The 71654-nt window shown below is 50.4% G+C and overlaps 1 long non-coding RNA gene across 1 annotated transcript; it reads right to left on the bottom strand.

Annotated features, from left to right (window-relative positions):
- Window positions 1-54106: 54106 nt before the first annotated feature.
- LOC114805644 lies at window positions 54107-63525 on the bottom strand. Its single transcript, XR_003753633.2, has 2 exons — window positions 63327-63525; window positions 54107-54278 (listed from the first exon to the last, which is right to left on the bottom strand). It is a non-coding gene; the product is annotated as an uncharacterized LOC114805644 (long non-coding RNA).
- Window positions 63526-71654: the final 8129 nt, after the last annotated feature.

Here is a 71654-nt window from a genome sequence, read left to right as displayed (position 1 = left end):
ATTAACTGTAGATTATCCGAAGACTAATCATGAGCTGTCAACATCCCAAATCAACAAATATTAAGTCACGATCATGTCATATTACTTCTAGGACCCCCACCTTACACCCAACCCTCACTCTCACCCTTACTCTAACCTTGGCCCTCACCAAAACTTGCAACCTCAGCCTTTATTTTTTTTGTGGTATTTGTTAAGCGCTTACTATGTACTAAGCACTGGGGTAGATACAAACCACAAGCCCTTGGGGCTCACAGTCTTAGTTCCCGTTTTACAGATGAAGTAACCGAGATACAGAGAGGTGAGGTGACTTGCCCAAGGTCATAGAATGGACAAGAGGCAGAACCGGGATTAGAACCCAGGCCTGTGTCCTATCCACTAAGCCATACAGCTTCCCAATCCTACTATAAATTCGGCCACAAAATGCAACCCTAATCTTTACCAAACTCTAGCCTGACCCTGAGCTTTAACACCATCCTAACCCTAGTTCTAATTAATTTTTCTCTGAAATACCTCCCACACCAAAAAAACCAACAACTTGATCTTTAATTTTTGACCCAAATAATGGCCACTTTGGCTTCACTTAACTGGATAGTTCAGTCAATCAATCAATCATTTGTTGAGCACTTGCTATGTGCAGAACACTATTCTAAGCACTTGGGAGAGTACAATGTAACAGGTCCCAAGGGCTCTTCTCACCTGAAATTGGATAATTTGGACAAAGTGTATTCCTTGCCCCAATTATCCAGGTTATCTAAGCATGACACCCCCAGGTCGGTGCTGGGGGGGAGAGGGGTATCCTTCTCCACCCTGGTTTCCCCACCCTTCTTAGGCCTCTGATAATCTGGATCATTGGGATCCGGTTTGGGTTTGTGGCTCCAGTGGGAGGAGGAGTCCCTCCCCCACCAAAAAAAAAGGTTAAAAAAACCATTTTATGTTTTTTAAACACATAAGTGTATTTTCACTTGGAAGAGAAGCCCAAGTCTCACCCTTATTCGGCTCCAGTTGTGACTCAAACTTCGTCTTGGTTGTATTTAGTGGTCTGGCGGATGGAGATGTATTTTAAGATCTCATGTCCAGACCAGAGAAGACAAAGGGGTCTGGTATGAAACAGAGGGAAAGACCTCAGCAAAGGGGGTATTCATTTTTTTTAAAATAGCCCGAGTGATTTCTATTTCTATTGAATTTGGCAAGTGGAAATGTATGATTTTCCCTTTTTTGAAATGCTTCGCTTGAAAAGTTCGTTAAAAATAGTAGATAATGCACCCAAAAAAGAGTGATTTATTTTTACCAGAGAGCCCTCTTTGGCGTCAGATCGAGGTTCCAAAGTTTGCAGCCAAGACCTTGACTGCCAATGTATACCCTGTGGGTGGCATGTTCAGAGGGAGAAGGAAAATGGCTTTCTCCTCCAATTTGTACAAACCTGAATCAGCAAACTTACTCCAGAGCCACTCAGAGCAGACCCACCATGCTCTCCGTTTGCTCCTGCCCCCTCCTCCTTGTCCAGGATGAAGAGGGCTCCCCTGATAAATCTGCTGTGACCTTGGAAGGGGTCACCCGAGGAAGTCTCCCAGGCCTACATCTCAATTTCCCCAAGCACTCCGTTCCATGACCCTGCTGGGAGTATTAATTTCCCTGTAGCAACCGCAGTGGTGAAGAGGGAGGGAAGACAGAGGTGGGAAGATGGGAGTGCTTGTTGATTGGCCATAGTGCTCCACGCTGGACAGCCCAGGAGAGGACTCTGGGGATACATAGGCCAGGGGACACCTCAAAACGCCCTGACCTTGACCCTAACCTCTAACCCCTAACCTGAAACCAGCCCTGAAGCTTGGGTTAAAACTAGTTTCTTTGTGTCTGGGTTGCGGCTTTAATAACCCTAGACCAACTCTTCTGCTCTCTTTCCCATGAGAAAGGACATGGGGGTGATTATGTTAGAGATGTGTATGTGTGTGTGAGTCAGTCAATCCTATTTATTGAGTGCTTACTGAGTGCAGAGCATTATACTAAACACATGGGAGAGGACAATATAACAATAAACAGACATATTCCCTGCCCACAACGAGCTTACGGTCTGGATGGGGAGACAGACATTAATATAAATAAATAAATGACAAATATGTACATGAGAGCTTTGGGGCTGGGGGGCGATGAATGAAGAGAGCAAGTCAGGGAGATGCAGAAGGGAGAGGGAGGTGGGAAAATGGGAGCGGTTGTTGTTTGGCCATATAGCTTCCCAGTGGACAGCCCAGGAGAGGACTGACTCACAGTCCTGCCCCTAATCCCTAACCCTAAAGCACCCCCGGATCTTGGGTTAAAATTAGATTCTTTGTGTCTGGGTTGTGGCATTAATAATCCTCTGCTCTCCTCCCAAGGGCAAGATGAGAAAGGACAATAACGGGTGATTATGTGAGGGATATGTGTGTGTGTGAGTGTGTGTGTGTGCGCACGTATGAGTCAGTCAGACCTATTTATTGAGCGCTCACTATGTGCAGAGCATTATACTAAACACGTGGAAGAGTGCAATAAAACAATAGACACATTCCCTGCCCTCAGTGAGTTTACCATCCAGGGTGGAAGACAGACATTAATATAAATAAATAGATGACATATAGGGACATAAGTGCTGTGGGGCTTGGAAGAGGGGGGATGAATAAAGGGAGCAAGTCAGGATGACACAGAAGGGAGTGGGAGAAGAGGAAAGGAGTGTGTGCGCATCTGAAAGTGAGCCAGGAGTAGGAGGTGAGGAAAAGGTGCATAGCCAAGTGGGATGGGTCCAGTGGCATGGGGGGAGCGGGGTAAAAGATTCCTCTTTGGTTGGGCCAATCAATCAATCAGTGGTGTTTAGCGAGCGCTTACTGTGTGCAGAGCAGTATAAGAAGTGCTTGACAAAGTACAACTACGTCGTAACCGATTGTCAGCCGAGTCTTAAATCATACGAACATCAATGCCACTACTGGCTTGGGTCATTAGTCATTCCGGCCTTATAATCTGCTTGAAGTAATCTATCTTAAACATCTATCCTCACGTTTAGGGATATAACTAGATTGCAAGACTGCTACACTGTAAGTGCCCTGAGGCCAGTGATTATATTGATTTGCTCTATTGAACTCCCCCAAGCGCTTAAAACAGAGTCTGCGCACAGTGAGAGTTCAATAAATAGCCCTGACTGATAACTGCTTAGGAATGTACCTCTGAGCACTTTACTCCTCTCCAACGCTGACATTCCCTAACCCACCCCAAACCTTCTGGAAACAGCTACTATCTGTGGCCTAGACAGCTTTCGCAGGCTATTCATTTACTTTACTGTCCTCGGTTCAGAGAAGCAGTGTGCCGCAGGGGAAAGAGCACAGGCGTGGGAGTCAGAGGACCTGAGTTCTAATCCCACTCTGCCACTTGCCGACTGGGTGACCTGGGGCAAGTCCCTTAACCTCTCTGGGCTTCATTTCCCTCATCTGTAAAACGGGGATTATGACTGTGAGCCCCATGTGAGACAAGGACTGTGTCCCACGTGATTATCTGTATCTACCTCAGCATTTAGTATGGTGCCTGCCACATGGTAACAGATATCATTAAAAAAAATCTTTCCCTTAGTTTGTTTTGAAACTCACACCCCTCCAGCTTCAGGAGCTTCAGTTAGACTTCAACCATGACCCCTTAGTGACAGTCTATTGTTTAATTATACTTTCCCAAGTGCATAATAAGGTGCTCTGCACATACGATCAAATGAATTTGGGGATCACACGTTCCTTTCTGAGGTCTTCCTGGAGTTTATCCTCATCTGAGGGTCATTTTGCCACCTAAATAGCTCAGCGTCACCTACAGTGTTGAAGATTTCAATAACTATTCCTTCTTCCAGATCCTTCACACAAATATTAAAGCAAAAGCTGTCCCAGCACTAGATGGAGAAGCCACAAGTTCTGCTTCTCCATCCTAAACGTGGCCATTCACTTTGTTTCCTCTCTTTAATAACTGTGGCATTTGTTAAGCACTTGCTATGTGCTAAATACTGTACTAAACCCTAGGCTAGATACAAGATAATCGAGTAGGGCACAGTCTTTATCCTATACGGGGCTCACAATCTAGGAAGACCAGGTATTGAATCCACATTTTTCGGATGACGAAACTAAGGCCCAGAGAAGTTAAATGACTTCCCCAAGGTCTACTCAGCAGGCAAGCGGCCAAGCCGCGATTAGAACCCAGGTCCTCCAACCCCCAGGCCTGGGCTTTTTCCACTTGGCCCCGCTGCTCTCTGACGCCGTTTTCTGTCACTGACAAACTTCTCCTCCGATCCCATTTATTGAAAAAGTTTTTGGTGTGGGACCTTGTTAAAGGCCTTCCAAAGATCTAGACATATTATGTCTAGCGTTCTCCTTTCAGCTCCACAAACTTGCTGACCCCTTCAAGATCTCCAGCTGGTCGGCAAGGCACCATTTCCCCTTCGGAAACAGCATCGTCTTTCCCCCAGCAGAAAAATCTTCCCAGTGCTCCCTCTTCCTGAACTTGATTATCCGACTACCTCTAGTGAAAAACAAAATACCCCAAGACTAGTGAGAGCTTTTAATCCACCGCTTTGAGCGTGGCCTTAGTGGAAAGAGTCCTAAGCCTGGGAGTCAAGGGAACTGAGTTCTAATCCCAGTTCCACCAGGTGTCTGTTGTGTGATCTTGGGCAAGTCACTTCACTTCTCTGTGCCTCAGTTACCTCATCTGTAAAATGAGGATTCACTACCCGTTCTCCCTTCTACTTAAATTGTGAGCTTAGATTGTGGGCAGGAATGTATATGTTGTTGTATTCTCACAAGCGCTTGGGACAGTGCTTTGCACAAAGCTCAGAAAATACAATTAAATTAATGAATGAATTGCAAGCCCTTGTGGGACAGGGACTGTGTCTGACCTGATTATCTTGTATCTTTCCCAGCACTTAGAACACTGCTTGACACATAGTAAGTGCTTAATAACTACCATAATCATTAAATACCACAGCTACTAAGACTGGCAGAAGTGTGGCCCAGATCAGCCCGTTCAAAAACACAGGAATGACGGGAGAGAATTAAATGAGAAAAAGCATGGCCTAAAGCATAGGCTGGAGGTCAGAGAACCTGGGGTCTAATTCCCGTTCCGCCACTCATCTACCATGCCTTCGGCAAGTCACTTCTCTGTGCCTCAGTTCCCTCCGGTAAAATGGGGATCAAGATTGTGAGCCCCATGTGGGACAAGGACTATGTCCAATCAGATTCGCTTATATCTACCCTAGTGCTTAGTACAGTCACTGGCACATAGTAAGCACTTAACAACACCATAAAAGAAAAAAAAAAGCAGCTCTCAGGAGAGGTAGGGGGGTTAATCCAGGAAATCGTCCTGAACGAGGTCATCTTAGGCTGCACTCCACAGGGAGAGGCAGAGGTGGTGGTTTGGTGGTGGTGGTGTTGGGGGAGGGCAGTGGCTGAAAAAGTGTCCTGAGGAGACAAGAAGAGGGGGAAATTTTCAGCAGCCACAACTTCTCACTCTGCCTTCCAGGTGAGCTGTTCCCACAAGAATGGACAAGTCTAGCTGACTTCTCCCATTTAAAGTCACATTTTGCCATGAGAGGGCTCTGGGGACTTGGACTGGATAGCTGTAACTGGGTTCTCAGAAAGGACACACAGACACACACACACTGTATAAAGGGAAGACGATTGTGTTTCCTTCCACCTTTCCTACTTCCTCTTGTTCTCAGTAATGACAATGACCCTCTGACCTGCAGTCACATGCCGGCTGGAGAGGGACTGAGTCTATCTTAACCCTGAGGCCTTATCTCCCGAACAGTGGCCTTTGCTGGCTGGTGGCTGGTGTCTCTGTGGGCCCCCAGTGGATGGGGCCGGGGGGAGGGGGCCCGGTGAGGAAGGTTTTGTAGCTAATAGTGTGATACTTAGACAAACTAGACTGTAAGCTCGTTGTGGGCAGGGAGCCTGTCTGCCAACTCTGTTGTATTCTCCCAAGCACTTAATACAGTGCTCTGCACACAGTAGGCACTCAATAAATACCATTGACTGATTTTAAAAAACCCAGATAAAATGCTGGGTTTTTATGGTACTTGTTCAGCATTTAACTATGTGCTAGGCTCCGTAGTAAGCCCTGTCCCACATGGGGATCACAGTCTAAGTCAAAGAGAGGAGAATTTAATCCCCATTTTACAGATGAGGTCACTGAGGCACAGAGAAGTAAACAGCGGACAAGTGACAGAGCCGGAATTAGAACTCAGGTCCTCTGAGTCCCAGGCTCAGGCTCTTTTCACTTAGCTTCCCTGGCTCTCAGTTTCCCCATCTGTAAAATGAGGATTTAATAACCTGTCTCACTCCTACTTAGACTGTGAGTCTCCTGTGGGACGGGAACTGGGCCTGATCCACCTATGCTTTATCTATCCCAGTGCTTGGCACATAGCGAGAGCTTAACGAATGCTCCTTGATATCCTTTGATTATTCCCCTCCATCCTGTCTTGAGGGTAAAGCCCTGGGCCTAGTGCTGTAGGGAGGGACAGGCAGGAGAAAACCCAGCCGTCAGTCTCACCGGGAAGACAGGAGAGACATAGACGCATAAATAGCTAAAGCCCAAGGGGCAGACGTCTAGGTGTAAAACACCTTAAAGATTCCTAGGAGGACAAACATATGAAACAGAAAGAGCATTTAAGCAGCAATGGCATTTTATTAAGTGCTAGCTAAGAGACGCACTCCAGTGTTGAGGGCAGACTGGAGTGATCTGAGTCTGGTGACGTTAAGAAGTTGTTATTAGATGGTGAAACTGAAGCAGTCCATGGAAGAGAATGAATAGCTATGGGAGCATGAAGGGATGACCCACCCACAAGGATCCAAAGCCTCCATGATCCTGACAAGCCAGACATCCCTCCTCTATCCCTGCCATGCCTCTCGGGGGGCGGACGTGCTTAGGGGAGACAAAATTCTTTCAGGTAGTGGATGTGTTTATGCAGGTCCTACTTAATCGAGTTCAATTTTGACAGATCAGTCACCAGAGTGGAGCAAGGCCCAGGGTGCCACCAAATGAGAGGGGCCAGAGCTGTGGGCAGCTGTTTAAGGAAACCAGTTGAGGACTGTCCTGGGTGGAGTAGGGAGGACAAAGAGATGGCGGAAGGGCCGGAGAAAGAGTCACCACCAGTTGCTTCAGAGTGTGGCAGGCGGCTCATTTGGTCTGATTTTTGTGGTTTCCACTCTGACTCCTGTGGCCCAGACCTGGCAGTGGTCACTCTGAGCTCAGCCCTCTCGGACGGGCACGCTCTCCACTGGGAATGCGGGGCCCCGGGGCCCAGGACTCCCCGGCCTGAGGGAGGGCTGAGGAGAGACATCTCTGAAACCCAGGCAAGTCACTCCAGAGCCCCTGGGTTCCCTTCCCAGGCCCCGATTGACACGGGCACTGAGTCGGAGCCACGGAACTCAGCGGCAGGAGCGGTGGCCGAGGGAGGCTGGCCACTGAGGTAAGTCTGTTTGCAAATGGCTGCCTCAACTGACCATCTGCTTCTCTCTCTCCTGAAACCAGCTCCACCTCTGGCTTTCTCCACCCAGACTCCCACCGGGGCGCCCCAGTTCCAGGACTATTTCCCTCCTCCTTTTTGCCATTTCCTCTTCTTTCCCTTCTTCACAGTCTAGTTCAAGGGCACCTCCCCCAGGAAGCTTTCTCCGTTTCTCCCCACCCACTCACCAGTTGGCCAACACCATCCATGATCCACTAGGTTTCCCCCACTAGACTCCCTTGAAGGCAGGGATCATGCTTACTTACTCAAATGTACTCTTCCAAGCATTTAATCAGTACCGTGTTATGCCCAGAATAGGCACTCAGTAAATGCTATTGATTGATGATTGATTGAGCCACAGTTCCTAGGCCTTGTCAATCTGACATGTCCAAAGACACGAAGGGGCATGTGTCAACCATGTCTTCCCTTTAGACTGGGAGTTCTCTGAGAATGGAATCTGTTTCTGTCGTTAACGAAGACCTGAAGCACACACTGGGCTCCAAAGAGAAGCAGCATTGGCCTAGAGGAAATAACACAGGCCTGGGAGTCAAAGGAGTTGGGTCTAATCTTGGCTCTACTACTTGTCTGCTGTGTGATCTCAGGCAAGTCAAGACGATAGTCGCTGTGGGCAGGGAATGTGTCTTTGAAATTGTTATATGCTACTTTCCCAAGTGCTTAGTACAGTGCGATAATCAGACAACTTCTCTGCGCCTCAGTTCCCTCATATGCAAAATGGGGATCCAATACCTGTTCTCTCTCCTACCTAGACTGTGAGCCACATGTGAGACCTGATTATCCTGTAGCTACCCCAGGGTTTAGTGCTTACATAGTAAGTGCTTAACAAATATTATTATTCCCAAGAAATTTGTTGATTATCACCAAAGCCGTTTGGTGAACGACCATTTCCTCGACAGGCTGGGCTCCACAAAGACTTTTCTCAGACTCCTGACCCTGATGGCTGGGTGGGAATGGCGATCTGGCTTCTCAGCCTGCAAACCTAAAGAGGCTTAAAAGCCCGAGAAGACCTCACTGACCTCCCGAGACAGAGGCGCGAAGAACAGGAAATGCTCCGGAAGTGATGACAAGGCGGGCCACGATAGCGATGAATGAAATAGGCGAGGCCCTTTTTTAGAGCCCCTGTGTTGGAAAAAAATAAATATTCTCCATTCGTGAGAGAAAGTTGCAAACCCGCTCCAGCACCAGAACAATATAGCCTTTTAAACATTCATCCGATGCCTCTTACCACAAATCACCGAAGGCCGGTGAAGTTCCCCCTTAAACTCTCTCTAAGACTTCTTGAGTCTTGGGTCAGATGGTTTTACCATAATTTCTGGCTCATATTGCCGCACCCCTAAAGACTAGGTTCTCTCACAAGTCTTTAGATCTGGGAAATAAATTTTTCCTCCAAAAGAACACCTGTGGCCATAATCCCAGAATGAGGCAAGAGTAAATAAGAGAAAGCATTTTCCACCTGCCTTAACCCTAGTGGAAAGGGCATGGACCTGGGAGTAGGAGGACTTGGGTTCTAATCTCGGCTCTCCCAGTTTCTGGCTCTGTGACTCTGGGCAAGTCACTTCACTTCTCCATGCCTCAGCTCCTTCATGGGGATTGAATACCTTTCCTCCCCCTCCCTTAGGCTATAAATTCAATCGATCAGTGGTATTTACTGAGCGCTTACACTGTAAATGCTGTATTGGAAGAGTACAATATCACAGAGTTCCTAGATGCATCCCTTGACCACAGCAAGCTCATGGTCTAGAGGAGGACAGATATTAATATAAATAAATAAATGATGGATAGGTGCATAAGTGGCACGGGGCTGAGGGAGGGGTGAATAAAGGGAGCAGATCATGGTGATGCAGAAGGGAGTGGGAAAAGAGGAATGAGGGCTCAGTCAGGGAAGACCTCTTAGAGGACAGAGTTCCACGTGGGATAGGGATTGTATCTCCTCTGCCTACACAGTGTGCACCCTGTCTCTAAATAAAGAGCTTGGCACATAGTAAGGTTTTTAACCAATACTACAGTTATTAATTATTATTAGCAATAACTATATTGAAATTGATCATTATAATAATAAACTTTCTTCTCAGAATTGTGGCACCCACAGACTCCCCTCTTCCACTCCTGCCCCAAATCCCACTTTCCCACACCTGCTGAAGAGACCCCGAATTATGGCCAAATGAGTTGCCTTTGCTTTGGGAGAGCAGCACATCTCTTAAATGCTTCCTGCTGGTCGTCAGGCCTGGATGGTTTGCCGTCTGGCCCTCCCTTCCACCTACCTTCAACCTCATTCCTCCAGCCCCTACGGCTTCAGCAGAACTGAAGCCCAAAGCGGGTCACGTCACGGTGGGAAATTCTAACCTGCCGGGGTCCTCCCCATCCTCCTCGGGAGCCGACGTCCCGCCCCGCTCTGCACCCACATTCCGTGCGCTCCGTCTCAATCGGCTGTTTGCTTTCGCATTCCATAGTCTGCACGCACATTCCTCGGCCCTCCTCCTGAGCCCGGCGACGTCTCCGTGGCCCCCGCCGAGCCCCCCGTCCCCATCCACTTTCCGAGCCCTCTGTCGAGATTCCTCGCCGGGCATCGTGGGCTCTGCGTGGAGGGTGGCCGTTGGCCGTTCTGGAGCCCGGGCGGATGGTACTCTCCCTTCCTTCCGAGGAACAGGTCCGTGGATTGGGCGGGGCTGTCGACAGCTGGTACCCCAGATGCGGGCGAGGGAGACTTAGGGGTCCCGGCCCCTGCGGAATATGGCCTACAGCCTCTAGACTGTATGCTCATTGTGGGCAGGGAATGTGTCTGTTATACTGATGATAAGGATGATGAGGATGATGATGATGGTATTTGTTAAGTGCTTACTATGTGTCAAGCGCTGTTCTAAGTGATGAGATAGATACAAGCTAATCAGGTTGGACACAATCCGTATCTCTTTGTTAACTTAGACTGTGAGCCCCAGGCGATTCAGGGACTGTGTCCGACCTCATAAACTTGTGGCTACCTCAGAGCTTAGAACAGTGCTTTCCGTACCGTAAGTGCAAAAGAAAAAAGCAACTCTGGAAGAGGTCATCTTCAAGTAGCTAGGAGCCCCTTGCCTAAGCCAGGAGCCCAGATCAGCAAGCCTCCAGGGGCTGTGCATGCTGCTTCTTCAACTCCCGGCATGGGGAAATGAAGACCTCAAGTGCGACTTTAAGGGGACAACCGCAGAAATGGTTTTTTTGAGAAAGAGGGAGATGAGATATACTCCACGATATTGGATTTCTCTTCTTTCTGAAACGCGATTTCTTGGCTCTTCCGCTAGCCATCCGCTAGCTTCAGAGAGAAGGAGAGAAAAGGAGAGTTTGGGGAGGTAGGGGAAAAAGTGGGGATTGTGGAAAACTGTCCTGAGAGCTGGGGAGAGAGAAAGAGAGAGAAATCCTCCGGCACAGCCTCATACCTGTGGTGCCCGCCTCCGCTTTCAGTCCAACAGAGGGTACGGTGGCTCCTGGCATAGCTTGCATCTGCAAGGTGGAGACAAAGTTGCCAGGCTGGAGATCAGCTTTCCTTTTGGCTGGTCTCAGGTATAGCACGTTTGATAGGTGGAGGGATGAGAGTTCTGGGGACCCCACCCTTTTCTTTTTAAGCGCTTCCTTTATGCCAGGCATTGTACTAAACTCTGAGGTAGGTCCAAGCTAATCAGGTTAGCCCCCCTGTCCCACATGGGGTTTACAGTTTTACTTCCCATTTTATAGATGAGGTCCCTGAGGCCCAGGGAATTGGGCCAAGGTCACGCAACAGACATGTGGCAGAGCTGGGACTAGAACCCGGCTCCTCCTGACTCCCAGACCCATGGTCTATCCACTAGACCACGCCGCTCCTCCTTCCCCTCTGCCGCTGATGCGCCAGGTCATCGGAAGTGACCTGAGGATCCCCCCAAGATGGGCGTCAGGGTGGAATGGGGAGCTGACCAGGACCTGTGCACTCAGATGCTTATTAATCAATCAATCGATCATATTTGTTGAGTGCTTACTGTGTGCCGGGCCCTACACTAAGCCCTTGGGAGAATACAATAGAACAATAAAACAGATTCCCTGCCCATGATGAGCTTACAGTCTAGAGAACTGTATTTTTAGAAGGCGCTTCTTGCTTGATCTCGGCCTTTTAACGAGGATGAGCGGAAATCGGGGAGGGTCGGGAGAAGAGAAACAAAAGTGATAAAAGGCAAGAAAATGAAGCCCTAAACGGCAAGGTGAAAGGTCAGAGTAGGTGAAGGATTTTACAGGGGAATGCTGCTGGAGGTCCTCCAAGTTCACTGAGGACTGGAAAGAGGAAATGGACCCAAGTTAAAGCTGGGGGGATTTGGGTTGGACATAAAGAAGAAGGAGTCCTTGATGTCGGAGTGACAGAAAAACTGGAATGAGCCAACCAAAGGAGGTTTGTGAAGTCTCCCTCCCCGGAGAGACCTTTAAGAAAAAATAAATAAACGCCTATTTGTCCTGTATAATTTCATCATTCTTCTGCCCTGAGGCAGGGGGTGGGACCAGCTGATCTTTTGAGGTTCCTTCCAGAAATACTACCCCAGGAATCTGTGCCTCCTGTCAATCAGCAAAATGGCTCCAAGGGAGACAGTATTGTCTAGTGGAAAGAGCAAAGGCCTGGTTGTCAGAGGACCTGGGTTCTAATCTCAGCTCTGCCACTTGCTGCTGTGTGACCTCGGGCAAATCACTTCACTTCTCTGTGCCTCAGTTTCCTCAACTCTAAAATGGGGATTCGGTACCAGTTCCCTCTCTTACTTTGGCTGTGAACTCTCTTTGGGACAGGGACCGTGTCCAACCCGCTTGAACTTGTGTCTACCCCAGTGTTTAGAAGTGCTTACGCACTTAACAAATACACTAACAAATACAATATCAGATAAAATCAAAACAGTGTAAAGAGCACGCTCCTGGAAGTCAGGTGACCCGGGGAATCTAGTCCTGGCTCCGCCACTTACCTGCTGTGTGAGTTTGAGCGAGTCACTTAACCCCTCTGGGCCGCAGGTTCCTCATCTGTAAAAAAGGATTAAACGTACGCTCTCTCTCCCTCTGTGACCCCCGTGTGGGACACTGTCACAATCTGACTTAATTTGTATCTACCGCCAGTACGCCAGCCCAGCATTTGACACATAGTAAGGACTCAATAACGCCATCGGTGATTATCCGGATTCCTGTAGGGGCATCGGAGTGAGACCCATGGGTGTAACTCTCCCAAAATGGCTTTAGGCCGGCTAGGCAGCTTACCCTCTCCCTGACAGCACCAAGCAGGCTCTAAGCAGGAAGCTTACTCCGTGTGGTATTGTGGCTGCAGTGGAATTTTGCATTGCACAGTTAATTTAGGAAAAATATGATTACTTGATTTAGACGCAGTGAAAGACAGTCAGAGGGAAAAAAAGCGTGAGATCAGAGGCAGAAAATAAAGACAGATAGGCCTAAAAGTAAAGACAGAAAGAATGAAATCGAATGAAGACGAGAACTAGAGGCAAAGAAGAGACAGAGACAGAAATAGATGGGAGTCGGGAACAGAGAAAGGCGGAAATAGAGGAAGAGATACGGATTCAGTTAGGGAAAAAAATAGCCGTATCTGAAGTATCTTCCCTAAATATCTTGGGGGCCTGGGACTGTCTATTTTTACACACCTGTGTCCCATCATTATAACCACGAATTAAATTCCCAAGGAGCACGGTGACACTGAATTTGGCTGCTTCCCAGTAGAAAAGCAGTTGGTCTACACTGCCGGAGGTGAGTAGGGGGAGCTCAGCAACCTGGATAGTGTTTCTGGGGATGGTCTAGGCGGCCAACCCTAGCTATTTCAGGAAAGTCGGCTTGCGGGAGTGGCAGGCGCCCGGTCTGAGTTGGCTATCGGAGACATTCTGGCCTCTGCCCACTCCCCACCGACCCCTGCTCCAGTAGGCCAGGCCAGAGCCCGGACCGTGGGAAAAACAACCAAACCCTGATGGGTTGGGATAATTAGCCGTTTCCACCGTGTCTGAGGCCTTCCCTCTCGGTTTGTCCCTCTTGTCCTCGTCTTCCTTGTCTTCCCCGTCCCCCACCCCTCCCCCTCCTCCTCCCTCAGTGGCAGAATGGTCTCCGAAAGCCTGGGCGACATGAGCTCATTAATTTTAATGGGGAATCCAGACGTGAGCTTGACACGACCATAAATTGTCCTGTAGCGGGGGGCCCGGGGGTGGCGGGGGGACGGGACGTGGGTGGGTAAACAGGCAGGCTGGGATATCCTCCCGGCTTCAAGTGTCAACTCTATGGGCTGACACCTACCCTTTGAACTTGGCTTCCCTCTAGAGTTCCGCCTTAAGGAGCTGGACCCAGCTTGCTGCTCCCAACCCCTCTAGTCCATCCCCTTACAACAGAGAAGCAGCGTGGCTTAGTGGAAAGAGCCCGGGCTTGGGAGTCAGAGGTCGTGGGTTCTTATCCCAGCTCCGCCACTTATCAGCTGTGTGATTTGGGGCAAGTCACTTAACTTCTCTGTGCCTCAGACTCCTCATCTGGAAAATGGGGATGAAGACTGTGAGCCCCACGGGGAGCACCTGATCACCTTGTATCTACCCCAGGGCTTAGAACAGTGCTTGGCACTTAGTAAGCGCTTAACAAATACCATCATCATCGTCGTCTTCTTTGAAGACCCATTCCCCACTTCCACCCTTCTGACCCGAATGTTGCCGAATTGTACATTCCAAGCGCTTAGTACAGTGCTCTGCATATAGTCAGCGCTCAATAAATACTATTGAATGAATGACCCCATCACCTGGAAGAGCGGGTTGGTATTGCTCGGGGGCTACCGGTCTCTGCCTCCCTCCCCACTTAAGCGGGGACTTTGCTTTCCTCCCTGGGACTGTGGGAAAGCCAATGTTTCATCATTTTTTCCAAGGGATGCACCCATGCTTTGTAGACGCAGAGGAATGGACTGGGTGCCTGACAGATAGAATTTCGGGGATCATTGCTCCACACCTCCCCGAGGTTGGGGCTCTCCCAGTCCCTTTCCCTCTCCCAGCCCCTCCACCCCCACCCTCTCACACCCACCAGGTGCCTCTGAATCACTAGTAGCCGGCTGGGCCTATGTCTGGGAAGGGAATCAGGAAATTACCCAGAAAAGAAAGTCCTGTAGTTGAAATATTGGGACTCTTAGACAAGGGGGTAGGAGGCATTGGAGGAGTGGATTTAGAATTCCACCTCACCCGGGGGATTCCTGTTCCTAGACTGACAGGGCTTGCTACGGGCAACTCTTCCAATATCTTCCGGCAGAGACCTTGCGTTCTCAGGATACCTCATTTCCTTGGTGTCGGTAGCCACAAGAGACTTTTCCTTCATCTGGATGCCTCCCTCCCCTGGAGGCCTTCGTGGACCACCTCACTTATCCCTCACGTTGCTACTCTGTCAGCTCCTCAAAAAGTAACACTAACTCCATTGTACTCTCTCAGCATCTAGTACAGTGCTCTGCACATGGTAGTTTGTAAGCTGGCAAAAAAGAGAAAAGAAAATGTAAGGAATGGGGTATTTTGCCCCCCCCGCCCAAAGCCCCAGCTCAATGGAATTCCAATTACCTGAAAATATATATGTATATATAATATATGAAAAAAATATATGATATATATATATCTATATATGTAGGCAGGAAGCTCACTGTGCACAGGGGAAGTGTCTACCAACTCTATTGTACTTTCCCAAGCACCTAGAACAGTGCTCTGCATATAGTAAATGCTCAGTAAATACCACTGACGATTGATGATGAACTGTTGCTCGTCTTCTCACTTGTAAGGGCGTCCTAATGGTGCCATGCAAGCCTCCCATACTAGAATCGATTCCTGTGCACCCAGGCTCTGGGCCAATGAAATCTTCCCTACTGGCCTGAAGCTCATCCATCTTTCTCCAGTGGAGATTTCATCACCACTGCTCAGGATGTTGTGAGGATGATCCAGGTGCATGGTTCCACCACCCAAGCCCACCATAGGTACTCAAGGAAAGATGGCATGGCTCTGGACTCAGTCACAGTGAGTCTGGATACTGATGGCCATTTTGGATCCTAACTGGTGTTCCTGACCCTGATGTTTGCCTCTTTTTGAGAACTCAACTAGGGACATTTTTTTCCCTGTCTTCAAGACAGGTCTGAATGCTGGGAAAACACCTAGGAACTCTTTTCTAGGGTCTCTTCTCCCTCTTCTTCCCCTTCTCCTCTTCTCCTCCTCCTCGTCTTCTCCTCCTCCTCGTCTTCCCCTCCTCCTCATCCTCCCCTCCTCCTCATCCTCAAGTTAAGTGGCTTGCCCAAGGTCACACACCTGGAAATTGGGAGAGCCGGGATTAGAAGTCAGGTCCTCTGATTCCCAGGCCTACGTTCTCTCCATTAGACGTGCTACTTTTCTTACAATTTAGTAAGTAGACACAGTTCCTGCCCTCAAGGAGTTAGCAATCTAGGAGATGGGATTTTAGTTGAGTTGGAAGGAGAAGAGGGACACCACTGGCAAAAAAGGTGGCGGAGAGCAGGAAAGAGCGAAGACCATCTCAGGAAAACTCCTCCTTTCCTGCCCGCTTCCCGCTATTTACATACAAGTTTGGTAATTCAGATGCGGACTCCGGAGCCTAAAGGAAATCAGACGAGATTAAAAAAGCAGGCTGCCTGAAGTGAAATATCCTCTTCTCGTCCTCTCTATCATTCCTGGGCTGGTTTTCTGTGGGATTCTGGGAGACCTGAGTCTCCCAGCTACAGGCAAATGCCTGGGTTGCCAGAGATGACTGATGTAGGGAGCAGGGGAAGGGAGTGGATATGGCGAGGAGGTGGGCGGTGGGGGGGGGGGGGGGCAACATTGGCCAGTGTGGGTTGGCCAATGTAAATGTTGCCGCCGGATGCATTTTTGTGGCCTGATGATGTTTGAGAACTCTATGCAGGCTGTTTTCATCAATGGTTTCATTTTGTGCTGGTGCTCTGGCAGTTTTCACAAGGGTATCCATTTCACAATTAAACAAATAAATAAGCCCATTGTTCCGGGCCCTTGTCCTGCTTCCAACAGTGCAGGGAGGGACTGAGCCCAACCCACCGGTGGCTACTGAAGCGGGAATAGACAATCAGTGAGCAGCTTTCCCAGACCTACCCCCCGCTCCCCAGTCACCCCTCGCCAGGGACCAACTCCCCCTCTACTTTCCTTCTACTATGCCTCCCTTCCAGACTCATCTTCTCCTTCCCTTCACCTCAGTCTTCCTTGTCCACTTTGTTCTGACAGCTTCAACTTCAGTCCACAACCTCTCTGGACACGCCCGGGCTAAAGGAGGGCTGGCGGACCCCGGCCTCTGCCCACAGGCTGCTATCCGAGAGCCCTGTGTGGGCTCAAGTCCTACCGGGTCTTGTTCCGGTGCCCCCCCATTCATTCGTTCAAATTTATTGAGCTCAGTGCCCCCCATTCATTCGTTCGATCAAATTTATTGAGCTCTCACTGTGTGCAGAGCACTGTACTAAGTCCGGGGGAAGCCCCCGGACAAGCCCCGGGGTCGGGAGCCTGGGATCTCGCCTTGATGTGACTTGATTGACAGGAGGACCAGTGTTTGGAGGTTCAGCATGGTATGCGATATACGAGAGTCAATATTAATAATGTTGGTATTTGTTAAGCGCTTACTGTGTGCAGAGCACTGTTCTAAGCGCTGGGGTATTGTATTTATTGAGTGCTTACTATGTGCAGAGCACTATATTGAGCACTTGGAATGTACAATTCGGCAATACACGACTTTGCTGCTGTTGTCCCGAGGGCTACTGGGACTTGCAGTCCCTGCACCTGCGTGGGAACATCCACGCTTCGGTACTCCTTCCACATTCTTTTCTTTTCCTCAGCACCAAGGGAGCCAAAATGGCAGGGGCGGAGCCCATCTGGACCCACTCAGTGACTTGGCCCAACCCTGGCTCCCCCACTCCTGGTTCCAGTTTATAGTCAAGACAGGCGACAATCAGGCAGAACAACACACAGAGATTGGTCGGACCACTGGGCAAACAAGGAAATCAGTAAATGGATGAATTATGGGTGTCGGGAGTGCTGTGAAGGAGAAGGAGGAAAAGTGCTCTCCCAAGCACTTAATACAGTGCTCTGCACAAACATCGATTGACTGAAAAAAGGGAAAGGAGGAGGAGAAAGAGGGAGAAAAGGGGTGGAAGAGCAGGAGACAGAGGAGCTCGTTCATTCAGTCATATTTATTGAGTGCTTACTGTATGCAGAGCACTGTACTAAGTGCTGGGAAAGTACAATTCAGCAATAGAGAGACAATCCCTGCCTGCAGGACAGGGAATATGTCTACCAACTAGGTTATTCTGTACTCTCCCAAGGGCTTGTCACGTCCTTATTCCATCCAGAAACAACTGGCGCCTTGACGTTACATATTTCCCTAGTCTACTTGGGTTATGTAACAAAATGGGCTCATAAGAACCCACAGAGAGGATTTTTTGCGGAACTCTGCAAGTCCTGGAGTGTGTCACCGGGAGGGCCCCAGCCTGTCCAGACCGCCCAATATTAAACCGGATAAATGGCCATGAACTCAGGGTGACTGTTGACACAAGAAGTTGGCAGACGAACCTCTTCCACGGAGAAGCCTTTCCTATGCTTTCCTGGAACTTAGCGGGCTTAGGCTCAAGTTCCACCTCTGCCAGTCGGTTGAGACGAGACCGTGGCCTCTCTCCCCACGGTCAGCCAACACCACTGCGATGCCATGTCCACGACGTGACTCTCTGATCTTGGAAGAAGCAAATTCTACCAGTTCACCAGATTTCATTTAACCCTCCTTCCTCTCTCCTTCTGTGTCCTCCCTCAATAATAATAATAATATAATAATTACAATAATAATATATGATGGTATTGCTTAAGCGCTTACTATGTGCCAGGTACTGTACTAAGAACTGAGGTACTTTACTACTCATCTTCCTGGTGTTATCCCTCCTCTAAGCCATCTCCGTCCCTGCAATAACCTCCTTCCAGTTGTTTAGGACCAAGAGGGGAATCTCACTGAATCTGTGTACCGGCCTTTTCCCTCTCACCTAGAAGCCCCCCCAGGAAACCAGTGTTCTTCCAACCAAAAGTCCTGCAAGGGTTCCTCAGAGGAAAGAGGAAGTCGTCAGGAACTGCAAAATCCTAAATTCAGTTCTGGCTTTCACAGCCCATCACCAAAGTGGTTCTTTGGAAGCTGTGATGAAGCAGCCTTTGGTTGAATAACCCTAACCCGGGGCCTACTCACTGGAGCCCTCTAAACTGTAAGCTCGTTGTGGGCAGGGAATGTGTGTGTTAATTGTTGAATTGTACTCGCCAGTGTACTCTTAGTACAGTGCTCTGCACACAGCGCTCAATAAATACAATTGACTGGCTGCCCGGAAGGTTGGCCATAGGTGTGATGGTGTGCCAGTTCTACTTACTGGTTTCTAGCACTGAGCCAGCTCCGGCCAGCCCTGCTTCCAAAGCCTCATTGAGAGGTCTCTGTTTCCAATCAGTGACGCTAGCTCAGCCCAGCGCGCATATTAACTCAGGGTATTAACTCTGGACTTCTTGCTGGACCCTCGATTCGGCGAACGCGGTCCTGGCCTCCCCATTAAGGAAAGGACTTTCCAAACGCACAGCAGGCTTGCCTCTTGGGGCTGTCGGGGGCCCTCCCTTCAGCCAACCCCTGGATGTTCGGGAGCAGGGACCGCTATCGGTAAGGGAGAGGGGAGAAGGATTACAATAATAATAATAATTGTGGTATTTGTTAAGCACTTACTATGTGCCAAGCACTGCTCTAAGCCCTGAGGTAGAGACAGGTCGCGCACAATCCCAGTCCCACAGTCCCCATTTCACAGATGAGGGAACTAAGGCACCGAGAAGTGAAGTGACTTGCCCATGGTCACACAGGAGACCTGTGGCAGGTCTGGGATTAGAACCCACATCCGTTGACTTCCGGGCCCGTGCTCTTTCCACTAGGCCACGTTGCTTCTCCGAAGGCCCCTGGCTTCTCATCCTCCTCCTCGTTATCTTGCCTTCCGACCACCGAACCGCTTATTGCTGTCACTTCTCCCCAAGGTGGCCAGCGGCAAGGAGGAGGAAGAGACCCAGCAACGCCCAACCCCAGTAGGCATTTTGGTGGACGAGGAGGAAGAAATGACATGACCAGGGCAGGCTGTGGATTACTTGTGGGTCGCTTGATGACGATATAGGATGGATACGCTACCTTGAGCTTCTCCATCGTTTACTCCTTTAGACTGTGTAGGTCTCGTCTGTATGGAGCTCTGAGAATCATCGCTCATCTCTCCCCAACTCTGCTGAATGCAGAACCAGTGAAAATAGGCTAATCCTGCAGCCTGAAGGATTGAGGCTAGAGAGAATAACAATTATTACGATAATTGTGGTATGGGTTAAGTGTTTTCTATGTGTCAAACACTGTTCTAAGCACTGGGGAAGATACAAGATAATGCCTGACCCACACGGTCTCACGGTCTAACTAGGAAGGAGAATCCCCATTTTGCTGATGAGGTAACTGAGGCACAGAGAAGTGAAGTGACTTACCCAGGGTCACACAGCAGACATGCACGCTGCGGAGCCGGGTTTAGAACCCAGGTCTTCTGACTCCCAGGCCCATGCTCTTCCCACTAGGCAACACTGCTCTTCAGAAGGAAGGAGAGACTTGCATTCAGGCAAGTTGAAACTTGGTCTTGAGCATTCTTGTGTAAAACGGGCAAGAATCTTGCGTCTATAGACCAAGTTGCCCTTGGTCATCCCTGGAAGCAGAGGACTGGACCAGGTGAACTGTGAAGGCTCCTCATAGCTCCCAGATCCTGTGAACTGGACACTTTCAGAACTTTTTCTTTTTTAAAAGGCATTTGTTAAGCACCTACTATGTGCCAGGCACTGTTCTAAGCGCTGGGGGAGATATGAGGTGATCAGGTTGGACACAGTCCATGTCCCACGCCGGCTCACAGTCTTCATCCGCATTTACAGATGAGATAACTGAGGCCCAGAGAAGTGACGTGACTTGCCTAAGGTCACCCAGCAGACAAGGGACAGAGCCAGGACTAGAGCCCAGGTCCTTATGACTCCCAGACCCGTGCTCTATCCACTAGGCCTCGCTACTTCCCTAACGGCTTTTTCTTCCTAAAATCGTCCAGCTAGAGGCGGCTCCCCTTCCTCTTCTGAGGTTTGACCGGAGTCCTCAACCCCGGCCAGACTCAGAGGCCTGGACCCTTCGAAGGTGACGGTGTCCTCCGGGACCAGCCCCCTCCGCCCCTCCGGGAGCCCGTGGGAGGACCGGGGTGGACTCGGGCGAGCGGCTGGCCCCGCTGAGGAGTCCGGGAATAGTTGGAATAGCTTTGGGGGGGCCGGAGGAGCCGTGGGTTTATGGTTTGTTTTGTGTAAGGCAGCCCTGGCGGAAGGAGAACCAAACAGGTCAGGCGCTTTAGCCCAGGCCGGCTTGAGGGGGTCTCTGGTCAGAGATTGTTTACGGCGCGGACAGCTCCCCTCAGCTCCGCTATCTGACCTCCTGCGAATGGCTCACGCAGTTAGAGCGTCATGGGCCCTCCTGTTGGGTGTCTGTTCGGTGAGGAGTCGGAGATGGCGGCCGGGGACGGGGGTGGCGGGAGCCACACACCCGGGTGGGGGCGGGGAGAATGCCGCCGCCTCCTTCTCCCTCAGAATCGGCTTCTGGTCCGCCTCCCCGCTGGGTTGGCCCTGCCTCGACAGCTCTCTGGGATCTCAGAATCCTGTGGGGCAGGGGCCTTTGGAGGCCATTATGTCTATCCCCCTGCCTTTCCTCAAGACTGAGCCTAACAGCACAGGCCATGAACTGGGATGAACTGGGCTTTTAGGGCTCAGTCCCCTATCCCCCTGCCCCTAGGCCCGGAGGCACCTGGGACACCGTAAATTGCCGGTGGAGCTAATCCAGCTAATTCCAGCTGGTGAAAATACTGCCGGGCTTTCTGGAATCTATCATCAATCAATGGTATTTATCGAGCACTTACTGTGGGCAGAGTATCGTAATAATAATAACTGTGGGACTTGTTAAGCACTTACTACGTGCCAGGCCCTATACTGAGCACTGGGGTAGATAGAAGTTTATCAGGTTGGACACGCTTAGGAGAGACTACGGTACCCCAGATTTGGTAGACACGTTCTCTGCCCACCAGGAACCCAGAGTCTGTTGTCCCAGAACATTGATGCAGCTCCCTTGGGCAGAGGGTAGAGTTATCACCAGCTCACGGGCTGTTTCTTCACCCAGAAGAAGCCAGCTCATTCAGCGTTTCCCCCCCGAGAGTCTCTGCTACTGAGAATGGCTTTGGGGCCAACATCTTCCCCGCAGCGGTCAGCCCAATTCTCTCGCCGCACTGTGCTCCCAGCGGCGGTGGATAAGCCTGCTCACCTCTGGGTGAGGTTCTACAAACATGGCTGATTCATGCCCAGACCTCGTTCTCCCGCCCCGGGGCCGCTCTGCGGGGCTAATCGACCTCTGCCTGAAGGGTGAGAAACCCGCCAAATGAAAGAAAAAATGTCGGCTGCTCGGTAGAGAATGTGCAGGTATCATTAGCTGGCGGGGCGGGGGGCTTTGATGCTGGCCGCTGGGCCCACACCCCAGGGAGAAGCCGAGCCGTCTTGGGCTGGACCCCTGGAGGCAGGCACCCGGTTGGGGGTGGTGGAGGAGGGTGGAGTGGGCCCAGGACTTAAAGGGACAGGGTTCAGAGAAGCAACGTGGCCTAGCGGATAGAGCACGGACCTGGGAGTCAGAAGGACCCGGGTTCTAATCATAGCTCTGCAACTCTCCTGCTGTGTGACTCTGCTTCTCCGTGCCTCAGTTACCTCATCTGTAAATTGGGGATTAAGACTGTGAGCCCCATGTGGGACAGGGACTGTGTCCGACCGATTTGCTTGTATCTATCCTAGCCCGGCACATAGTAAACACTTAACAAACGCCATTATTATCGTTATTATTATTATCTCCCCGGCTGGGGAGATGCTAGTCCCAACTCCGGCTTGGGAGCCTCGCACAGCTTTTCTGAAATCCCACTTCGGAGCCCAGGTTGCGGCTGTCTGCCTGTGGCTGACAATTCCGGGAGAAGTTTCACCCCTTCCTCTCTTGAAACTGTCTTCCTTACCCCGGTGCTCCCCCTTCCTCCCTCCAACCCACTAGTAAACCAGCTCTGGCCCACCGTCCCCTTCGCCGATAAGGCGTGGCGCGACACTCAGAAAGCCGAGGCGTCTTCCGATCGATCAATCTACGGTATTTGTGGAGCGCTTACTGTGTGCGGAGAACTGTACTATGCACTTGGGAGAGTACAGTAAAGCAGAGTCGGTAGTGACTTTCCCAGCCCACAAGGAGCTCACAGTCTAGAATCTTCCCGTGTGGAAAGGGAGGGCGAGAGGCAGTGAGGCGAGAGGAGTGCACAGATGTCCCCATTCCTCTAAGCCTCTATGTCTGGAGGATGACTTGACGGGGCTCTGGAGTTAGTCAGTCTGGCTGCCCCTGACCTGCTCCCTCACGTTGCAAATTCAAAACTGGCAGAAACTGGGAGCACGCCTCCCCCATTGCCAAATTTCTGCTCTCTGGCCCCCGGGACTGGCTTCAGGACTGGGTTTTGTCTGGGCGGATTGCCCTCCATCAACTCTGCACGCTAGTTATTGGGTCTCGCACGCACCACCCCGTCCTGGATGAGTGCAGACACCTCCAGTCGTTGCCATCCACCTCCGATTCAAACAGAAACTTTAAAAACTTTAAAGCATTCAATCATCCTGCCCTCTCCTACCCCACTTTGCTGCTCTCCTACGACAACCCAGCCCGCACACTTCGCTCCTCTAATGCCAACCTACTCACTGTACCTCAGTCTCGTCTATCTCGCTGCCGACCTCTCTCCCACATCCTGCCTCTGGCCTGGAACACCCTCCCTCTTCATATCAGACAGATAATGCCTCTCCCCATCTTCAAAGCCTTATTGAAGGCCCATCTCCTCCAAGAGGCCTTCCCTGACTAAACCCTCATTTCCTCTTCTCCCACTCCCTTCTGCGTCACCCTAACTTGCTCCCTTTATTCACCCCCTGCCCCTCAGCCCCACAGTATTTATGTACTTATTCATAATTTATTTATATTAATGTCTGCCTCTTCCTCTAGACTTTCAGCAGGGAACGTGTCTACCAACTCCGTTATATTGTACACTCTCAAGCTCTTAGTACAGTGCTCTGCAAAGAATAAAGTGCTCAGTAAATTCAACTGACTGATGATTGATCTAACCTGGGCCGTCCTCTGGCCGTGAGGTTTGACCACTGAAGTCAAGGGAAAGGACCTAGAGGAAAGAACATGGGCTTGGGGGTCAGAAGGACCTGGGTTCTAGTCCCAGCTCCTCCACTTATCTGTTGTGTGATCTTGGGCAAGTCACTTCACTTCTCTGAGCCTCAGTTACCTATCTGTAAAATGGAGATTCAATCCTAACTCCCTCCTACTCTTAAACTGAGCCGCAGTGGGACAGGGCCTGTGTCCAAACTGCTTGACTTGCTTAGGAAGTGCTGAGATGACAGATAGTGAGCACCTAACAACCACCGCAACAAAAAAAGGTCCGATGGTGGGGCAATGAGGGAGTCCAGCGGGAACCTCCCAGAGCCCAAGAGCTCAGCGGTCGGTGTCCAGCTGGAAGCGAGAAAATGGGAAAAGGAGAAGGAAAGGTGATCAGTCCTAAGCACAGTAGGACGGGGGATCCAATGTGAACGGTGCATTCCTGGGCCCCGCCGTATCTTCCCACCACAGCATACTCACTGCGAAATATTTAAAACTTGCAAAATACAAAGTGTTGCACAAAAAATGAATTATGGGATCCATCCGAGGTCAGTTGCCTGAAGGACCCAAGCGTTGAGTCGGGCGGGGCGGTGGAAACCGGTTGACCCACGTTCAGTCGAGGCTTGTGCCATCCAGGAGTGTTGGTGGTTCTGTGCTCTGCCTCTGCCGGACACGTGATTGGAGAGACTTTGATTATTAATAATAATAATAATTGTAGTATTTTTAAGTGCTTAGTATGTGCCAGGCACTGTACTAAATGCTGGAGTAGGTACAAGGTAATTGGATTGGACACAGTCCCTCTCCCATGTGGGGCTTACAATCTTAATCTCCATTTTAAAGATAACGTAACTGAGGCACAGAGAAGTGAAGTGACATTCCCAAGGTCACACAGCAGACAAGTGGCAGAGCCAGGATTACAAGTCGAGTCCTTCTGACTCCCAGGCCCGTGCTCTATCCACCAGGCCACGCTGTTCCTGCTGGGACCCAGGTTGGGGCTACCATATTGGTTCTAGAAAAACCAGCCATGTGATTTCGCTAACCTTGTTGGTTAAAATGCTTTTTTAGATGAATTTAATTTAGATGCTGACTGAAGTGTGCTTTCCAGGTTTCGCTGAAGCCCAAACTCCAAGTATGTCAAGTAACTAGTGTAATCTGCCTCAGTAGTTTTCAAGGCCTCCGGGAAGGGCAGGGGTGCTGGGATAATGGGAGCAATGCCTTTCATTTATCTTGAGGACTTTGACATCTCTTACCTCATTTGCCTTCTCATCATCCCTGGGATTCAGAGGGAGGCTGAAATCATCGGCCTCATTTTACGTACAGGGAACTGAGGTCCAGAGTGGTCGAGTGACTTATCAGGGTCACACAGCGGTCCAGGGGCAGAGCTGGGATCTCCTGGGTTTATTCCTCGGACCCCGCTACTTCACTATCAGCCCAAGGGATGGGGAGATGGCTGTGTCCTGAAGCCAGAGCCTGGGCTGGGAAGATCGTGCAGCTGGATTGGAAAGGCCACAAACGATCCTTTTTATTGAGCGCTTACTACGAGCAGAGCGCTGTACTAAGCACTTGGGAGAGTACAGTACGGCAGAATTAGGAGACACGTTCTCTGCCCATAAGGAGCTTACAGTCTAGAGACAAGATGAGGATTGATAAGGGTCCCCTCCGTGAACTGTTGCAAGCCCCTTCAAGTTGAGGCCCGAATATGAGTCAGGTTAGTACGCCCTCCCTCACCACTTTTTCCAATTCTTCCAGACCACCCGGGGGCCAAGATCCCATCCCGTTTGGGGTGTCCTCCGCTGGTGGCTCTCTGTGCGTCCAGGCAAGAGGTGAAAAGAAGGGAGAGCCCAGCTCTCCCATTAGACCACCCCTTCCGGGCTAGAGACTGACGTGGAACGGCAGCTGGACACCAGGGGAGTCAGGCGGGTTATTACCAAACTCGCTGAACTTTTAACTCGAGAAAAAAAAAAAGTAAATACTAACTTTCCTATTGTTTCTTATTGTTTTGCTTAACATTTGAAGGAGGCTCGTTTTCTAGCAATGTAAAGAAGTCCCAGGAGCTTCTGCTCCTTTTCCCCAGAGTCCTCAGTCCCTCTACCTAGGGTCTTAGCCCCTGGCCCTCTCCCCTGTATTGCTTTCAATCCTAGAGGCTCCCAGACTTTACCCATCTCTCCTCAGTGCCCTCAGCCTCAGTCCCCTCTCTATACCCCAGAAGTACCCCCTCATCGCTCCCCTGACCCCGATAGCTACCTCGGGGTCAGAATGGGCTGCTCCACTTGGAAAAAGTACCATTTGGCCTCCACCTCAGGGCCAGACCCCAGCCTCCAAAGTCCAGGGAATCATCCCACTGAGAGCTCACAGGGCCTGTAAAAAGCCAAGAACTTGAGCCTGAAGTGGGTTGTCTCCTGAATGGGCATTTGTACTTCTAAAATCCACCCCAAAACTCCTACGGGAGCCCCAGCGGGTGCTGTGCTTTTTAGTTGACCCAACTGGTCAAACCACTGCTCCAGTCTGGCTCTGAGTCCAAGAAAGCTCTGTGCCATCCATAAACAAGCTGGGCTTCCTCACTGTGGCCACCTGAGCTGTTGTTTGTAATTCCAAGACACACCAACACCCTCACACACGCACAACCCTCCTCCCCCTCGCCTCCCCCCAAACCCAAGCAAGTCTGGAGTCCGGGAAGCTGGGATATTATACTTAGAAATGTGTTTAATTAACCTCGTTGTTTATTGCTTTCTCCCTGAGCTGAAGCAAGCTGAGAACAGGCAAGAGGTCAGCTGCTTCTAACACAGGGCCCCCACAGGAGCGGAGAAGCAGAGCTGGACTGGGCAGTGGCTTCTCTCCTTGCACTTTAAATTCTCCAGGCTGTGACCTCTCCGTCCCCAGGCCTCTCTCTTCTCCCCAGCAGTGGCGGTGGCTGGCATCCTGAAATTCTGGGGGGTGGAAGGAATGCTGATCCAGGGGTTAGCAACCTCTCAGTTTGCGGTGTTGGAATTCAATCCCTCTTTATCTCTGGCATTATATTTTATCTCCCCTTGACATCTCACGTTTATTTGCTTGTTGTGCGTTCCGAGACCCAGCATGGTGGTTACAGGGAAAACAGGTTCACTAAATCTCTTCCCTGGAAGGTATCTAGGAAGCAGTGATTGGACAGGCTGCTAGATGTCTCTGTCTTGCTCTCCAGCTCTCTAGATTGCATTTGTATGCAGATTCTGTGGGTCGGTATTACCTCCTGGTTTCTGTTCTTTTTCTTGTCGCCCCTTGCGCTCAAACTCCCCAAGGCAGTCAAGTTACGCCACCCAAACGTCTCCGGCTCAGATCCGAAGGGCCGACTGCTGTTAGACTCCTCAGTGAAGATTCGCCGAATCTGCCCCCCCGCTTCTAGACTGTAAGCCCGATGTGAACAGGGATTGTCTCTCATTATTGCTGAATTGGACTTTCTAAGCGTTTAGTACAGTGCTCTGCACACAGTAAGCGTTCAATAAATATGATTGAATGAATGAATGACTCGATCAATCATTCAGTCGTATTTATTGAGTGCTTACTGTGTGCAGAGCGCTGTACTAAGCCTTTGGGAAAGTACAGTGTAAGAAAGCAGATAGACACATTCCCTATCCACAGACAGCTTCCAGTCTAGAGGGGAACATAGATATTAAAATAAGTTTCAGAGGAATATATACATAAATGCTGTAGGGCTAGGGGTGGGGCAAATATCAAAGTGCTCACACTGATTCTCCCTCTTGGCTCTTTGGCTATGGTTCACCAGATTGCCCCTGAAGCAGATGTGTCTCCTGACCCTCACCCTGAGGTTTCATTAGCATTAGACAGGAGGAAGTCCAGGAATGGGACACCCAGGCAAAGAGAGGGTCCTTCCTGGAAAGAGCAAGAAGCTTCTAGACACTCCCCAGTCACTGGAGAAAGGGTCCAGCGTGCCTCCTAGGGACATCAATATCATCCGTCTGGGAGGTAGCTGGGAAGGAATGAAGAAGAAGCCTCTCAGTGAGGCCCATCGAGGGACCATTTTGTAGGGCGGCTGTTGGGCTTCCGCCAGCTGGATCTCAATGGAACCAGGGCGTGAGGGATGACAGCGTCATGGTTTCATGGGCAACATTTTCCTCGACTGCTGAGGACTGGGATGGAGCGGGGAAGGAGCCTCTCCTGATTCCTGTCGGTGAGGTCCCTCCGGCAGCCATTTTGCGTGGCAGCTGTTGGGCTTCCGTCAGCTGGATCTCAGTGGACCCACGGCGTGAGCGGTGACAGCTCCCTGGTTTCAAGGACAATGTTTTCATCAGCTGCTGAGGACTGATGAATGAGAGGGAAACGAGGAGCCTGACAGGGCTAACCGTGGGTCTTCTCTCTCCTTTGTGGCCCTCTCCTCTCTCCCCTCAGCGAGTCACCAAGCTGCAGCCGTAGCCCCCGCCTCCTCTGCTCTGAGCCTTGACGGGGTCACAGTTGTGCTGGATACTTGAAGTTCACGTAAGAGAACAGATGGCCCGGGAGACCAGGAGGCCAAACAGATAGCCCGAGCCTTGCGTTGGCTGAGACTGAGAGTCAGCCGGAGTGAACCGATGGAGGTAACTGGGTCATCCATGGAGTGTGTTGGCAGGTTGGTGAGAAGTTGGGGGAAAATCAGGGAAAGCTTCCTGGGGAAGGCAGCCTTGAGCTGGGGTGAAAGGGCAGGAGGTTGGATGAGTGGCAGAGAGGGACAGGAAGCCTTTACCAAGTGGAAGGCATAGGATGGGAAAAGAATATGGTGATGAGGCCAAGCAACATGGTGAAAGGAACACAGGCCAGGGAGTCAGAGGTCCTGGGTTCTAATCCTGGCTCGGCCACTCGGCCTGCTGTGTGACCTTGAGCGAGTCATTTCACTTCTCTGTGCCTCTTTACCTCATCTGTAAAATGGGGATTAAGACTGTGAGCCCCATGTGGGACAGGGACTGTGTCCGATCCAATTTCCTTGTATCCACCCCAGTACTTAGGATGGTGCCTGGCACAGAGTAAGTGCTTAACAAATGCTACTATTATTATTATTATTATTACTGTTATTACGAGAAGGAAAAAACTGGGCCAGAGCAGTAGGGGGAGAGTAGGAAAGACAAGCAGACACACAGAGCTTTGGGGGAAGGGACCTACAAGCCCCTGGGCTGTGCAGAGAGCCAAGTTGGGAGCTAGACTCCTCAACCCCTTCTCTTCTTCCCCTCACCCCTTCTTCTTCATCCCCTCCCCGTCATCCGTCACTGGTTCTTTTTCTCCACTCCTTCCAGAAGTGGCCACTGGGACTCCCAGACCCTTCCTGCTAACCGGAGGAGCTGGGTTCCAATTCCAGCTCCACCCCTTATCTGTTGTGTGGCCTTGGACTAGTTACATAATGTCTCTAGGTCTCAGTTTTCTCATCTGCAAAATGGGAATTCAATACCAGTCCTCCTTCCTACTTAGACTTTGAGCCCCATGGGGGACCCGGCCTGTGTCCAGCCTGATTAACTTGTGTGTGCCCCAGTGCTTACTATGGCACTTGACACAAAAATAGGTGCTTAACAAATACCTCCACTGCCTTGGATGAGAACTTTGGGGAGAGACAGAGGAAGAACGTAGTGGGTAGGGAAAGTAACTACCAACTCTGTTCTATCGTATTCTCCCAAGAGCCCAGTATGGGGCTCTGCACACAGTAAGCACTCAATCAATATCATTGATTGACTGATGGAGCACCCTCTCGGGAAGCTGACAGTCTGAGGAGGAAAAGGCGGGAGCAGAGACCCCGACAAACAAGTAGATGTAAAGGGGGGGAGGGAAAGTGGAATGGATGCTTACGTGCACCTAAACACGCGCACACACACACACACACATGTAATTACAGAGATAGGCATGAGTGGGGCGGGGCGGGGGGAGGTGGAAGGAATCAGCATGCGATATTCAGGTGGCAATATTCAAGGCCTAAAGAGAAGGAAACGGAGGGTTCCTGGTTTCCATGGCTGCCGGTGTTAGCCGTTTCACGGGCAGCTTAATCCCTTTTATTGCACATAATGCCGGCCTGGACTTTCTCCTGCAGGGGGGATTTTCAAACACTTTTCCCCGGGAAGGGACTGGGGGGGCCTGAGAAATGCTGTCGATCTTGGCACTGGGCCGTCCTGCCCTCCTGGTCGCTCTCCCCCCCCCCCCCCCCCAAGGCCCTGCTCCCGTTCCAGCCTTGAGCCGTGAGGAGGGGGTCTCATGAGGAGCGTTCCGGACCGGAAGTCTCAGACCGAGACTTGCAGAATCGAGGTGGCGATTCATTCATTCAAAGGGCATTTGGGGGTGTGAATGATCTGAGAACAAGAGTCCGGTGACCTGGATTCTCATCTGGGTTCTGCCGCTGACCTTCTTTGGGATCTGGGGCCTTGGTTTGCCAATCGGAAAAATAAAATTGAAGAAAAGGGAGAGAAAAAGATGAATCGTTCCAACTCCCAGCCTGCTTGCCTCCTGGGGACAAAGAAAGAGAAATGAGAAAGCCCGGTGGGAAAGGGGAATAAAATAATTCTCCATTTCAGTTGGCTCACGGAGAACAGATAACTTACCCCAGGTTGACCTGCCTCAAAATGCTTCGCCTCTTTGTCCAGTGGGAACTGGACCACGAAGCCTTCCCTTCTGCCACTGTTAACCCAGGTGAGTACCCGTCTACCCCCCAGTCATGGCTTAGGGGCACCCGTCATTAGCCCTGCTTCTCCAGGGGATGGCCTTCCTATCCCCAGATCACAGTTCAGTGGCAACCCAGGTGATAGCCCTGATACTCCAGGGGGTGGTCCGTCTAACCCCAGGTGATAGCCCTGATAGCCCAGATGATGTCAACCCCCAGGACGAGGTGAGACCTGGCCCTCGTGACAGGAGGAGAGATCTCTGTTCCGTTTACTTCCACGCTACTTCCTCCACCACTTCCTCTCTGGGTTTCACAGGAGCTAATTGGCAGGAGTCCAGGTCCAGGCTGAAATCTCCCAGGCACAATCCAAAGAGGATTCAAGAAAAGTAATCCCTGGCTCACATGCCCTTAGGCCTAAAAGAAATCAGGCTGGATCAAACGGAAAGCAGGCAACACGGTGAATGAAAATTAGGCACTAGGCCTCAAAGAAGCATTTATAACCTTGATCTCTCCTTCCCAGGTCCAGCCTTTGTGTTTGCTGTGCGATTCTAGGTCTACGAGGAACGGGTCTGGAGCAGGAGAACTGGTGAGGCTCTGAGTTTACGGAGGAGAACATTAGAACATTAGAAAAAGCAATCAATCTCTGGTCATTTACTGGAGTCCTTACTGGCTGGCGCAGAATAGGGCAACTAAGAGCTCAGGAGAGTCTAATACAGCAGGAATTGGTGTCCCAAAATGAGCTTGGAGATAATCAAGTTTCGGTAACCACTTGCTCTGTGCTAAATGCGTAGGTGTATTTACCAGATCATAAGACTGAGCAGAGACCCTACCCTTCAAGGAACTCACATGTCTTAGGGGGAGAGAAAAACAGGTCTCTTATTTCCTGTTTTACAGATGAAAAAACCAAGTCCCAGAGAAGTTAAGTGAATATGCCCAAGGTCACAGAGCAGGCAAACAACAGAATCGGGACTAGGATCTGGGTTACCTGACTCTCAGCACTTCTCTACCTATCTGTAATTTATTATTTATTTATTTTATATTAATGTCTATTTCGACCCTCGACTACAAGCTCCCTGTGGCCAAGAGACGGTGTCTAGCAACAGCAAGCAAATGGCAGAACTGGGATTAGAACCCAAGTCTTCGGGCTCCTAGGCCCGTACTTTTTCCACTAGCCACGCCGCTTCACCTTGCTCGAGTTCCCTGCTGAATCAGTCCATCAGTGGTATTTACTGAGCACTTACTAGGTACAGGGCACTGTACTGAGCACTTGGGAGAGTACAATGCAATAAAATTAGCAGACACAGTGGGCTGTGACTACTCGCCTAGATAGATGATTCCAAAATCATCTCAAGCAACTGAAGGGTTTGGATGGACCAAGTGCTTAGAACACTGCTCAGTAAGCACTCAATAAATACGGCTGATTGACAGGGTGCTAATCCACCCTTCTCATTTACAGAGGAAATGGGCTCAAGTACAGTCGGAGCGATTTCAGTTAGAAGTAAGGGCAACTTCCTGCCGGCCAGAAACACTGGGACGGGCATCCTTCCATCTGGGTGGATTCTTCTGATTTCTGAGATGAGGAGGCATCCAGAGGATTAATGTGATAGGCCCACAATTCGAACCAGAGCCAGGCCCAGTGAAGAAGGTTAATGCAGCTGAGGCTGTTAGCTGTCAGAAGCATAAGGCTGCGAGAGAGGGTCTTAAATAAGGTCCTTTAGAGTCCGGGCCAAAAAACTCTCCCATTTTCCATTCCCAGTGAGGGTTAGCCAGCCGGAAGCATGCTTCAGCTGCAGTAGGAGGGATTTCCTGGAAGTAGGGGGGTGATAAAGTGAGGGGAGAGGAAGGCTTTTATTTTTTATGGTATTTTTTCAAGTACTCACTATCTATCAGGCACTATATTAGGTAGTAGGGTAGATACAAGCTAATCGGGTTGGACCCAATCCATGTCCTCTTTGGGGTTCACAGCCTTAATCCCCATTTCACAGATGAGGTAACTGAGGCCCATAAAAGTTAAGTGACTTGTCCAAGGTCGCACAGCAGACAAGTGTGGAGCTGGATTAGAACCCAGGTCTACTGACTCCCGTGCCTGTGTTGTTTCCACTAGGCCATGCTGCTCCTACCGGGGAACCATTGCCCTACCAATACCCCCACTTCGCTCCCCTCCCTATACCCCTTCTTCAAAATGCTGATCAAATGCAGAGAAGCAGCATGCTGAGAAGCAGTGGTGGATAGAGTATAGGCCTGGGAGTCAGAGGGACCTGGGTTCTAATCGCAGCTCCACCACTTGTCTGCTGTGTGACCTTGGGCTCGTCACTTCACTTCTCTGGGCGTCAGTACCCTCATTTGGAAAATAGGGATTGAGACTAGGAGCAAGGGGTGGGAGGTGGGTGAGACAGAAGTCAGGTATAGTGAGGAAGTGAGCTAGGGAGGAGGAAAGTGTGTGAGCTGGGGGGTGGTAGAAGAAGAGAGCGGAGGTAAATGCATTATTCCATGTCTGCTAAGCAGTTAGAAAATCAGTGCAAATCCAGGCTGCATAGAGCTGAGCCATCCAGAGGTGGTGAAGCCAAGCACAGAGAGAGAGTAAGGTAAAGACCGTCAATACAGGATGTGGGGAGGGGAAGCCCTGGCTCTGAAAATCAGGTAATGAATTTAGAACTTTAGGGTGTGGAGAGGTTTCCTTTCTACTAGATCAAAGAATGTGTATGTTTGTGTGCCTCTAGAGAGATACAGCACACACTGTTGACTGACTGGTTAAAAACCTGTCTGGATTTTCCTAAATTGAAAGACCACCTGTCAAAAATAATGCTTTGTGGTTGAGTCGAGGGTAATCTCCTTAAAGTAGCTTCACTTGGAATACCAGAGAGCCCAGGCGAAAGAGGCCGCGAGAGGAAGAAAGGGAGACACAAGCCGGATTCCAACTTTGAAAAATAACCAAAAGATTTACCAGTTTAAATGGTTCCTGTCAGCCCATCTGCCCCAGGGAATCTTAGCTACTTATTTTATGAATCCACCAGCTAATCAGTCAGTGGAATTTAATGAGCACTTAAGGTGTGCAGAACACCGTACTAAGCACTTCAAGAGCGCGACAGAGTTGGTAACTCCGGTCTCTGCCCTTGAGGAACTTACAGTCTAGTGAAGGAGTTTGCGGTCTAATGGGAGGAGCCTAATGTTTTGCTTATAGTAATAATAATTATAATATGGTATTTTAGAAATTCCTGTGTGTCAAGCATTGTATCGAACCCCGGGTTCAATACCATATACACAGATTGAACACGGTGTCTGACCCCCAAGGGACTGCCAGTCTAAGTAGGAGAGTAGATACTGACTTCCCAGCTCTTTCTTTAATGGCATCTGTTCCGCGCTTACAGTGTGTCCAGCACTGTACTAAGCGCTGGGGTAGATGCAAGGCAATCGGGTTAGACGTAGCCCATGTCCCACGCGGAGAGCTGGGATGAGAACCCAGTTTCTTCTGACTCCCAAGCCCGTGCTCTATCCACTAGCCCACACCGCTTCCCGCTAGACACCATTTCCTTCCCTCTGTAACTTCCTTTTTAATTGAAACGGCTTTCAGTGAAGCTCCCTTTCTGCAGCAGAAGATCGTGGCATCTAGATCAACGAAAGAATGGCCTAGTGGATAGAGCACGGGCTTTGGAGTCAAGGACCTGGGTTCTAATCCTGGCTCTGCCATGTTTCGGCTGTGTGACCTTGGGCAAATCACTTCCCTTCTCTGGGCCTCAGTTTTTCCTCCTACTTAGACTGTGAGTCCCATGTGGGACTGGGACTGTTTCCAACCTAATTAACTTGTATCCACCCTAGTGCTTAGAACAGAGTTTGACACGTAATAAGCACTTAACTAATACCGTAAAAAAATAAGCCTGCCTGTGAGGGTTGGGAAAGCCTGGAGGCTAAGGCTCTTGAAGTGATGTAAGCTTCTCTGGAGATCTTCAGAGGACGTGGGTTCTGATCCCGGGTCCGCCACTTGTCTGCTGTGTGACCTTGGGCAAGTCACCTCACTTCTCTGGGCCTCCGTTACCTCATCTGTAAAATGGGGATTAAGACTGTGAGCCTCACGTGGGACAACCTGATTACCCTGTATCTACCCCAGCGCTTAGAACAGTGGTCTGCACATAGTAAGCGCTTAACAAATACCAACATCCTTATTATTATTATTAGCCTGGATCTACCCCAGCACTTAGAACAGTGCCTGGCACATAGTAAGCGCTCAACAAATACTATAATTATTAATTCATTCATTCATTCATTCAATCATATTTATTGAGCACTTACTGTGTGCAGAGCACTGTACTGACGTCTTGGAAAGTCCAATTATTATTGTTATACCAGGAGAGATTCTCCTCTGGCAGAGGATGGGGAGGGGGCTCTGGGCCGATCTTTACTCGCTCTCACACTGCTTCCTTTGAGAGGTGGGTGGTTGGCAGGGGGTGGGGAGAGCCTTGGCTGTTTGCACAGGAGATGCAGGATTGATGGAGTCCCGATAGGGTGTATGGACGGAGGCCTGAATGAGGTCTAGGCCTTGCCCCCCCTCCTCTCTGATTGTTCTTCTCCCCGATGATGAAGGCTTGAACTGTGGATGTCAATGAGGCTTGCAAAATCGTCCCGTTGTCTGGGGGGTTTCCATAAATCTCCCCATTCAGTGTGTGACAGGCCTTCTGCCCCACTTGACGATTCTTTCTCGGATGGAGCTTCCACCAGTCTCCGCTCACTTGTATCATCAGCAAGTGCTTGGGAAATCCAATCAGGAAGGTGCTCTGAGTGTTACCCCTCCTCCACTCCTGCAGTTCCCTTGGGGAAACCAAAATTCCTGGGGTGAAGGGGGATTTTTCCAAAGAAATACCTGGCACCTAGAAAGCACTTCATAAATACCACAGTTATTATTATTATTGGACCTCCTTGAAGAGCTGTCTAATAGTAATAATAACGGTATTTTTGTTAAGGTGCCAAGCACTGTTGTAAGCACTAGGGTAGATACAAGGTTATCAAGTTGTCCCACGTGGGGTTCACGGTCTTAATCCCTGTATTATAGATGAAGTAACTGAGGCACAGAGAAGTTTAGCGACTTACCCAAAGTCACACAGCTGACAAGTGGCGGAGGCGGGATTAGAACCCACGACTTCTGAGGCCCAAGCCCGGGCTCTTTCCACTGAGCCAGCGAAGTACCTGGGATATAGGTAGCCAGAATGTTTAGGGTGGGCCTGCATGTACTTTGCCTAAATTTACATCATCCACTGGCTAGGTCCCCACTCAGAGCATATAAAATGGAATGAATGAGAAGCTTCACGAATGGGCCTGGGAGTCAAACCCCAGCACTGCCATTTGCTTTCTGTGTGACCCAGGGCAAGTCACGTAACTTCTCTGTACCTCAGTTTCCTCATCTGTAAAATGAAGACTAAGGAAGCATTAAAGAAGCAACGTTGTCTCGTGGAAAGAGCAGGGACCTGGAAGTCACAGGACCCGAGTTCTAATCCTGCCTCCACCATTTACCTGCTGTGTGACCTTGGACAAGACACTTAATTTCTCTGTGCCTCAGTTCCCTCACCTGCCAAATGGGGATTCGATACCTGTTCTCCCTCTTACGTAGACTGGACTCCCATGTGGGACCTGATTATCTTGAATCCACCCCAGCGCTTAGTACGGTGCTTGGCATATAGTAAGCGCTTAAATACCAGAGTCATTATTGTTATTATCGATTTTTATGATTTTGAGAATGAGAGCATCGAAAGAAAAGGATTCTCTGTGGATGCTGGCAGAACCTACACGGCTTCTGAACAGGCTGCTGGGCTGGCCGCCTGACTCTCCTCTTTGCCGTAGAGGCCTACGTTCTCCCCGGTCCCTGGAAAAGAATGGCCTCATTTCCGATCAAGAGAATTAGGGGATAGGAGGTAGACGAGGGAGGCTGGAAGCTGAAAATAAAACTAACGGGAATGTGGGCATTCGGCACTACAGGAGAATTGGAAACTGACTGTCCAAGGGCAATCTTTGAGAGCAGGAGGTAATGCTTCTCCCCTCTGGAAATAGTTCGGGAAGTCAGGTTTAGCCCAAATACCTAGAATCCCTCTGAGGGGAGCCTGACCTTGCCAGGTTGCCAGTCAGTAGACAAAATCCTAAACCGGCTAATCTCTAGAGGTCCCTTTCTACTTTATCAATCTCTCAGCGTCCTAGGTTTTTCTCAGAGCCAAACCTCTGGGAACAGAGCGAGGGCAACACCTGATGCCTAATCTCGGACAGAGAGGAAATGGGCTGGGGATTTTTTTTTCTTTTTCCTGGCTGAGATTTCTGGAGCTAATTCCCACAACCTGGAGACAAAGCAATGTCAGGCTCGTGGGGCCAGAGCCCAGGGAGCGAATGAAGACCGGACAGCCAGATAGCGGGAAGGCACAAGGCTACTCCAGGGAAAGTGAGTACAGATTTACTCCAATCAGTCATATTTTTTGAGCTCTTATTATGTGCAGAGCACTGTACTAAGTGCTTGGGAGAGTACAATAGGGAAGCAACATGGCCTAATGGTTAGAGCACAGGGCTGGCAGCCAGAAGGAACTGGCTTCTAATCCCAGCTCCACTGGGATCGTCTTTTGTGTGACCTTGGGCAAGTCACTTCACTTCTCTGTGCCTGTCACCTCATCTGTAAAATGGGGATAAAGACTGTGAGCCCCATGTGGGACATGGACTGAGTCCAACCTGATTAGCTTGTCCATATCCCAGAGCTTAAAACAGTTCTTGACGCATACTGAGTGCTTAACAAATACTATTATTATTATTACTAATAATAACAAACACATTCCCTGCCTCCAATGAGCTTATAATTTAGTTTGGATTTATGCTGTTTAAAGGCAGGAGAATCAACCAGATGACTCGTGGGTTGTTTTCTGGACTCCGGTTCTATGCCCTTCTTCCCGGAATAGTGCCTTTCTTCGGCTTCTACAAGCCCATTTCACAGAAGAAGAGACTGAGGCTCAGGATGGTTGGGTGTCTTGCCCATGATCACCTACTACTGTCAGTGGGAGAGGAGGGAAAAGAAACTGCATCTCCTGGCCATCTCTCTGCCAACGAGCCCCTAAGGAGAATGTCTACAGCGTAAGAAAGGGATGGAAAGTGTCCTCTCCACCAGTTCCCCCGGTAGCGTGGGCGTCCCCCACCTCCCTGGAACTGGCCGGACCCCCTCCCCAAGCCACCCGAAGACCTCAAAAGCCGCAGACTCGGTTGGAGATGGTGTCTGCCGGGCCCCGGGCCAGCCGAATTCTGGGAAGACCAAATCTCTACCTCTCAGGGCCCGTTCCAGCTTTGTCTTCCCTCACCGCATCATACAATGGATCAGATCGGTGCCCAGGAGGAGTCTGGGAACTTCCCCCACAGCCTGGTTCCCCCAGACCAGCCCCAAGAAGATTCTAGACTTCCTCATGTGGAAGCCATCAGACGTAGGGCGGGGGCCTCGCCCGACCCCATCGCCCCCGGGGGAGGCCCGACTCTGAGAAACATCTTAACCGGCGTCTGCTGCTAACCGTTCTCTGAGTCGGTTAGCGAATGCTCCGGCTCTTCCCGTCACCTCCCCGGCTTGCCTCTGAACAGCCTCAGTCAACGTCCTCAGGTTCTCAAGTCAGCATTTCTGCCTGCCCGCCGCTGATCATAAAAATAGTGATGGTAGTCGTGAAGTCCTGTGTGTCAAGCACTGTTCTAAGCGCTGAGGTAGATACAACTTAATCAGGTCAGATACCGTCCTGTCCCACATGGGGCTCACAGACTAAGTAGGAGGGAGAACAGAACCTCTGTCTCTTTGGTTCCACGTAGCCAAGCTCCTCATCCTCCGCTACGAGCCCGTCCTCAAACTACTTTTCCAACACCTTCTCCACTTTCCCCTCCTTGTACCCTTTACTCTACCGCACCATTCCCTTCTTTAACCTGAATTATGTCCGACCTTTGAAAATTCCTCCCTAATACAGCTTCTTCCCTTGAAAGAGCTCGCAAAAAACCTTCTCCTCTAGGAAACTTACCCTAGGTCATGTTTTTGGGTTTGTTTTTTTTTAAACAGTATTTGTTAAGCACTTACTATATGCCAGGCACTGTATTAAGTGTTGTGTAGATACGAGGTAATTAGGTTAGACATATTTTCTGTGCCATATGGGGCTCACAGTCTTAATCTCTGTTTTACAGATGGGGCGACTGAGGTACAGAGAGTTAATCAGTCACTGGTATTTACTGAGCACCTACTATGTAAGTAAAGTGACTCGCCCCAGATCACCCAGTACACAAGTGGTGGAGCCAGAATTAGAACTCAGGTCCTTCTAACTCCCAGCCCCTAGCCACTAGGCCACGCTGCTTCTCAAGAGGTTGACCTCTTCCACTCCTCTTCTCTCACCCACTTCCCCCCTGCTGCTTCTCCCACTCCCTTCCCCGCCCTGTGTTAAAAACCCACTTACCCTGATGGTCGCCCGTGGTGCAAAAACATTATTTATGGGCTGGAGCCAGTACCATTCGTCTATCTGCCTGGTTGTCCTTGGAGACGCCCGCCTGCGTCACCGCCGTCCGTTCCAAACTGTAAGCTGTGAAAGAGCAGGGTCACGCCTGTTAAACACGTCTTCGACATTCCCAAGAGCAAGGACTCACTTGGCCAACTCCACTCAACAAGGAGGAGGCGATGTATCGCAAAAAACTAGGCCCTGTGGCCTAGTGGAAAGACCCCGGGGCCTGGAGACAGGAGGCCCCGTTTCTAATCTCGACTCTACCACTAGCCTGCTGTGTGACCTTAGGCAAGTCACTTCTCTGATCTCAATTTCCTCATCTGTAAAATGGGGATAAAATGCCTGCTCTCCCCCCGCTTTTAAACGGGCGGGGATTGTGTCCGATATGATTATCTTGTGCCTACCCCCAGCGTTTAGCACAGTATTTGGCATCGAGCCAGCTCTCGCTAAACACTGTCATTATTACAATTACAGAGAAGCAGTGTGGTCCAGTGGATAGAGCATGAACCCGAGAGTCAGAGGACCTGTGTTCTAATCCTGGCTCCACCACTTGTCTGCTGTGTGACCGTAAGTCACTTGACTTCTCTGGGCCTCAGTCACCTCACCTATAAAATGGGGATTAAGACTGTGAGCCCTCTGTGGGACGGGGACTGTGTCCAACCTGATTAGCTTGTATCTACCCCAATGCTTAGTACAGTGTCTGGCACACAGTGCTTGACAAATACCACAGTTATTATTATTACAATCAGCATTTTCATTCTAAAAGAGAATGGAAGAGCACAAGCAATGTTGTGATTGGGTAAGACCAGTGATTCTCCCAGTGGAGAATTCTAGGTCCAGCGGTGTACCCAGGAGGACACTGGTTGCCCTCTCCGTTCATTCAATCATATTTATTAAGTGCTTATTGTGTGCAGAACACTGTACTAAACATTTGGGAGAACACAATACAGCAATAAAGAGACACGGTCCCTGCCCACGTGGAGGTTAGGTCTAGACTAACGTCCCTAATTTATTCCCTCTTGATATCCCTCACTTATTTTTTATTTGCTAAGCACTTACTACGTTCCAGTCACTAACCTAAAGACTGGGGTAGATACAAGCTAATCAGGTTGGACACAGTCCATGTCCCACGTGGGGCTCACAGTCTTAATCCCCATTTTACAGATGAGGTAACTGAGACTCAGGGAGATGAGGGTCACAAAGCAGACAAGTGGTGGAGCCTGGATAAGAACCCAGGTCCTCTGACTCCCAGGCCTGTTCCTGAACCACTTAGCCAGGCTGCTTCACCTTCCCACTGTAAGCTCTTTGTGGACAGGGATCATGCCTGCCAACTCCGTCGTATTGTACTCTCCCAAGCACCTAGAACAGTGCTCTGCACACAGTAAGTGCTCTCAATAGATGCCTTTGAGAGTTACTCATTCCAGACTCTTTGTCTACAAAACTACCCCAACAGGCCTAGCACCGGCTGGTATTTTCCACCTGCCCGACTTCTAGCGATCATGAAAAGTCTCATCCTGGGTAGAGGCTCAGGAAGGATTCCCGGTATGGCCTGAGGGAACTGGTGCTGGGAGGCAGAGCGTGTCCAGGTTTGTTTCCACACCACCCTTAACTACATACAAATTCCCCGTGACTGAGCTGGGGAACTTCCCTCCCGCAGACCATTGGTCCCTAGAAGCAGCGGCGATAATCCCGGGGTCTGTCCGGAGAAAGCCCTTAACGAGGACGGCTCCCCTCCGTGCAGGTGAGGGCCGCGGAGGGAGCCCACCCCACGCTTTGTACGGTACAGTGCTCTGCCCACAGCGAGCGCTCCGTAAATACGATTGAATGAATGACTGGGGAGGCACCCTGGAGCAGATTTGATCTCAGAAGGACTTTGAAGATCGAGTGAGCGGTCGACTGCGACGGAGGATGGAGTTCCTGGTAGTGGGGAGGATGTGAGCAAGAGGTCGGAGGCGAGAGGGATGAGTAAGAGGCAGAGCGAGGTTAGTTCGAGGGGAACGAAGCGTGTGAGCTGGAGCATAGGAGCGCGCGGGAGAGTTGGTTAATAGAAGGATTATTTTCTGAGTGTTTACTGGGTGCAAAGCACTACTAAGCTCAGGGAAAAATGACCGAGGAGAAAATCAGACCCCGTGCCTGGATATCCAAGAGCTCACAAGCTAAGACCACAGAGGGGAGCGGTTTGGCGACAGACACATATGGAAAGATGAAAACCGCAGAAGCACAAAAACGGCACAAAAGATGAAAGGTGGAATCCAGTGGATCTGGTGGTAGAAGGGACGGGTGGGGGGACTTTACAGTCCTGCTCCCCAGGTCACAACAAAGCATTTCTGCTGTCCTAAATTGGACTGGGGTCTTGTTCTGCCTCAGTTTGAATTCCTCGAGGCCCTGCACGTTGGGAGACAAGGCCTTTCATGACCCAGTGTGGGGGGTGGAGGGCAGGGACTCCCGGTGGTTCTGTTCAGATAGGAGGCTGGAAGTCAACTGATTCAGCGGGAGAAGGAGTCTCTGAAACCGAATGGCCTGGAGTTCCTGCTCGATGAGGAGCAGGATGGATAACCATGGGAGTTTTTTGAGGAGCAGGGAGGTGTTTGCAGAAGGCTGTCCTGGCAAAATGTTGCGAGCAGCACAGTAAAGCACGGACTAGAGAGGAGATGCTGAGGGCAGAGAGGTCGGCGAGGGGGCTGATGCCGGAGTCCAGCCGGGAATCCTTCCATTATGGGGACTGGGAGTTTTTTGTTGTTGTTTTTTTTTAATGGTATTTGTTAAGCGCTTACTACGAGTCAGGCCCTGTACTCTGAGTGCCAGCATAGATAAAAATGAATCCGTTTGGACACAGTCCTCGTCCCACGTGGGGTTCGCAGCCATAATCCCCATTTTACAGATGAGGTAAGCGAGGCACAGAAGAGTGAAGTGACTTGCCCGAGGTCACACAGCAGACAAGTGGCGGAGTCCGGGATTAGAACCCAGGTCCTTCTGACTCTCAGGCCCATGCTTTATCCACTGAACCACACTGCTTCTCAACCAGCGCTTAGTACAGTGCCCGGCATACAGTAAGTGCTTAACAAACACCGTCATCGTTATTATTATAACAAAGTTCTTCTCAGCCTCTCTCCAGCATCTTTAGTTTGATTTATTAATAATAACACTAATGGTACTTTTAATAATAATAATAATAATGACATTTGTTAAGTGCTTATTATGTGCAAAGCACCGTTCTAAGCACTGGATTAAGAGCTTACTATGTGCCCAACGTGTCCTGTGAGCCAGAGTGGACAGAAGATAATCAGTTCCTTCACAGTCCTTGACCCCCATGGGGACTCGCAGTCTAGGCAGGAGGATGTGAGCAAGAGGTGGGTATTTTATCCCCATTTTGCAGACGCAAAAACTGAGGCACCAAGAAGGTAAACGACTCGCCCAGTCTCGTGCCCTTTCAACTAGGCCACGTTGCTTCCTATTTCTGCCATGCAGCACCCAGCCCAGGCAGGTGGAAAATCAGAAACTCCTCACCAGTGGCTTTGAAGCGCTCAAGGACCTTGTTCCCTCCTACCTCTCCTCGCTACTCTCCTACTACAACCCAGCCCATACACTTAGCTCCTCCAATGCCAACCTTCTCACTGTACCTGCATCTCATCTATTTCACCACCGACCTCTTGCCCACGTCCTGCCTCTGGCCTGGAACGCCCCCCACCCCCCCCCCCGCCCCATATCCGACAGACAATGACTCTCCCCGCCTTCAAAGCATTATTGAAGGCACGTCTCCTCCAAGTGGCCTTCCCTGACTGACCCTCCTTTCTTCCTCTCCCACTCCCTTCTGCATCGCTCTGACTTGCTCCGTTTGTTCATCCCCACTCCCAATCCCACACCACTTATATGCATATCTGCAATTTATTTATTTATATCAGGGTCTGTGTCTCCCTCTGGACTGAAAGCTCATTACGGGCAGGGAATGCGTCACTTTGTTGTAGTCTCCCAAGCACTTAATACAGCGCTCTGCACACAGTAAGTGCTCGATAAATACGATCAACTGATTGACAGAACTGGGTTCCTGATCTGTTGAGTGGGATGAGGGCAAGGCTCCCATCCTCGTCTTCCGGAGCGGCTCCTCGCCCTCTCAGGTTTCCGCCGGGCCCTCTGAGAAGCCGTGGAAAGACCGGTCTGCCATGGACCGGGCCTCCGGAAAGGCCGTCTGGTCCCAAGGCGGGATGGAGTGCGTTCCTGGGTCCGGCTCTAAGATCGGCAGGAATTTCAACAACCCCGGCTTCGATTGGCCATCAGCCTGGAGAGCTCAGCAAATATTTACCGGTGGAGAGCCCAGAGGCATCTCTAAGCTCCCTCCACAAATACCTCGCGCGGTTCCCCTATCTCCGGCTCTACCAGCCGTGCCTTGTCACGCTCGGAGCGACCCGGAGTTGCGTCGATCCGGCCGAGTGCCGAGGACCAGGGAGCTGAGGGAGGGAGGCCGGCCACCAGAGGAGGCCCTCAATCGCGAAGTAAAACTGGGAAAGGGAGGCTTGGGATGGGGCCGGGGCCCGGGGGGAGCTTTAGGAGTCAAAGCAGAGAAAACCTTAATGCCCACTTTGCCTTGTCTTGCTCTGAGGGCTGTGGAGGGGAAGGCTTTGGAGGGACAGAGGACTAAGGGCGAGAAAAGGGACAAACACCAAATTTGGCCCCCATATTGGACCCTCCCATTCTTCCGGGCTTATGCCCAAACCCAAGGGAACATCAGGCATTCGCTACCCCCAAAACAAGCCAAAGATAGTGTGTCCCTAAAGAACCTTGGGAGGCTGAAATCTTGAAGCCCAGACCGAGCCCAAACAGGCCTGGACTGAACCTGAGGAATAAGGGTAATAATAATAATTACAGTATTTGTTCAGCGCTTATCCCGTGCCAAGCAATCGGGCCAGGCACGGTCCCTGTCCCGCATGGGACTCCCAGGTTAAGGGAGAGGGGGAATGAGGATTTTATCCCCATTTTACAGATGAGGGAAGTGAGGACCAGAGAAGAAACTTGCCCAAGATCACACAGCACACAAGGGGCAGAGCCAGGATTAGAACCCAGGTATCTGGACTTCCAGGCCTGGGCTCTTCCCACCAGGCCACATTGCTTCCTGTGGGTTTAGGTAGCCCATCACCGGCCTGACCGAAACAGACTGATTTCCAATCATGGGGGTCAAAGTCCGTCATCTGGAGCGTGGATGGAGTTTAGCCAGGACCAGAGGAAAGGAATCGGGAAATTGTAGGGGAACCCACTTGAAATACAGCCCTGCATTCGGGAATTGGAAAATTATGATGCTCTAAATTCCTTGCTCCAGATGCTGCCTTTCTGTGGCCGCTTAGTATTCCCGGACTCTTTAGGACTCTAAACCTCAGAATGGTGCCAGATGGGGAAGCATCGTGGCCTAGTGGAAGGAGCATGGGCCCGGATGCCTCGATTTCCTCGCCTGTAAAGAGTGGATTTGATATAGCTTGTTCTCCTTCCCCCGCAGACTATGAGCCCAGTGTGGGACAGGGGCTGAGTCCAATCTGTATATTCTGTATCAAACCTGATGCTTAGTAAAGTGCACGGCACATAGGAAATCCTTAACGAATACCGTAATTATTATTATTACATGTAAATTCCCCTTCCCCCTCCCTATAATCTCTTCATCTGGATCCAGGACCAGTCTCCCTCCCGCTCCTGCCTTTGTTTCCCCCCCATCCTCTCCCCCACCATACCAGGGTAAAAAATCTTAACAAGAATCTCTTTGGAAACCACGGGTAGGAATATCTGGCTATTAGAGCACAGGGAGGAAAGCAGATGATCATCTCAGAAAGAAGCCATAACATCACTCAGTGTAAAAATAATTATATTTGGGTGTTGGTTAAGCTCTTACACTGTAGCAAACACTGTACTAAACAAGATCATCAAATCCCCCATGGAACGTATAGTCTAAAGAGGAGGGAGAACAGGGATTGAATCCCCATTTTGAAGATGAGGGAACTGAGGCCCAGAGAAGTTGCGACGTGCCCGACGTCACCCAGCAGAGAAATGGCAGAGCCGGGATGAGAAGCCAGGTCCTCCGATTCCAAGGCCTGTGCTCTCCCCCCTAGGCCAGGCTGTTTCGGGCTTTAAGCTCTGAGCTACACTCTGAAGCAAAAAAAGCCCCTGACCTTTAGGGACCGACAGGCTAATAAAGTTCGCTTTGTATTTTTTCCTCGGCCCCTGGGAGACGGGCAGCTATTTTAAGGCAACGGGCTATTTCTCTGGCTTCGGTTTCCTTTGTTTTATGTTCGGCCGGTGCCTTCCAGCCGCGTCTCCCCTCGTTGGCTAGTGTCTGGTGAGCCGTAGCACGTGCCTACCCGAGGTGTGTGTGTGTGTTTGTGCGTGTGCATGTCTGTGTCTAGATAAACTTGTTTCCAGAAGGAGTTGGCTCGTGCGGCTCTCAGCTCTCCCAGCGGGATGCTATTTTCATCAATCAATCAATAAATAAATAAAGCAGGTGACTAATCAAACCACTGGCCTTGAGGCTCCAGAAGAAGGCCCACTGGGCTGTGGTTCTGTGGGGGACCTGGCCTGGCTTTGGCCGAACGCCCAGTATACGGTTTCTGCCTACTCACAGCAGTTTTCCCAGCAAATGGCAAAGAATCCACCCTCAGTCCAAGAGCCCTGAAATAAATGGGGCCGTCCTGGCCGTCTCTATTTTAATAAGCCGGAACTTGTTGTTTGGAGGAGCAAGGCCAAGGGCAGAAACCCAGAGAGCCCAGGGACCTGTTGTGTTCAGTGTGCTGATGATTCAGCCCCTCGATCCCTCCATTTCTGCCCGGAAAGACCGAGAGGTCAAGTCATCCCACCCCCCTGCTTCCAAGCTGGTCTGCGTTGGGCCCAACCTAAACCGCAAGTTTCTCTAAGGGTTTCCTGAATCAGAGGCCCAAATCCCCCCCTCAACACTAACATGTGCTTCTCTGGTAAAGATGGGCCTGGGGGAGTAGAGGGATTCTGTTTCCTTAAGACCGCATGCTCGGCAGGAACAAATCAGATAACCTGGGCCTCCGACTCTAGAGCTTTCTGGTGATGTTGTCCTCTCCACCCTTGATTCCTCAGAGATTCATCCTGAGCTGGACCGACCTGGAAAAAGCTCTCTGCACCACTCTATCATCAGACAGTTACCAAGCCACTAAACTGTAAGCTTGGCTTTCTTTCTCTTCATTATTTTTTTGATGTTATTCAATGCTTACTATCAATCAGTCGTATTTATCGAACACATGTGCAGAGTCAATCATTCTGAGTGTTTACTGTGTGCAGAGCACTGTACTAAAAGCTTGGGAGAGTACGATAAAACAGTTTAACCGACACATTCCCTCCACAGAGAGCATACAGTCTAGAGGGGGAGACAGACATTAATAGAAATAACTAAATTACAGATATGTATACAAGCGCTATGGGGCTGGGAGGGGGGACTGTCCAGGAGGGACGCCCACATCTAGACCAGGCACCCACTAGGCACAGAATCTTGGACCGGATGTGGGCAGGGCCAGAGGATGGTCACTGAGGCCAGGGGCTGATAGTCTAGCAGGGAAGACAAGATGAACCCAACTGATAGAAATGTATAAATAAGTGGAAAACGCATAAGGACAAGGTGATCAAAAAGCCCTGACTGGAAAGAAGCAAGAGTAGGGAAGAGAACATTCAAGGATTTTGCAAGTGTTAAATGGCCTAGTGGAAAGAGCACAGGGTAGGGGGGTCAGAGGACCTGGGTTCTGATCTCGGCTCGGCCGCCGCGTGCCTGCCGTGTGACCTGGGCAAGTCACTTCTCTGGGCCTCATATGCCTCATCTGTAAAATGAGGATTCAATGCCTGTTCTCCCTACTTAGATTCTGAGCCTTGTGTGGGACAGCGATTGTGTTCTACCTAATTAACCCGTATCTTACCCAATGCTTAGAACAATGCTTGACACAGAGGAAGTGCTTAAATACTGTAGCTATTATTATTATTTAGCAGCGATCGTGCTCCTAAATATCCTCTCCCAAGTGCTTAGTACAGTGCTCCGTGCACAGTAAGTGCTCCATAATTACCACTGGTTGATAAGGAGATTGGGAGGAGGGGGGTGATTGGTGCTATTGGCAGATCGAGCCCAGGGGGGTTAATCTAGTCAGGCTCCTCAGAGGAGGTGGCTTATAAGTAAATCTTTTTAAGTAAATCTTTTAAAGTAAAGGCAGACTGGGTTCAGAAAACCTCCCATGCTGACAATTGTTCCAATCAACTTCAATATTCGCTTCCTGACGACTCATTCTCACAACAACTCTGCACAGGTGCTTGAGAAGGAAAACTACTGGGAAGCACCTGACCCTGAGGGTTATTCTTCATTCCCAGAATGGGTTTTTTGAACCCAGGAGGCAGAGGGGGAAACAGCTGAGGTGCTCTCCCGGGATGGAGCGGACACTGGAAGGTTTGTGCGCGGTTCCCACGCAACACCCTACCCAGAGCTCGCTCCCCGGCCTCCCGGCCCCTTCCGTTGTGAGCCCCAAACAGGAACCCAGTGGTGAGTAAGCCCACGGGGCCAGAAGGAGCCCAGTTAAAGGGAGCAGAAGACTCCCAGAGTCCTATAGCTAAGGAAAGGACCTAAAATGGTCAGCTCCTGGTCCAGTCCCCTGCCTCCGGGCAGATGGCTACCAAGTCATCTAGGACAGGTTAAGCCCCGTCTCTCCAATAGTTCCAATCACCCCTCGAACTCCTTAACCCATCAATCAATGGTATTTACTGAATGCTTACTGTGTGCTCTGTACTAAGCGGTTGGGAGAGTGCAATAGAGATAGTAGACGCGATCCTTGCTTAGCACTTGCAAAACCTTGAACTCAATACTTATTTTTTCAAATGGTATTAAGCACTTACTATGTGCCAGGCACTGTACTAAGTGCTAGGATAGATACAAGATAAACAGGTTGGACACGGTCCCTATGCTACAGTGGGGCTCACGGTCCTATTCCCCAGTTTATAGACGAGGGAACCGAGGCCCAGAGAAATGAAGTGACTTGCCCGAGGTCACACTGCCACTTGTCTGCTGTGTGACCTTCAGCGAGTCACTTCACTTCTCCGGGCCTCAGTTTCCTCATCTGTAAAATGGGGATTCAAACCGACTCTCCTACTTAGACTGTGAGCTCCATGTGGGACGGGGACTGTGTCCAGCTCGATTATCTAGTATTTATGCCAGTTCTTAGTACAGTCCTTGGCACAGAGTAAGTGCTTAACAAGTTATTAATATTTTTGGTAAGAGTAATGTCACTAGTATTCATTCAATCAATGGTATTTGTTTAGCGCTTACTATGTGCAGAGCACTGTACTAATCGCTTGGGAGAGTACAATAAAGCAGAATTAGCAGACACGTCCCCTGCCCATAATGATCTTAGAGTGTAGAGATTATGACACATATTATTATGAATGATAATAGAGATTAGTCAGAGAAGGCTTCCTGGAGGAGATGTGATTTTAGTAGGACTTTGAAGATGCGGAGAGTAGAGGCTTGTCATTGTCTGGAATCCTGGCAGGCCCCGGATGTTAAATATTGCCCCTAGATGGCATTGGCGGCACCAGCCCAGAAGTCGAACGTGGCACCCGGGGTCGGTCGAAGGTTTTAGGAGAGCAGAGACCCGTGAGAGGGTCCAGTCGAGGAGCCGAGAATGCTGCTCCAAGTTTCTGGGAACTGCAGCCCTGGAGGAATTATCGGCAAAGTCGAAGCTGTTGGCTTTGAAGCCCGGAGAGACAGAGAAGATTGATCTCTGAAAGGCTTCAGCCCAAGGCCAGAGACAGGGAGGGCCCAGATTAGCTGGGACAGGAGAAGGAGGGAGCGTTGAGTCAGATAACTTTCTGGTTATTGACCACTGCGAGGAAGGCTGCTGGCTCCGTTCCTGATGGGAGCGGGAGTGAGCTGAGGGAATCCAGAGGGAGGGAGGTGGAGGGGGAGAACGGTCTGGCCTAGTGGAAAGAGTTGGGGCCCGAAGACTCAGAAGACTTGAGTTTTAATCCCCGCTCTGCTGTGTGACCTTGGGTGAGTCACTCAACTTCTCGGTGACTCCGTTTCCTCATTTGTAAAATGGGGATAACATTTCTGTTCTCTTCCCTCTTGGATGGCGAGCCCCATATGAGACAGGGACTGTGTCCCATCCGATTGCAATCGCATCTACCTCAGTGCTTGGCCCAGAGTAGGTGCTTAACAAATACAGTTAGTAGTAGTGGCGGTAATATTGTTATCAGATGGGAGAAAGTTTGTGAAAAACGGGGCAGACGGGCAGGAGCTAAGGAGCTCGGAGAGGGTGGGAAACAACAGGAGATCACACTGTCTGTGGAAGATGCAAGAAAGGGAGCGATTCTTGCCGGATTAGAGATGAGGAAGGGATCGGAGCATCCTTTAGTGTTGATCACTGTTAATTGAGAGTACAGTTAGAACACCCCCAACCCCACCGCACTTAGGTACATATCTTTTAATTATCTATTTTGAATTATATTATGTATTATAAATTACTTATTTTCACATCAATGTCTGTCTCCTCCTCTAGACTGTAAAAGGGGCAGGGAACACATCTGCGGATTCTGTTGTACTGTCCTCTCCCAAGCACTCAGTACGGTGCTCTGCACACAGTAAGTGCTCTATAAATACGATTGGTTGTTGATTGATTACAGAATCTGGGTGTGGAATCCTTCCCTGGTGATTGTGGGGAGGGACAAAGGGAAGAGAAAGACCAGTCCCTGACCTCAGAGAGTTGATAGTCTGATGAGCACGAAGAGAAGAAAAAAGGAAGGTGATCTTTGGGGGAGATGAAGCATGAGAGGAATTGTGGTTAGTAATGGCAATCGGACCCTCAATCAATCAGTGGCATTTAGGGAGCATTTACTGTGTGCAGAGCACGGTATCAAGCACTTGAGGAAGTCCAATTTAGTAAGTACACACGATCCCTGCCTTCAGGGAGCCTATAGTCCGATGGACAGAGAAGTTAGGACTCTGCCTTGAAAACAGAGAATGGGGAGGGGTGGGTAGCGTTGGCCAGCAGAAAGCCAATCTGGGCATTTCCAAAGAAAGCAATCAATCAGTGGTATTTATTGAGCGTTTACTGTGTGCAGAGCACTGCACTAAATGCTTTGTAGAGTACAATATGACAGAATTAAACTGACACAGTCCCTCCCTATAACCAGATTATGGTCGAGAGAAGTAGCGAACCCAGTGGAAATCGGGCAGTGGAGCCTTAAGAAATCGCACAAACTCGGCTTGTTCTTTCTCCTCCCCAGGGAACTGTGAGCCAGGGACCTCTGCATGTGTTTCCTTTTGTCCACCCTGGGAGACTCTGAGTCCAGGCACCTGGAGAGCGGAAGGATGGGGGAGAGGACGAAGAGGAAATACGTAAGTCTGCTCCAGCAAAGCTGAGCTAATTCCGTCCAGAATTCATTCCACCACTAGAAATAATGCCTACAAAGAGAACGGGCAGGCTAAGTTTCCGATTTGTCGCACTGTCGGTTCTTCAAAGGCCACGTCTTAAGTCCAGAGGCTAGAAGTGGGACCGCTATTCTCCTAGGAAGGATGTTATAAATGGAGGATTGGATCCAGAACCGAGGTCAGATACCCTAGTTTGAATGAAATGATTCCAAATCGTCTGTACACAATCGATTATAGATGAGTCACATAGCTTCGTTTGGGCCTTTAGGGAGAAGTTCCACCTTAGGGCAGCAGAAGTTGCCATTCTCAGAGGTGAAACGGTCACATCGACCCTTCCTGGTGACGCTGGTGTTCTGATGACTTTTCCTCTCTGCCCACTCCCATACCTTTTTAAACTGCCCCACCAAACCCTTCTTCCCCTTCACTGTCTTTAAAAATATTTTCCCTATTTCTCTGCAATTCCCACGCACCCCACCCTACCCCCACCACCCGGACCCCCAAACCTAGTGCCATAATAAAAATAATGTTGGTCTTTGTTACGCACTTACTATGTGCCAAGCACTGTGGTAGAGAGAAGCAGCGTGGCTCAGTGCGAAGAGCACAGGCTGGGGAGTCTGAGATCATGGACTCAAATCCCAGCTCCGCTGCTTGTCAGCTGTGTGACTTTGGGCAAGTCACATCACTTCTCTGTGCCTCATCTGTAAAATGGGCATTAAGACTCTGAGCCCCACATGGGGCAACCTGATCACCTTGAATCTTCCCCAGTGCTTAGAACGGTGCTTTGCATATAGTAAGCGTTTAACAAATGCCATCATTATTGTTATTATTATTATCCAAGATAATCTGGTCCTACACAGGGCTCCCTGTCCAAGCAGGAGGAACAACAGGCTTTTCATCCCCATTTCCCAGAGGAGAAAACTGAGGGCAAGAACACTTAAATGACCCGTCCGACGTAGCCCAGCGGGCAGGTGGCAGAGCCGGAATGAGAATCCAGGTCTTCTGACTCCGAGGCCCAACCCCTTTCCCCTCAGCCACTCTACTTCCACTGAGGAAACTCACGTTGCAAAGTCCAAACCGATGTGCTGCAGAGGTGAGACTGTGTCCATTTCAAATGGTCACGAGTCCCGTGCATCTCAACCCAAAACGCCTCGGGTCGGAGACTTCCTGTAACCGTATCCTCTGTCCCATCCACAACAGAGAGCCGCTTGGCCGGCTCCCCTATAAGTGCCCCACCCCCCACCACACACACACACACACACACACACACACAAACACACACACACACACCCTGCTTCGGGCCCTATCTAAGATACACAGCTTTATCTCCCTCCATTCCTTGCTCCTGGGGAAGGTCCATCTCAGGCATGGGCCTCTGGCTTTATATTTCCTTGTTAATATTTACCATCGCTGGAAAACACACACACCGAGCACATGCGCAAACACACACACACATCCATCTAACCTGTAGCCCCCAAATGGTCTACACACAGTAGGTTCTGGCTCCCGGGTTTCCAGTCGATGGACCGACTGCTGACTTGATGGGAATAGTGCAGTCCCCAGCCCCGGGGGCCGGGGTGACCGCAACGGGGATTCGAGAGTCACCTAGAATCAATATGGGTGTTTGTGTACCAGGCGGAAGATAAGCAGAATGACTTCCTGGCACGACCCTGCCTCGGTGATCCCCGGCCCCGCCCCCCGCCCGTACCCTCCAGCCTGCTCTCCTGACCCTCCTTACCCCGCTTTATTTATCACAAAGGACGGTCCCAGAGAACAAGCCTCTTCCCCGTTGACTCCTGCCTCGGGGACGTTCCCGCGGGGTCGATCCCCGCTGCGGTGGGCCCTTAGGCCCTCCTGGTTTTTTCCATCACGCCCGTGCTCCCTCAGGAAGGATGGATGGCACCTCAGCATCTCTTCAAGTGGCTGCGGGTGGAGTGGGGACCCTGCCTCCTCAATCAGTCGTTCACTGAGATTCACTGAGCGTTTACCATCTTCTTCCTGCCGGTTGGCTCGGGTGCCTCCCGCGGACACTCTCCTAAGCCGTCGCGGCCTGATGGGGGTGCCAGCAGGGTGCCCAGAAGAAGGGAACCTCTAACCTGGCACAGGTGAAGCCACCCACATCCTCCCGGTCGCCCCCATTTGATCCTAGAATAATAATGATGGTATTTGTTAAGCGCTTACCGTGCATCAAGCACTGTTCTAAGTGCTGGAGTAGGTACCAGCTAATCAGGTGGGACCTGACCCCCGGCCCCCATTGGGCTCACAGTCTTAATCCCCATTTATAGATGAGGTCACTGGGGCCCAGAGAAGTGAAGTGACTTGCCCAAGGTCACACGGTGGACAATTCCAGTGGAGCCGGGGTTAGAAACCCGGTCCTTCTGACTCCCAGGTCCAAGCTCTATCCCCTAAGCCATGCTGCTTCCCTGCAGTCTCTGTAGCTGGGAAAGCTTTGAGGAATCATCCGATCTCATTCCAAGCCTCCGGCCAGGTCAGGTTCAAACACCCACGTAAAATGGGTCCGGGCTCTCGGGGACCAAGTTTTCCAAAGATTGTGCTTCTTCCAGCTGGGAAGGGCCGAGAGCTGACAGAGCATCTTCTGGGGCTGGAGTATCCAGTCTGCTGTGCTGAGGAGGAGAACTCGGGATGGTGTCCCACCCCTACCCTCTAACAGAGTCAGTCAGTCGGTCAATCACATTTATTGAGCGCTTACCGTGTGCAGAGCACCGTACTAACCACTGGGAAGAGTACAATATAACAATAAGAGGACACATTCCCTGCCCTCAGCAGTCTGGAGTGGGAGACAGACATTAATAGACATTAACAGTGGAGACCAGAGTGAAGGGATACAATTCACCCTGTGGAATCGTCTAAGGGAAAGAAGAGATAGGGAATAATGATACTAATAATAACAATCATAATAACAATATCTGTTAAGTGCTTACTGTGAGCCAGTCACTGTACTAAGCATTGGGGCAGATACAAGATAACCAGGTCCTGCATGGGGCTCACAGTCTAAGTAGGAGGGAGAACAGGTATTGAATCTCCATTTTGCTGATGAGGGAACTGAGAAGCTTAAGTGACTTACCCAAGGTCTCCCAGCAGAGAAGTGGCAGAGGGAAAGAATGCAGTCTGTCTTAGGGACACCCAAAATCCTCCTCACGGGTCTGTCATTGGCCTACTGTGTGACCTGGACCAGGCTACTTAAAATCTCTGGGCTTTAATTTCCTCATCAATCAATCGGTCATATTTCCTGAGCGCTGAGTACCTGCAGATCACTGTACTATGGACTTGAGAGAGTACAATACAGTAGAATTAGCAGACACGTTCCCTGCCCACCCATAAAGAGTTTATAGTAGAGAGGCGAATTTACAGACAAGAGCTTATAGCCTTCAGTCTGAAAATGGGGATAAAATACCTAGTCTCTTTACCTCTTAGAGGGTGAGCCCCACATGGGGCAGGAACTCTATCCAATTTGATTATTTTCGTACTCAGAATTTATCCCCATGACACCTGGGTAGTGATGAATAAAGGCCCCCTAACTATTCTGTCCCATAAGAATCTGGAACGTTTTTCCCTGTAATCTCTTGATTGACTTAGACAAAGCAATCTGAGGCTGTGATCACCAAGTTTGCAAATAACTCGGAATTGGGTGGTTTGGCTAACACCTCCTACAATAGGAGTGAAATTCCAAGCCACCATGATAAATTAGGGAATAGTCCCTGCAAAAACAGGATGAAATTCAATAGGGAGGAACACAAAGGCCCCCCCCCCCAAAAAAAAATCCAGACAAAATGGAAGAAGGCAGGCTCCCTCACCAGTTCCTCAGAAAAAAACCTGATGGATCATATAGCAAACCACAAACCAAAGATGAGACAGCAGTGCTTTTATTGCGAAAGTTGACGTGAGTCTGATTTTACAAAAGGAGCCGGAAGATCTCCTTCCGCAATCCTCCTCCCGGGTCAGAACCGTTATCAGCGTCTTGGGTCCAGCTGGGTGTCACCGTATCTTCAAAAGGAGGTAGAGCAATTAGAGCCGGCCCTGAGAAGGGCAACCAAAATGATTCAAAAAATGAAAAAGGAGCCAGGGGAAAGAGAGGTGAAAGGGATTGGGGTTATCTAGAGGAGAGGTTAAGGAGAGACTACTTAATAACTGCCTTCCAGTCCACTGATGATATAGGAAGAGGAAATGGCCTCAGATTGGAATGGGAGAAAGTTCAATTGGGTATAAAGAAGCCCAGCAGCATTGCCTAGTGGAAAGAGCACGGATCTGAGAGTCGGAGGTTCTAATCTCGGCTCCGCTACTTGTCTGTTCGGTGACTTTGGGCAAGTCACCTAGCTTCTCTGAGCCTCAGTTACCTCATCTGTAAATTGGGAATTGAGACTGTACAGAGCCCCATGTGGGACATGGACTATGTCCTACGTGATTATCTTATATCTACCCCAGAACTTAGTACAATGTCTGGCCTGTAGTAAGCACTTAACAAATACCATTTAAAAAAAATGGAATTAAACCCAGGATCAATCAATTAATGGTATTTGATCGAGTGCCTGGATAATAATAATAATGCCTGCGGTATTTAAGCGCTTACTATGTGCCAGGTACTGTACTAAGCACTGGGGTGGGTACAAGCAAATTGGGTTGGGTGCAGTCCCTGCCCCACGTGGTGCTCATGGTCTCAATCCCCATTTTACAGATGAGGTAACTGAGGCTCAGAGAAGCTAGGTGACTTGCCCAAAGTCACAGAGCAGACAAGTAGCGGAGCCGAGATTAGAACCTCCAACTCTCAGGTCCGTGCTCTTTCTACTAGGTAACTGAGGCCCAGAGAAGTGAAGAGACTTTCCCAGGGTCACATAACAGGCAAGTGGCGGAACCAGGATTAGAGCCCATGCCTTTCTGACTCCAGGCTCATGCTATATTCACTAGGCCATGCTGCTTCGATAGCCTGGAGTAGGCAGTTGGAGTTTGCGGTGGAATCTCTGCCCCTGGAACGGTTTCAAAGAAGGTATGCTTGGAGGCAGGAGATTTCCCAGATGACCTCTTGAAGTCCCTTCCATCTCTGGGGTTCCATTAGTCCCAGAGTTAGTCCCAGGAGCTCAGAGGGGGAGGAACTGGAGGCGGCGCCAGCAGCCCACGAATACTGCCAACTCCGGCCTGTGGATGACCACTCTGGTTTCTCTCTGCAAGATCGGGGGCCACTGCCCCAGGGCTCACCCTTCTCCCAGGAAGGGGGCGGGAAACGAATGGGGAGGGCTCTGGGCCACGGAAGGGCGCTTTTCCAAGGCCAAAAATCATTTTATAACAGCCAACAGGAGCCCGGCCAGGCCCCAGGTGCTAAGCAGCAGCGGGCCGTGGTCCGAAGGGTTTTGTCTACAGTTCTGTGTGGGGAGGGCGGGAACAGACGGAGAGAGGGTCAGAAGGATGGGCGTGAGGGGATAGAGGAGAGACGGGTCCCCCTGCTCCCCAAAACTACTCCAGGGGGCCAAGGAAGTCCATGAAGCACCCCACCTCTCTGGGACCCTCAAGGCCCGGCCCACCAGAGAAGACATGAGGCGCTTAGCGGGGGCCGGGGTGGGGGCCACTGGCTCAGGAAGACAGACTGGCATATGGTTTCGGTGAAGCCGAGACCACAGCCTCGGGGAGGGGTCTCGGGACCACCCCTTTCCTGACTCACTTGTTCCCGTTTGGAAAAATAAAACTGTTTTCAAGTGGATTTCTGCTCCGGAGCCGAACGGCTTAATGGTGAGAACTGGGGGGGGAGTCTTCCTAATGACATGCGTCATTCAATAAGCTGGGTAGAATTCCCCGAGTTAATTGGGAGCCGTCTGGGATGCCTTACAAGGTGAAATCAAACATTTGCCATCTCCGTTCCCATTGTGAGCCGCGGGCCTCCCTTGCCCGTCCAGCTGTTGACCCTGCTTTCTTCTCCTGTGCCAAACGGAACCAGAAACGCCGGAACACAAAGCCGGGTTTATTGCCGTCGATGGTCCGGAGAGCTCAGAAGGCAGCTCAGCTTCCCAAAGCCTCCGGCAAGGAAACCATGGCAGTTTCCTGCCAATTTTTTGTTGTTGCTAGAATGATGTGTGAGATTTTTTTTTCCCCTTTCTAAATGATGGAGGTAGGATGGAGGCTTGATGTGAAAGATCCCTGAAAGGGCATTGCCAGTCCCACCCTCAGCTGGCCCAAGGCCCAGTGACCTGAAGCTCTTAGCGGGTTCCTCCCTCCCTCAGCCCCCACAGCCCCATCCCCAAGACCAACTTGGAACCCACTGAGCTCTGCCTTCCCTGACGATAATAATAACTGTGGTATTTGTGAAGCGCTCACTAAGTGCCAGGCGCTGTACCAAGTTCTGAGATGGATACAAGCAAATTGGATTGGACACTGGCCCTGTTTCACATGGGGCTCACAGTCTTAATCGCCATTTACAGATGAAGTAATTGAGGCACAGAGAAGTTGAGAGATTTGCTGAGGTTTCACAGCAGACAAGGGACGGAGGTTCTTTTAACTCCTGGGCCTGTGGGATGCGGGATATCAACCCATCAGTGAGAGCTGTGGAGACCTTAATGTGTGCAGAGCACTGTACTAAATGCTTGGGAGAGTACAATATGAGTTTTTGGTTTTAGTTGTTTTTTTTAAGGTATTCGTTAAGTGCTTACTACTTGCCAGACACGGTACTAAGCTAATACAAGCTAATGAGGTTGGACACAATCCATGACCCACATGGGGCTCACGGCTTTAATCCCCATTTTACAGATGAGGTAACCGAGGCACGGAGACTAGAAGTGACTTGCCCGAGGTCCCATAGCAGACAAGCGGCAGAGCCAGGAGAAGAAGCCGGGTCCTTCGGACTCCCGGCCCCGCGCTCCCGGCCCCGCGCTCTCTCCACTAGGCCATTCAGGACTCACCCTCCCCTCCCGCCTAGCAGCTCTACCCTCCTGATGGTCCAGCTGGGCCCAAGACACTAAAAATAAATGCGGGGACACCAGCGGCTGTTCCCATCGGCACCCTCCTTGGGAACACAGCATGCCACCAAAGAGAGGACTGGACAGGAGGGAAGGCTTGCCTTTGAGCTCGGCCCTAGGTAGGAACATGCCTCGCACAGTAGGCGACCTTCCAAGGGCTCAGATCTGCAAGATCAAAGAGAGCCAAAGAAGCGACTTAGCAGCTGGGACCAAGGGGATTAGGTTAAGAGAGAGGGAGCAGAGCACACGGGCCTGGTGGGAGTGTGGTTTTCCCTTGAGCTGCTGGGAGTGGGAGAGCATCCCGGTGACTGGGGAACAATCAGAGCAAGGGACGGCTCCTCTGGGGCAGGGAATTTTCCGCTAATTCCATTGGGTTCCGGTGCTTAGCGCAATGCTCAGCAAATAGTAAACCCTCAATGAATACCACGGATTGATTGCTTGATAGGTCGGAGCAGGAAGGACCTGTGCCTTTCTGTGTGCTATCTTCTATAAAGCTTTGGGTCGGGGAAGAGCCCACAGAATCCTGGAGGTTTTGGCGGGGGGGGGGAGGGGTGGTGTGAAGCCCAACGGAAGCAGTGTCGCCTAATGGTTAGAGCAGGGGCCTGGGAGTAAGAAGGAACTTGGGTTAGAATCCTGGCTCCTCCTCTTGCCTGCCGTGTGACCTTGGACAAGTCGCTTCACTTCTCTGGGCCTCAGTTACCTCAATTGGAAAATGGGGATTAAGACAGTGAGCCCTATGTAGGACAGGGACAGTGACCAACCTGATCAGCTTGATTCTACCCCAGGGTTATTACAGTGTCTGGCACATAGTAAGTGCTTAACAAATACCATAAAAAAACCATAACGCAGTAAATCATTTCAGATTTGCCTTTTTGGGGAACTGCTTGGGGTTGGTTTGTCTGTGCCCAGACTTTGGAGGAATTATTCCCCCTACCGGGATCTCCCTCCCTTCCCACATCAGACAGATCACAGCTCTCTTCACATTCATACCCCCCACCCCAAAATCCCACCTAAGGTGGTGTTTGTTCAGCCCTTACTATATGCCAAGCACTGCTCTAAGCACTGGGGGAGATACAAGTCAATCAGGTCGCACACAGTCTCTGTCCCACTGGGGACTCCCTGTCTATATAGGAGGGAGAACAGGTATTAAATCTCCATTTTACAGATGAGGAAACCGGGGCCAAGAGAAGTTATGACCTGCCCGAGGTCACACAGCAAGCAAGAGGCAGAAAAGGATTAGAGCTCAAGTCCTCTGACTCCAAGGGCCGTGCTCTTTCCACTAGGTCACACTGCTTCTCCTCTATAGCACGGGCCTGGGAAGCAGCGTGGCTCAATGGAAAGAGCACGGGCTTGGGAGTCAGAGGTCTTGGGTTCTAATTCTGGCTCCGGCTCTTATCAGCTGCGTGACTTCGGACAAGTCACTTAACTTCTCTGTGCCTCAGTTACCTCAGCTGTAAAATGGGGATTGAGACTGGTAGCCCCACGTGGGACAACCTGATTAGCTTGGATCTACCCCAGCGCTTCGAACAGCGCTTGGTACATAGTAAGCGCTTAACAAATACAAGCATCGTTATTATTATAGGATTCTTCTGCTTAGTCTTGTGTGAGGTACCAACTTTTAAAGTCCTCTTCTATTCCCATAAACACACACACACAAACACACACAGACACCTTCGCCAGAGCTACCCAAAGAATCCCACAAGAAACCAGTGCGTCTAAATCACGTGCCCGGGCCCAAAGATTCAGACAAAGCAGTGTTTAGGACAAATAGAGGAGTGTTTGCCGAGGTTTTATGTTTCTTTCTAGACATCATCATTCAGATGATAATATGGCACAGGGAAGGGCCAGATCTGGAGGCCCCCAAATTCTCACCCTTCTCCGCCCAGTTACCCAGCAACAGCATCCCAGGGTCATCTCCCTAAGGCATTAAATTAAGATATAAAACCGTCTTGAAAATAGCCCCGCACACACACACACACACACACACACACATTCTCTCTCTCCCATCTTCACCGAGCAGGTAGCTTATGCTTGTGGTCCTTAGGTAAAGACCCCACGTAGGCCAAGCTCACGTTCCAGCTTCACCGCTGAGCTGTGACACCCCCTAAGGGTGCCCCCACGCACAACAGAAGCAGGAAGACCACCTTCCCCAATGCTTAGGAGAAAGGAGGCAATGAGCTAGACAAGTCTGGAATGATGACAAAGGCAGAGAACTGGAGACAGAGACAGAGAGAGAGAAAATCAGTGAGGTTGGGTCTGCCTGGGTCACCCTGTCGTCACTCTGGAGTCCAGTTAGCACCTTTTGATGGCATCTCCCATGGGACTAAACCACACGAAGGACCCACATGACTAAGTGGTATTCGTTAAACTTTTGCTATTTCCCAAGTGTTGGGGTAGATAGAAGATGATCAGATCGGACACAGTCCCTGCCCCACGGGGAGCTCACGGTTTAAATCAATTATCAATCAATCGGATTTATTGAGTGCTTTCTGTGGGCAGAGCACGTGATTTAGACACACTGGTTTCTTGTGGGATTCTTTGGGAAGCTCTGGAGAAGGTGCGTGTGGGTGTGTGGGTGTGAATGTGTGTTTATGGGAATGGAAGAAAGCTATATATGCTGGCACCTCACACAAGACCAAGCAGAAGTATCCTGTGGAGGAGAAGCAGTGTGGTTTAGTGGAACGAACACCTTCCCGGGAGTCCAAAGACCTGAGTTCTAAGCACTGGGGAGAATACAATATAATAGAGAGGGCATATTCCCATTCCCTGCCCTCAAGGAGCTTCCAGTCTATAGGAGGAGGGAGAACAGGTATTGGATCCCCATTTTCCAGTTAAGGAAACTGAGACCCGGGAAAGTGAAGTGACTTTTGCAAGCGTCAAGTGGCAGAGCCAGGATCAGAATCCAGGTCCTCTAACTCCCAGGCCTGAACTCTTCCCATTAGGCCATGCCTAGGGGTAAGGTTTGGTCTCGGTAAGCGTCTGTAGTGTTCACCTAAACACAGCCAAAGCTGTGAGAGGCAAGAGAGGAAGAGACAGAGGGGAAAGGAGGGAGGGGATGTGGCAGTAGTTACCAGCAAATACGAGTGAGAAAGGGGACCGCGACTTTAATGTGGAGACCTCCCTAAAGGTCTTCCCTCAGTTCGGAATGGCTTCCCAAATCCCAACAATCAGCCCATCGCTCTACTAATGGTATTTATTTAAACCTAGTGATCTAGGAAGCGCTTAACAAATATTATTAAAAAGAACACCTCAGACTGAGGTCCACCCCGCAGCCTGAGCAGCGAAAATTAGATGAGACGAACTCTCCCCGAATGAAGTTCCAGTCACAGGCGGGCCTGGGATCCTCACCCACCCTCTTAGAGTGAGCTGGGAATAGGAAGCCCCCAGAGGGTTATAGCCAGGGAAGAGTCCAAGACTGTAAAGTCATTAATAATAATAATAATAATAATAACGGTATTTGTTAAGCGCTTACTATGTGCCAAGCACTGGTCAACTGTGGTATTTGTTAAGCGTTTCCTATGTTCCAGGAACTGTACTAAGCCCCGGGGTAGATACGGGCTAGTCAGGTTGGACCCGGTCCCTGACCCCCATGGGGCTCGCAGTCTTAATCCCCATTTTACAGATGAGGTAACTGAGGCCCAGAGAAGTGAAGTGACTTGCCCAAGGTCACCCAGCAGAAAAAGTGACAGAGCCGGGATTAGAACCCAGGTCCTTCTGACTCCCAGGCCCGGGCTCCAGCCACTGGGTCAATCCGCTTTTCAGTCGTGTGACTGCGCCTCAGCTCAAGCAAAAGCCAACTCGGAGCTGACGCCAAAGTCAAGTTGATCGGTAAGAGGAGGAAACTAATCCTTGCCTCCAGGTCACTGAGAGGTTACTGTACAAAGGCTAGGTCAAGAGCGGAGCTGAGGCCAGAAACCAGGACACACGCAACTCTCCTCCCGGAAGAGAAGCAGCGTGGCCTAGTGGAAAGAGCGTGGGACTAAGAGTCAGCAGACCGGGGTTATCGTCACGCCTCTGTCACTCGCCTGCTGTGTGACCCTGGGCATGTAACGTACTCCTCTGGGCCTCGGCTTCCTCATCTGCAAAATGGGGAAGCGAAAACCTGTTCTCGCTCCCTCTTAGACTGCGAACCCCACTGTGGGACAGAGACTGGGTCCAATCTTGTTTAGGCTGTAACGATCCCAGATCTTACTACAGTGCTTTACACATTATAAATGCTTAATCAATCAATCAGTAGTATTTATTGACCACTTGCTATGTGCAGAGCACTGTACTAAGCACCTGGGAGAGCCCAGTACAACCAGGTTGGCCGACAAGTTCCCTGCCCACAGTGAGCTTAAGAGGGGGAGACAGACATGAATATAAATAAATAATTTATAATATATAATTTAAAGATATGTACATTAGTTTTTTGGGGTTGAGGTGAGGGTGGGGTGGATATCAAATGCCCAAAGGCCACAAATACTATTATCATTATTATTAATAATAATTAATAATAATTATGATATTTGTTAAGCACTTATTATGTGCAGAGCACTGTTCTAAGCACTGGGGTAAATACAGAATAATCAGATTGTCCCACCTGGGGGCTCACATTTTTTAATCCCCATTTTTGCACATGAGGTAACTGAGGCCCAGCGAAGTGAAGTGACTTGCCCAAGGTCACACGACAGACAAGTGGCAGAGCCGGGACTAGAACCCATGACCTCTGACTCCCAAGACCGGGCTCTTTCCACTAAGCTATGCTGCTTTGACCTTATCATCATCATCAATCAATCTTACTTGGGCTGTGACCCCCTTGCTGACAGGAGTGTGTCCGACTAATTAACTTCTACCTACCCCAGTGCTTAGAAAAGCGTTTGACACATAGTAAGGGCTTAACGAACGCCGTAAAAAAGTGTATTTATCAAGCGCTTACCATGTGCAGAGCACTGTGTTAAGAGCTTGGGAGAGTACAATGTAACAGCTGGTAGATCCGATCCCTGTCCCCAGCGAGGTCCCCGTTCTTTACAGTTATTATTATCATCTCTGATTATAAAGGCCAATGTTCTACGATGGCTCATGACCCAGCCCACCTCCCCGATGACAGATAGGGTTCCCAGGCCCCAGACCTTGGCAGTGAAGCCAGGTAGGTTGGGAAGGAAGCCCCTTCTCCCACCTCCCATCCCTACCTCAGAGGACTCGGGGACCCACAGAAAGGAAAGCCAAGGGGACTCCCCCAATAATTTCCTGCCACTGCTCGGAACCATCACTAGACTCAATGTGAAGCCCAGAGTTTTCCGTATTTTTTTTCACGGCATTCGTTGAGCGTTTCCTATGCCAGACACTGTACTAAGCCCTAGGGTAGATCCAAGCTAATCAGGTTGGACACAGTCCCTGTTCCACATGGGGCTCGCAGTCTTCATCCCCATTTCATAGATGAGGTAACCGGAGCACAGAGAAGTGAAGCGACTTACCCAAGGTCACACAGTGGACAAGTGGCAGAGTCAGGATTAGAACCCAGGTCTTTCTGACTTTCAGGCTCATGATCTAACCATTAGACCAAGTTCTTAAGTTCCTTGAGGGTTGGAATAGGGTCTGCCAGCTTCACTGTGCTCTCCCAGGCACTTAGTACAGTGCTCAGTAAACACCACTGATTGGTTGTGCCCCTCTCCGCTCCTTAGAAGGTGTCAAATTCAGCCTCGGGAGAGCCAGCCCACCTCAGTGGGGACCACTTTGGTCTTTCTCTAAATGTCCAAAGAGAGCCCAGGTGGGTTCAAGGAGTTGACTAATACATCTAGAGGGCAGTCGACAAAGGGGCTCCCCAGTCCCGGCCCAGATAAATGACAACCCATCCTACTCCACTACGCCTTCAAAGATGGGAAATCCTTCCCACGACTCACCCTCACTGGCAGAAAGTTCTCATTCATGCCCGACCTAAATCCCTCCCGCGGCAACATTCTCTGTTTTCCATCCTCGGTCACCACGTTTAGGATGATAATCCTTAACCCCAAATCCCTTACCCCTCCCGGTTTGGGGGCAAAATGAGATGAGGGATGCAGAAGCCCTCTGAGGAATAAAGTCCCGCTTTTCATCCAAGGTGTTATCTCTGTCATAGCTCAGGTGAAGGAGGAGATCCAGTGCTCACCCCAAGGGGAGGAGATGGGCAAGAGCCTTGGCCCATCCTGCCTTGCTCTCCCAGGACCAGCCGAAGCCACAGGGGTTTCCTCTGGTTTGAGCCATCCGGGAATGGGGGGCTGGGGGTTCTTCCTAGAGAGAATCACAAAACCCCATCATGTTTTCCTCCTGGCGGATCATATTCTCTGTACAACAGAACGGAGGCCCAAATTTGGACTTTGCTCTACAAATCCTGCTAACATTGCTCTCAGGGCAGGAATGGTGGCGGGGGGAGAAGGGGGTGGGGGGAGATGTGTATGTGTGTGTGTGTGTGTGCACAAGTGGGTGTGTCCTTAAAGAAACCGGCTGCTCTTCATCCACTTAGTTTTCTCTTCCCAAGCAAGGTCCGTGATAAGAGATCAGACCGATGCCCGCTGAGGAAATACAAAAGCGTTCCGGTTTCCTCTTTTGGGCCTCCAGGTGGTCCGGAGTGACCACGTCTCTGGGTTTCCGATCCACCGGCCCAGGGGTAATGTTTAACGTCTCCTCGTGCTGGCCCTTTAAGGCCCTCCTGGGAAGCGGCGTCAGAATCACCCCATCGTACCTTGAACCCCTGACGCCCTGTGGGTGAGCGGTGTGGACCGGCCTGGGCGCGGGGCACTGGGCGAGCCTCTAGTGGTCGTGGCAGTTGCAGTAACTGTGTTTTTCAGGGAAGCTTCCTCGTTAGAGCGGGTGGTCCCCAAGGCCAGGCCCGCTTCTGTTCCATCGTGGGCTTCCGTTCCATCCAAGGCACTTAGAAGCCCCCGTAGACTGGAAGCTCCTTAAGAACAAGGAAAGATGTCTACCAACTCTGATGGACTGTACTGTCCCCAGCACTTTGGGAAAGTAAGGGCTCGCTAAATACGATACACACATGAAACGCTGTGGATGATGAGGCTGATGCCCCCCTCTCTCCTATTCTCCCTCACCCCCGAGCCCAGCTTTCTTTTTCATGGTGGTCGTTAAGTGCTTACTCTGTGCCAGGGACTGTACTGAGCGCCGCGGTCGATGCAAGCTAATGGATTGGACACTGTCCACGTCCCACACGGGGCTGACGGTTGTCATCCCCGTTTTCCAGATGAGGGAAGCGAGTCGACTCGCCCAAGTTTCCGCAGCAGAAAAGCGGCAGAGCTGGGATTAGAACCCAGGTCCTTCTGACTCCCGGGCCCCTGCCCTAGACACTTGGCCACGCTTCTCCCTAGCCCCCCGCTGGTACTTGAGCTCCTCGTGACCAGGCCGCCTGTCCGGGTCTGCCCAAGAGGCGAGAGTCTCATCCCTCCAGTCAGTCTTCCCTGGCAGGAGTCACCAGTCTGGGCTTTGGAGGAATCCGACGGGAGGGAAATGGCGATTTGAATAACAATGCAAGATCCACCCCCCGACTTCCTGGCCCAGCTCCCAGCACATTACAGTCTTTCAGGTTCCAGGTGCTCACCAACACGCAATGCACGTACCCGATGACCGCACAAACTGCACGTTCTCTATGACCACACGCAACGCACGTTCCCTAGGAACCCACTGGATAATAATAATAATCGCGGCCTTCGTTAAGCGCTTACCCTCTGCCAGGCACTGTACTAAGCTCTGGGGTGGATACGAGCAGATCTGGTTGGACCCAGTCCCTGTCTCACCTGGGACTCACCGTCTTAATCCCCATTTTGCAGATGATAGAACTGAGGCGCAGAGAAGTGAAGCGACCTGTCTAAGGTCACGCAGGCAGAGGAGTGGAGAAGCCGGGAGTGGAACCTAGGTCCCTGTGACTCCCGGGCCCAGGCTCTATCCACTAGACCATGCTGTTTCTCCTGCGTAATAACCGCAAGAGTAGTGCATTTGCTATGGTCACGCGCAATGCCCGTACGTGATAAACATACAGATCACATGCCAGGTGACTACATGCAATGAGCCCCTCCTATGATCACACACAACCCATCAACCCGAAGACCACACAAAATGCATGTGTCGGATGACTGCATACAGTACACATCCCCTATGACCAGACGCCACGCATATACCCCATGACTACGTGCGATGCAAACACGCAACGCATGTACCCGATGGTTGTAGGCAATGCACGTCCCCCCCGACCAAATGCAGTACACGTTCCCGATGACCACGAGCGGTGCACATTCCCAGTGACCCTGAAAAAGAAGGGTTCACCCCTAGATCTAGAAAGTGTCCTCAAGACATCAGCTGCTGTAGCCCTGCTTCTGTGGAAATGAACTGCAAACCCCCGAAAAGATGGCTGCTCCTCTGCTATTTTAAAGGACCCGAGTCCTCAGACTTACGAAACCAATGGTCCCTGAACCTTGCCTCTTTGGTTGAAACTTCCTAGTTTTCTCACACAAACGGTGTTCTTAACAGGAGATTTCTTCCTGAGCTCGGGTCAGGTACCCTGTTTTTACCCAAGTGAACCTAAACTGGATATTCAGTCAATCATAGATGAGCCATGTCTACCAAGTCTATTGTACGGTGCTCTCCCAAGCGCTTGGTACAGTGCTCTGCACATATATTCCGTCAAGGAGGAGGAGGTTCCGCCGTAAGGTATACGCTTTAACTTCAAATAAAACGGTAGCCTCAGAGGTCCCTGGCGACTCTGTCTGGAAAGCAGTTACGAATCTCCCTCTCTTTTCCCCCTCCCTTTCCCCATCCTCCCTCCCACCCCCATCATGGTTTTTTATTTTGCTTCCCCCTTCCCCCACGGCTCCCTTTAAACTCCTTCCCCACAGCCCAGGCCAGCAGCATAGGGCCATAAAGGAGGCTACTGTTGAAAAGATACTAATACCAGCTCTGCCATTTGGCTGCTGTGTGACCTTGGGTGAGTCGCTTGGCTTTTCCGTGCCTCAGTTCCCTCATCTGCAAAATGGGGATTAAAACTGTGAGCCCCATGAGGGACCGGGTCCAAACCGATTATCTTGTATCTACTTCAACATTCAGGATGGTGCCTGGCACATAGTAAGCGCTTAACAAATACCGTAAATAAAGGCAAAACCTGTGTGATGGTTTAGAAACTGAGAAATTGGCAGGATTGTCCATTTAGGGTGTTGGTTTAGCAATGCTTTAAGCGATGTTCGCCTTAATTCAAAACGTCTCAGGTGGAGGACGTGCTGTACGTGGGGGTGGGGCCTCCCCAAGCATCTCGATCCCCTGACCCGCGGTTTAATCCTTGCGATTATTGGGTGGTTCTTCTGGTGTCTAACTAGACTCTCCCATGCCGCATGGCTGAAAAAAAAAAATACGGTCTTCACTCTCATAATTGCCCCACCCCGATTTTTGAGGAGGAAATTAAAGATGATTTTTTTTCTACCTCATCATCGTCAGCAGTGCTAGCGGTGCATCCCTGGGGAAGAGGAAGAGGAGGGTAAGAATGAGAAGTGTCACAGAGGCATGGTGATGGGAGGGAGATGGGGAGTTCCTTCGCTGGGACAGACATGTTCCTAGGGAGGAAGAGAAGAAGGGTAAGAACGGGACAACACACCAAGGAAGCGGAGTTAATTCGTCAAGTGCCTACTGTAGGTCGGTCAATAGTGTTTATTGAGGGCTCGCTGTGTGCAGAGCACTGTCCTAAGTCCTTGGGAGAGTACATAACAGACACGTTCCCTGCCCACAGTGAGCTTACACTGTAGAGAGGGAGACAGACATCAATATAAACAAATAAATTATGCAGTCGTATGCAGTTCTTACCTTCCTCTTTCCTCTCCCGTCCTTTCTTCCTCCTTTACTCCCCTTTCTCTCTTCCTCCCCTTATTGCTAAACTTAATGATGGTATTTGTTAAGCGCTTACTAGGTGTCAAGCACTATTCTAATCGCTCATATGCTTTTATGATCCACATAACAGCCACCACTCCCCGCCCCCAACCCCAGCAAACCATTTTAACGAAACCAAAATTGTGCAAAAAAAGGGAGGCACGATTTCAAATACTTACGGCACACTGTCTGCCAGCCAAACAGGGTTTTCTCACCTCTCGGCTAAGCCCCGCAGAATTTTGGGTCTCACACCATAGTTAAAACCCTTCAGGGTGTAAGGGAGGGGGATGGGGGCGGGGTTGGGGGTGAGGAGCCGTGTACAGAACAGACAGGAAAGTCAGAAAGGATCAAGCCCTGAATGGAGAGAGAGAGAATGAACTGAGGGAGGAATATCCAAAATGGAGGCCAAGGACAACTGACTATGGAGCTCTTAGGATGGTGTCCCAAGGACGCTACTGTATTACACTCTCCCCAACACCTAGTATAGTGTTTTGCGCACATTAAGTGCTCAATATATGCCACTGGTTGGTGGACTGATAGATTGAAGGGAAAGTTGTGCGCCCACAAGGACGCCTTCTGGTGATAGAACTGGGCCAGAGAGGTTGGGACAGGCAATAAAGATAGTAGGCAGAACCACTGCTGGGCATGAGGTGGGTGCTTCCCCAGTTATTTTATCCCCATAAAACTTCCCGTGATTCTTAATTCCCTATCCCAGCAATCCTTACAGGCAGATTGAGAGAATATGGGGTGAGCCCACAAGGTGGGGGAGATAAGCACACTTGAATTAGAATTAGATTCAGGGATAATAATAACAATAATAACAACATCCTGTTGTATTTCCAAAGAACTTTCACATCAGTTAGCTCGTGTTTTCCTCACAACATCCTGTGAAGTAGGGAGAGACAGGTATTCATATCCCCATTTTGCCAATGAGGAAATCCCGAATCCCAGCGCTGTCAACTTTCTAGCAGACGACGCAAAAGAGGTGGGATAGTGGGTGCTTGTTTTCTGCCCCCTAAGAGATTCCGAAACGGTTAATTTTCATATCCAAAGTTGCCTGGAAGACTGGGAAAGGGGGAGTCTAAAGTAGTAACCGTAGGAATAAGGGTAATAAGACTAGTAGAGAAGCAGCATGGTCTAGTGGATAGAGCATGGGCCAGGGATTCAGAAGATCATGGGTTCTAATCCCGCTCTGCCACTTGTCTGCTGGGTGACCTTGGCCAAGTCACCTCACTCTCCATGCCTCAGTTCCCTCAGCTGTAAAATGGGGATTGAGATTGTGACCCCTAAGCGAGAGAGGGACTGTGTCCAACCCAATTATCTTGTCTCTCACCCCAGCACTTAGAACAGTGCCTGGCACAGAGTAAGGGCTTAACAAATACCGCAGTTATTAATAATAACAGTAGTTGTAGTAATCGTCGTAGCATTAGTCATAATAATAGGTGGCGCTAGTCCTAGAAGTAGCATTTATTTAGCTCCCACTTGGGGTGCTGTACTTGATGCTTGGAAAGCACAGAGAGGCAAAGCGACATCTTCCCTGACCACAAGGAGCTGACACTCCAAAGGGGAAGATGAACATAAACATACAGTGCTATCAGATTACATCAGTTGAGGGGACATATTCATTCGATCGTATTTAATGAGAGCTTACTGTGTGCAGACCACTGTACTAAGCACTTGGGAGAGTGCAATCCAACAGTAACGTATATACATTGAGCACTAAGGAGCGTGAAAATAAGATCACGGGTGCTACAGAAGGATACTGATCCTGGAATCCAAAGCAGGGAGACTCCGAATTATTCACTGGTGGCCACAGTGGCCAAGAGGCCACTTAGAAATCTCCCTTGCTTTGAAGAACTCTTCTTAGCCAAGGTGTTTGCTCTCCTGCTAGGGCTGTTGTTGGACTTCCGCACCCTCTGTTCCCTTTTCCCATAGGAAGAAAAAAGATTTGAGTCAAGGATCAGGCATTAGGTTAGAGTTCAGGGGAGGGTTAGTGATAAGTTCCGCTTTCTTTGCTTTTCAAATTTGAGTTTGGGCTGCTCCCATGACACGGATCAGCCAATCCCCAAACACTCCGTCTTTAGGAATGCAATTAACTCTCAGAGTTCCTTTCAGGGGTCCTGTCAATCAAGCTTTGGGGTTCCCCATCCAGCCTGGGGCTTGGAGAATGGCAGTTATTTTTAAAAAATGGCATTTGTGAAGCACTTACTATGTTCCAGGCACTGTACTAAGCACTGGGGTAGATGAAAGCCAATCAGATTGGACCTAGTCCCTGTCAATCGATGCTATTTCTTGAGCGCTTACCGTGTGCAGGGCACTGTACTAAGCCCTCGAGAGGATACGGAAGAGTGGGTAGACACAATCCCTTCCCACAGAGCGCGTAAATCTAATGGGTGAGAGTGACGTTCAAATCAATTACAGATAGGGGAAGCAGCTGAGTAGGAGGATATTTCATTCCAACTGAAACTAGGCCCAAAAGATAAAGCCACCCGAAGAGGGAGGCGGCCGATCGAATGAAAGCTGCGTGTCAGGTGAACAGGATTTTGGTCCCAACTCTGCCAGCGAGCTGCCATTTAGCCGCCAGGCAAGTCACTTGACTTCACCGGGCCTCAGCTTCCCCAGTGACTGCCTCGCCCTGGCCTCCCAGCGAGTTCGTCAGGCCAAATGAGGTCACTAATGTGACAGCGCTGGTGGAAAACCATTACCATTTCTCTAATGAGTTTGATCTTTGCACATCGTGATGGTGCCCACGTTATCATTCGTGTTATTGTTGTGATGGTGGTGGTTGTTTTTATTGGTGTTGTCTGTCGTTGCTGTTGTTGACATCAGTGAGAGCCCTCTCCTGGGTCAGATCCTTAAGGGTACAGGTCGGCAACCTCCTCCCCTGAGGAGGAGGAAAATCGGCTTCTGCCTGCTGTAGCTCCGTCCCTCCCTCCTGGTCCACTATCGGCAAATAATTTAAAATGGCTCCCCCGCCCCCGTCCCCCAATGAAGAGTGAGTTCCTTGCGGCCAGGGACTGTGTTTCTTGATAATCACTAATAATAATAATTGTAGCATCTGTTAAGCGCTTACTATGTGCTAAGCTCTGTTCTGAGCGCTGGGGTAGATACTAGGTAATCAGGCCGGTTACAGTCCCTGTCCCACGTGGGGCTCACGGTCTTAATCCCCATTTTCCAGATGAGGGAACTGAGGCCCAGAGACGTGAGGCGACTTGCCTGGGGTCACACAGCAAACACGTGGCGGAGCCGGGATTAGAACCCACTGTCTCTGACTCCCAGGCCCTGTGCTCCTTCCACTAGGCCAGGTTGCTTCTTCTGTCTGTGGTACTCTCCCCAGATCATCGTACAGTAGGGGCTGGTCACGGGGCCGGTCAAAGTTGGTGCTCTATAAATGTTAGTGATAATGAGGAGGAAGAGGAGGGGCGGGAGTGGAGAAGGAGGAGGACGAGTGAGTGGCAGCTCTGGCCACGGTCACCTGACTGGCTCCCTCCTCCTGCAATCCCTGAGGCCTGTTGAGAAGAGGTCAGAGGGGCATGGAGCAGTGGGTGTCCAGTTCCAGGCCAGAGGACGTTTGCTCTGGGCCCAGGCTCCCTACCCATAAGGTGAGAATCAGTGTGGCCTAGTAGATAGATCATGGGCCTGTGAGACAGAAGGACCTGGGTTCTAATCCCAGCTCCGCCGCTTGTCTGCTGTGGGACCTCGAGCAAGTCACTTCACTTCTCTGGGCCTCAGTTACCTCATCTGTAAATTGGGGGTGAAGACTGTGAGCCCCATATACGATGTGGACTGTATCCAATCTGAGTAACTTGTATCTACCCCCGTGCTTAGTACAGTGCTCTGCACATAGTAAGCGCTTAATAAATACCATAATTACTATTACAGTGCCTGGCTCGTAGTAAGGGCTTAGCAAAAACGATTTTAAAAAAAAGTTCCCAGGGGTAGGACACCATGGCATATGTGGAGAGGGACCTGAAGGGGGAAATATTTGGGGTTATCGTCCGCCGGAATTCCAGAGAGGGGACTCAAACTTGGAAAACTCCCTTCCCTACAGCCCCGTGGCATTGGGTCTCCAACAGGTGAATTGCCCAGCTGGGCCAAAAAAAAAAAACAACCGATCTCTTCCATCCTTCATGCTCCTTAACTACCAGAAGCAGGGTGTTCCAGACCCAACACAAAGGAAGGGAACTGGTTACTGGTTACTCTTTTGTCACGATTCAGCCTGGAGGCCGCTCACGTAGGCTCATGATGACGAGGTTACCCGGCCCAGCTTCCTTGGGCTTGTCTCCCTACTGGCCCAAGAGGATGCATAATTGCCAGCTAATGTCCGGACGTGTCGGCAGCCCTGCCCTCTCCCCACCCTGCCACCAGCCTACCGGTTCTCTGGGGGGCTGCCCCGAGTCCAGGCCACCCAGAAGAAAGGAGGGAGGGCGGGGTTCTTCAGCCGCGGTTTCGGGGGAGCGGTGCACTCGGTTAATCACAGTGAGGAGGGGACACCCGGGTTTCTGGGAGCTTGGGGGCAGGAATGGGGATGTGGGCATCTGATGGGCCCAGCCAACCCGTAGTTCCCCTCAAGTGGGCT

This window comes from Ornithorhynchus anatinus, chromosome 19, assembly GCF_004115215.2.
Source record: "Ornithorhynchus anatinus isolate Pmale09 chromosome 19, mOrnAna1.pri.v4, whole genome shotgun sequence".
Classification (NCBI taxonomy): domain Eukaryota; kingdom Metazoa; phylum Chordata; class Mammalia; order Monotremata; family Ornithorhynchidae; genus Ornithorhynchus; species Ornithorhynchus anatinus.
The sequence above is the reverse complement of the archived record's forward strand: the minus strand, read 5'-3'. Positions and strand labels throughout refer to the sequence as shown.